This window comes from Sciurus vulgaris (genome assembly GCF_902686455.1).
Source record: "Sciurus vulgaris genome assembly, chromosome: 11".
Taxonomy (NCBI): Eukaryota; Metazoa; Chordata; class Mammalia; order Rodentia; family Sciuridae; genus Sciurus; species Sciurus vulgaris.
This window is the reverse complement of record NC_136472.1, coordinates 61,312,793-61,381,146: the sequence shown is the minus strand read 5'-3', so window position 1 is coordinate 61,381,146 and position 68,354 is coordinate 61,312,793. Positions and strand designations below refer to the sequence as shown.

The 68,354-nt window shown below is 39.1% G+C and overlaps 1 long non-coding RNA gene across 1 annotated transcript; it reads right to left on the bottom strand.

The window, feature by feature from the left end:
- Positions 1–19,236: 19,236 nt before the first annotated feature.
- LOC306639279 lies at positions 19,237–47,057 on the bottom strand. The gene is made up of 3 exons (XR_013757594.1): positions 45,597–47,057; positions 41,038–41,196; positions 19,237–22,810 (listed from the first exon to the last, which is right to left on the bottom strand). It is a non-coding gene; the product is annotated as an uncharacterized lncRNA (long non-coding RNA).
- Positions 47,058–68,354: the final 21,297 nt, after the last annotated feature.

Here is a 68,354-nt window from a genome sequence, read left to right as displayed (position 1 = left end):
ATGGTTTTAAAAACAATCACATAAATAGTTGCTGGGTTTAAATGAAATAATACATGTGAAGCTCTTAGTATAGGGCCTGGCATGTAAAAAACATACAATAACTGTTAGACTAATACTGTTATTGTCCATTTTCCTAAACTGTATTTCAAGGAGGGGTAAATTTATGTTTCTCAACCTGTGTAATAGATTGAGTATGGTGACCTTAACTTGTTCTATAATTACTAATTATCCCAGTGATATTTCAGTGTCTTTTTATGGGAAATGATTTGGGCACATACCCAACTGTCTACAGTTGAATGCAGCTCTGTCTGTGGTTTAAGAAAAGGAGGACCATATATAAGCAGCAAAAGCTGAAGGAAGGAGCATTTCATGCAGAAAAAGGCAATGGCAGACATTGAAGAGTAACATCTGATATAATCCTCTTTAATAAAAGCTTGTCACTTTATCACTGTCAGTCATGACACACTTCACAAATAAGTTTCACATACTCTTTTTCTAGATGCTGCAGCTAAGAATTATTGGTCTAGAAATTACTGGGCCCCAAAATGAGAGGCTTGAATATAGCAAATCAGATATTTTTTCACATCTTGTGGGAGGAATAGGAAATATCTTTGTATGAGGACTCCGATTTCATACATTGCTAACAATTATCTGGAACTTCGCAGAGCACTTCCATAATCTCTCTCTCTTATTTGAACCTCAAGACAACCTCTCTAGTTAAACAGGGAGGAATTCTTATTGTTATTTCCTTATTGAGGAATCTGAGATTTAGAGGAGTTGAAGGAGTTACTTGTGATCACACGCAGTTATTAGATGAGACAGGATTTGGACCAGTTTTCCTGATTCAGATTAGTGTCTTTCATGCCTCCTTTTCTTAGGAAAGTTTTCAGGATTGGGACAGTTTTAAGAGTGCTCCTGCCAAATGATATAATCACAGCTGTCACTTGGAAAAACATTATGTTCTTCTAGGGTCATCCTCTTATAGAAGGTGAAAACTAATCTTATTCTCCTGACTTTCTTAGGAAGGTTGATGTTCAACTTTTAAAAGCCATCCCTTTACAAAGAATGCCAGACACAGGCAATTTTTAAAGCCAAAGTGAAGGTTTCCAAGTCATTTAAACACTCAATTACTTGGGGGAGAGACTGAAATGCCAGGGGATGGGGTTATTTATAGTACTGTGCTGAGAGCCAGTGTATATATTTATTTTTACAAGAGTGGAATCCTGGCTCTGCATCATTTCCTGACTTGTTTGAGAATTTGGGCAAGTCATTTATTATGTCTGCATTTTTTGGAATTATAGCCTTGCCTCAAAGATGTGCTCTGTGAATAAATGAACTTCTGTTTGTAAATCTTGTTTAAATTTCTCTGAAGAAAGGTCTATCAGTGTTGGCAGTTGTAAAGAATAAGGATGCTGACAATAAGGAGTGTAATAACAGCAGCTCCTTGAATATATGCAGTACACTGCTCTGAGAAAATTTGAGTGCTTTCCATGTAGCATGTATTCTCTTAAAAAAAGCATAAAAATAAACATTTCATGAGAAACCATTCTTATTATAATTTTTAAAGGGCAGAATTAAGAAAAAAGTGTCTTTTTTATCCCTTCCAATTTAATTCCCCTCGCTAACCAAAGCTAATTACAACTAATAGTTTTTTTTTATATCCAGACATATATGTACAGATACAAATATATATCATTGATATAAGTAGTTTATAAATTACTTCAGCAACACATTTTGACATCATCAATTTGACTTGAAGAAATTTTCATGCCAGCATGAACAGATGCATTGTTTTCCATTGATTTATTTGATCATTCCCTTATGGGAAAAGTTGAGGTTGTTTCTAATCTTTTAGCACTAGAAACAATGCTACAATAAACATCCTGTGCATCTTTATACACTTATTTATGTACTTCCTTGGGTTAGATTTCTAATGTGGAATCAATGGCTTGATTAAGGCTTAAAGGTGTGTATTAAATTGTACCCTCCCAAAGCCTGTACCAATTTACAGTTCCATAAATGGCACACAAGAGTACCTATCTTCCATGCCTGTGCTAATATTGTTTTGTATATTATTTGTCTTTCTAAATTTTGCAAGTTGATAGGTGAAAAACTGATTTTAAAGTGTATTTTCTTGATTACTGAGGTTGAAATTTTTTTACGTTTTTAAAAAATTTATTTATTTATTTTATTTTATTTTATTTTTTTATTGTAAACAAATGGGATACATGTTGTTTCTCTGTTTGTACATGGCATAAAGGCATACCATTTGTGTAATCATAAATTTACATAGGGTAATGTTGTTTGATTCATTCTGTTATTTTTTTCCTTCCCCCCACCCCTCCCACCCCTCTTTTTCCTCTATACAGTCCTTCCTTCCTCCATTCTTGCCCCCCTCCCTAACCCTAACTCTAACCCTAACACTAACCCTTCCCTCCCCCCTTTATGTGTCCTCATCCACTTATTAGCGATATCATTCGACCTTTGGTTTTTTGAGATTGGCTTATCTCACTTAGCATGATATTGTCCAATTTCATCCATTTGCCTCCAAATGCCATAATTTTATCATTCTTTATGGCTGAGTAATATTCCATTGTATATATATATACCACAGTTTCTTTATCCACTCATCAATTGAAGGGCATCTAGGTTGGTTCCATAGTCTGGCTATTGTGAATCGAGCAGCTGTGAACATTGATGTGGCTGTATCTCTGTAGTATGCTGATTTTAAGTCCTTTGGGTATAGGCCAAGGAGTGGGATAGCTGGGTCAAATGGTGGTTCCATTCCAAGTTTTCTAATGAATCTCCACATTGCTTTCCAGAGTGGCTGCACTAATTTGCAGCCCCACCAGCAATGTATGAGTGTACCTTTTTCCACACATCCTCGCAAACACCTGTTGTTGCTTGTATTCTTGATAATCGCCATTCTAATTGGGGTGAGCTGGAATCTTAGGGTGGTTTTGATTTGCATTTCTCTTATTATTAGAGATGTTGAACATTTTTCCATATGTTTGTTGATTGCTTGTAGATCTTCTTCTGTGAAGTGTCTATTCATTTTCTTAGCCCATTTGTTGATTGGATTATTTGCATTCTGGATGTAGAGTTTTTTGAGTTCTTTATAGATTCTGGAGATTAGTGCTCTATCTGAAGTATGATTGGCAAAGATATTCTCCCACTCTGTAGGCTCTTTCTTCGCATTGCTGATAGTTTCCTTCGCTGAGAGAAAGCTTTTTAGTTTGAATCTATCCCAGTTATTGATTCTTGCTTTTATTTCTTGTGCTATGGGAGTCCTGTTAAGGAAGTCTGGTCTAAGCCGACATGTTGAAGATCTGGACCTACTTTTTCTTCTTTAATTTGCAGGGTCTCTGGTCTGATTCCGAGGTCCTTAATCCATTTTGAGTTTAGTTTCGTGCATGGTGAGAGATATGGGTTTAGTTTCATTCTGTTGCATATGGATTTCCAATTCTCCCAGCACCATTTGTTGAAGAGGCTATCTTTTCTCCATTGCATATTTTTGGCCCCTTTGTCTAGTATGAGAAAATTGTATTTATTTGGGTTTGTGTCCATGTCCTCTATTCTGTACCATTGATCTACCTTTCTATTTTGGTACCAAAACCATGCCGTTTTTGTTACTATTGCTTTGTAGTAGAGTTGAAGATCTGGTATTGCGATACCCCCTGTTTCACTCTTCCTGCTAAGGATTGCTTTAGCTATTCTGGGTTTCTTATTCTTCCAGATGAATTTCATAATTGCTTGCTCTATTTCTGTAAGGTACATGATTGGGATTTTAATTGGAATTGCATTGAATTTGTATAGCACTTTAGGTAGTATGGCCATTTTGACAATATTAATTCTTCCTGTCCAAGAACATGGGAGATCTTTCCATCTTCTAAGGTGTTCTTTAATTTCTTTCTTTAGTGTTGTATAGTTCTCATTGTAGAGGTCTTTCACCTCTTTTGTGAGATTGATTCCCAAGTATTTTATTTTTTTCGATGCTATTGTGAATGGGGTAGTTTTCCTACTTTCTCTTTCTGAAGATTCATCACTTATGTATAAAAATGCGTTGGATTTATGAGCATTGATCTTGTAACCTGCTACTTTACTGAATTCACTTATGAGTTCTAAGAGTTTTCTGGTGGAATTTCCAGGTTCCTCTAAATATATAATCATGTCATCAGCGAACAGGGATAGTTTGAGTTCCTCTTTTCCAGTTCATATCCCTTTAATTTCTTTGGTTTGTCTAATTGCTCTGGCCAGAGTCTCAAGAACGATGTTGAATAGAAGTGGTGAAAGAGGGCATCCCTGCCTTGTTCCAGTTTTTAGGGGGAATGCTTTCAGTTTTTCACCATTTAGAATGATATTAGCCATGGGCTTAGCATAAATGGCCTTTACAGTGTTAAGAAATGTTCCCACTATCCCTATTTTTTCTAGTGTTTTGAGCATGAAGGGGTGCTGTATTTTATCAAATGCTTTTTCTGCATCTATTGAAATAATCATGTGATTCTTGACTTTAAGTTTATTGATATGGTGAATTACGTTTATTGATTTCCTGATGTTGAACCAACCTTGCATCCCTGGGATGAAACCCACTTGATCATGGTGCACTATCTTTTTAATATGTTTTTGTATGCGATTTGCTAAAATTTTGTTGAGAATTTTTGCATCGTATTCATTAAGGATATTGGTCTGAAATTTTCTTTCCTTGATAAGTCTCTGTCTGGTTTAGGTATCAGTGTGATATTGGCTTCGTAGAATGAGTTTGGGAGGGTTCCCTCCTCTTCTATTTTATGGAATACTTTGAGAAGTATTGGAATGAGCTCTTCTTTAAAGGTTTTGTAGAACTCGGCTGAGAACCCATCTGGTCCCGGACTTTTCTTTGTTGGTAGGCTTTTGATGACCTCTTCTATTTCATTACTTGAAATTGGTCCATTTAAATTGTGTATGTCCTCCTCGTTCAGTTTAGGCAATTCATATGTCTCTAGAAACCTGTTGATGTCTTTGAAATTTTCTATTTTGTTGGAGTATAGATTTTCAAAATAGCTTCTAATTATGTTTTGTATTTCAATCCTGTCTGTAGTGATATTTCCTTGTTCATTCCGAATTTTAGTGATTTGGGTTTTCTCTCGTCTTCTCTTTGTTAGTGTGGCTGAAGGTTTATCTATTTTGTTTATTTTTTCAAAGAACCAACTGTTTATTTTGTCAATTTTTTGTATTGTTTCTTTTGTTTCAATTTCATTGATTTCAGCTCTGAGTTTAACTATTTCCTGTCTTCTATTACTTTTGGTGCTGGTCTGTTCTTCTTTTTCTAGGGCTTTGAGCTGTAGTGTTAGGTCGTTTATTTGTTGAGTTTTACTTCTTTTATTAAATGCGCTCCATGAAATAAATTTCCCTCTAAGTACTGCTTTCATAGTGTCCCAGAGATTTTGATATGATGTTTCTTTGTTCTCATTTACCTCTAAGAATTTTTTAATTTCCTTCCTAATATCTTCTGTTATCCATTCATCATATAAGAGCATATAGTTTAATCTCCAGATTTTGGAATAGTTTCTGTGTTTTACTCTTTCATTTATTTCTAACTTTAATCCATTATGATCTGATAGAATACATGGTAGTGTCTCTATCCTCTTGTATTTGCTAACATTAGCTTTGTGGCATAATATATGGTCTATTTTAGAGAAGGATCCATGTGCTGCTGAGAAGAAAGTGTATTCGCTCTTGGTTGGATGGTATATTCTATAAATGTCCGTTAAGTCTAAATTATTGATTGTGTTATTGAGATCTGTGGTTTCTTTGTTCAATTTTTGTTTGGAGGATCTGTCCAGAGATCCTCATCCTCTGGTGAGAGAGGTGTGTTAAAATCACCTAGTATTATTGTGTTGTGGTCTATTTTGTTTCTGAAATTGAGAAGGATTTGTTTGACATACATGGATGAGCCACTGTTTGGGGCATAGATGTTTATGATTGTTATATCTTGCTGATTTATGCTTCCCTTAAGCAGTATGAAATGTCCTTCTTTATCCCTTCTGACTAACTTTGGCTTGAAGTCCACATTATCTGAAATGAGGATGGATACTCCAGCTTTTTTGCTGAGTCCATGTGCATGGTATGTTTTTCCCCATCCTTTCACCTTTAGTCTATGGGTATCTTTTTCTATGAGGTGAGTCTCTTGCAGGCAACATATTGTTGGATCTTTCTTTTTAATCCAATCTGCCAGTCTATGTCTTTTGATTGATGAATTCAGGCCATTAACATTCAGGGTTATTATTGAGATATGATTTAGTTTCCCGGTTGTTTGGTTCATTTTTAAAATTTTATTTATTTATTTATTTGACACGACTTGGTTCCTCCTTTATTTGACAATTCCTTTAGGATAATTCCTCCCTTTGCTGATTTGCTTCTTTGTTTTTCATCTCTTCCTCATGGAATTATTTGCTGAGAATGTTCTGTAATGCTGGCTTTCTTTTTGTAAATTCTTTTAGCTTTTGTTTATCATGGAAGGATTTTATTTCATCGTCAAATTTGAAGGTAAGTTTTGCTGGGTATAAGATTCTTGGTTGGCATCCGTTTTCTTTCAGGGCTTGAAAAATGTTGTTCCAGGCCCTTCTAGCTTTTAGGGTCTGGATTGAAAAATCTGCTGATATCCGTATTGGTTTCCCCCTGAATGTAATTTGGTTCTTTTCTCTCACAGCCTTTAAAATTCTGTCTTTATTTTGTATGTTAAGTATTTTCATTATAATATGCCTTGGTGTGCGTCTGTTGTAATTTTGTGTATTTGGAGTCCTATAAGCCTCTTGAACTTGATTTTCCATTTCATTCTTCAGATTTGGGGAATTTTCTGATATTATTTCGTTGAATAGATTGTTCATTCCTTTGGTTTTTTTCTCTAAGCCTTCCTCAATCCCAATAATTCTTCAATTTGGCCTTTTCATGATATCCCATAATTCTTGTAGATTCTGTTCATGATTTCTTACCATCTTCTCTGTTTGTTCAACTTTGTTTTCAAGGTTAAACATTTTGTCTTCAATGTCTGAGGTTCTGTCTTCCAGGTGTTCTATCCTATTGGATATGCTTTCTATGGAGTTCTTAATTTGGTTTATTGTTTCCTTCATGTCAAGGATTTCTGTTTGTTTTTTTTTCAATATCTCTAATTCTTTATTGAAATGATCTTTTGCTTCCTGTATTTGCTCTTTTAACTGTCGATTGGTGTGATCATTCAATGCCTGCATTTGCTCTTTCATCTCATCGTTTGCTTCTCTGATCATTTTAATTATGTACATTCTGAACTCCTTTTCTGTCATTTCTTCTGCCATGCTGTCATTGGGTTTTATTGATGTAACATCTAGATTTGATTGGGGCATATTCTTCCCTTGTTTTCTCATGTTGTTCAGGTATCAGTGGACTGCTGAGATATTGCAGATTTCCTCTATTGACTTATAATGTCCCTGAAGATTTCTATATATATCCCCTCTTAGCCTTCAGTAGGCTGAAGTCTTGGAGGAAGTTGATAGTGCGGTGCTCCACAAGGAAGCTGTCTCTCTAGGGGTGGTGGCCTTCAGGTGGTGTATATTCCCTACTAGTGGGCAGAGGTGTCTCCACTTGTTGACCAATGGTCATCCAAAGGGTAACTAGGCTGCGGGCTGCGGGAAGGCCTGTTTGGGCCTGTGTCTCTGGTTTTACCGTCCTTGTGGGAAAACCTCACCCAGCAGGGAAGACTCACCTGGTGGGGAGGTCTCGCTGGTCGGTTCCCCTCCTAAAGGTTCCCCTCAATCTACAACTACTGCCTGGGCTGGGCTGCCTTCCTCTGCAACGTTCCCAGGGGCCCGGCCCTACCTCCTGGGCCTGGGAGCCTCACCCTTCGCAGATGAATCTCCTTAGGCTGCCTCTCCTCAGATAATCTGCCCACAGTCCTGGAACCTTTGCTCCGCCCTAAGCGTGTCTCTGCGCGGCTCTTCCACCAAGAAGACTCCTAGGTCCCGGGACCATGCTCTGCACCTAATTGCCTGACTACGCGGCCCCTTCTCTGAGTAGCCACCTGGAGCCCTGTACAATCGCTCCGAGTCCCAGAGACCCGCAGCACGCCTCTTCCTCCAGACAGCCGCCCGGTGTTCTGGTGCGGTCACTAGGAGTCCAAGCAACTCACTGCGAGCCTCCTCCTCCTGCCAACCGCCTGTAGCCCTGGGCAGTCACTCCAAGTCCAAGTGACCCGCCCTGTTCCTCCTCCTCCTCCAGGTAGCCCCCCGGGTGTTCAGGAGTGGTCACTGTGAGTCACTCTGAGTCGCTCTGAGTCCACGTGACCCGTTGCACGCCTCCTCCGGGCAGCCGCCCGGAGCTCTGGTGCGGCCACTGGAGACCAAGCGACCCACTGCGCTCCTCCTCCAGGCAGCCCCCCTGTGTTCAGGAGCGGTCGCTTTAAGTCCAAACAACTCACCACTCGCCTCCTCCTCTGTGCAGCCGCCTGGAGCTCCAACGCAGTCACTGCGAGTCCAAGCGACCCGCCACGCTCCTCCTCCTCCTCCTCCTCCGGGCAGGCCCTGGTATTCAGGAAAGGTCGCTTTGAGTCCAAATAGCTCGCCACGCAGCTCCTCCTCCGGCAACCGCCCGTAGCTCTGGTGTAGTCACTCCGAATCCAAGCAGCTACGCTTCTCCTCCTCCTCCTCAGGGCAGGGCCTGGTGTTCAGGAATGGTCACTCTGAGTCCACACAGCTCTCCTCGCAGCCCCTCCTCTGGGCCACCGCCCGGAGCCCCAGTGGTTGCTCCGAGTCCCAGCGCTGTGCTGAGCGGCCTCCTCTCTGACGCTCCCAGTTGTCCGAGTTCACTGCTCCAGCAAGGGGAGGGGCGTCTCGCCGGCAGCTCTACTTCACAAAGTTCCCTGCGTTCCGGGACGACCGCCCCATCCGGGACGCCTCCCCAATGGGAGAGACTCACCCGGCTGCTTTGAGTTGGTCCCAAGTCTCTCAATTCCTCCTCTTTTGAATCCTGAGTCCTGGAGCAACATGAAATGCAGCCACCCTCTAGGCCGCCATCTTGAAAACCTCAATTATTTATTTTTAAATATTTTACAGACTGCGTTTTGATTCATTTTACACAAATGGGGTACATCATTTCATTTCTATGGTTGTACACAATGTAGATTCACTCCATTTGTGTAATCATACATGTACTTAGGGTAATGCTGTCTGTCTCATTCCACCATTTTTCATACCCCCTCATTTCCTTCTACATAATCTAAAGTTCCTCCATTCTTCTCTCACTCCCCACCCCCCCATCCCCATTATATATCATTCTCCACTTATCAGGGAAAACATTTGGCCTTTGGTTTTTTGGGATTGGCTTATTTCACTTAGCATGATATTCTCCAATTCCATCCATTTATTTGCAATTGCCATAATATTATTATTCTTTATGGCTGAATAATATTCCAATATATATATATACCACAGCTTCTTTATCCATTCATCTGTTGAAGGGCATCTAGGTTGGTTCCACAATCTAGCTATTATGAGCTGAGCTGCTATAAACATTGATGTGGCTGTGTTACTGTAGTATACTGATTTTATATCCTTTGGGTATAAACCGAGAAGTGGGATAACTGGGTCAAAAGGTGGTTCCATTTCAAGTTTTCTGAGGATTCTCCACATTGCTTTCCAGAGTGGCTGTACCAATTTGCAACTCCGTCAGCAATGTAAAAGTGTGCCTTTTTCCCCACATCCACACCAACATCTATAATTGTTTGTGTTCTTGATAGTAGCCATTCTAATTGGAGTAAGAGAAAATCTTAGAGTTGTTTTAATTTGCATTTCTCTAATTATTGGAGTTGTTGAATACTTTTTCATATATTTATTAGTTGCTGTATGTCATCTTCTGTAAAGTGTCTTGGCCCATTTATTGATTGGGTTCTTTGTATTTTTGGTCTAAAGTTTTGTAAGTCCTCCATAAATTTGGGAGATAAGTGCTCTATCTGAAGTGTGTGTGGAAAAGATTTTCTCCCACTCTGTAGGCTCTCTTTTCATGTTCTTGATTGTATCCTTTGCTGAGAAAAAACTTTTTAGTTTGAGTCCATCCCCTTTATTGATTTCTTGTGCTTTGGGAGTCTTTTTGAGGAAGTCTGATCCTAAGCCAACATGATGAAGATTCAGGCCTACTCTGTCTTCTGTTAAGGTACAGGGTCTCTGGTCTAATTCCTATGTCCTTGGTCCATTTCGAGTTGAGTTTTGTGCAGGGTGAGAGATACAGATTTAATTTCATTTTACTGCATGTGAATTTCCAGTTTTCCAGCACCATTTGTTGAACAGGCTATCTTTTCTCCATTGTATGTTTCTGGCTCCTTTGTCTAGTATGAGGTGACTATATTTATGTGGTTTTATCTCTGTGTCTTCTATTCTGTACCATTGGTTTGCCTGTCTATTTTGGTGCCAATACCATGCCATTTTTGTTACTATTGCTCTGTAGTATAGTTTAATGTCTGGTATTGTGATACCTCCTGTTTCACTTTTTCTACTAAGGATTCTTTTGGCTATTCGAGGTCTCTTGTTCTTCCAGATGAAGTTCATGATGCTTTCTCTATTTCTATGAGGAATGTCATTGGGATTTTAATTGGAATTGCATTGAATCTGTATAGTGCCTTTGGTAGAAAGGCCATTTTGAAAATGTTAATTCTGCCTGTCCAAGAACATGGGAGATCTTTCCATCTTCGAAGGTTTTCTTCAATTTCTTTCTTTAATGTTCTGTAGTTTTCATTGTAGAGATATTTCATCTCTTTTGTTAGATTAATTCCCAAGTATTTTATTTTATTTTATTTTATTTTTTGAGGCTATTGTGAATGGAGTGGTTTTCTTAATTTCTCTTTCAGAGGATTCATCACTTATGAATAGAAATGCATTAGATTTACCATATTGATTTTATATCCTGCTACTTTGCTAAATTCATTTACTAGTTCTAGAAGTTTTCTAGTGGAGTTTTTTGGAGCTTCTAAATATAGGGTCATGTCATCAGCAAATGGTGACAGTTTAAGTTTTTCTTTTCCTATTTGTATTCCTTTAGAAATTTTTTTGGTTTATCAACCATTTACATCTATTCTTCTGTGAATTGCCTATTCAGGGGCTTTTCCAATTTTCCTTCTGGGTGATTTTCTTTTTCTTACTGATTTGTAAAATACTATGATTGTGAATGTGGTATTAGATATGTTTCTCCTAGATTGCTGCTTTTAATTTAAGAAATGGTTGATTTTTTTTTCTTTTTTTGACTGAGGAAATTCTTTTTTAAAATTTTTTTTAGTTGTAGATGGAACTTTATTATATTTATTTATTTATATGGGGTGCTGAGAATCAAACCCTGTGCCTCACATATGCCAGGCAAGTGCTCTACCACTGAGCTACAACCCCAGCCCTCAGGAAATTCTTTAATATATATGAAACCTATATTTTCTTTTATAATTTCTGAGATTTACATCTTGCTTAAGGAGAAAATTTTTCCATCACTCATATGCTAAGGTTATAAAAAGACTTTCTCATATTTTTTCTAACAGCAGTTTTAAGGCTCTTCAATCCTTGTGGGGTGTATTATTTAGAATAGCTATTAGAAAGGGACCCACTTCAATATTTTTCCAAATATTTAACTAGTTATTTCATATCATAGGCTAATTACTTTGTTTCAGTCCCAGTGGTTTGAAATGTCATCTTTCAAAAATAGCATTCATAATCCTTTGTTCTATTTTCCAGATAGTTATTTGCCTATTTTGACATGAATATAACATCACTTCATTTTTATTATTTTCTACAGCTCTATATCTTGATATCTAGTGCAGAAAGTTCTCCCTTACTCTTCCTCCTCCAAAATAAAATGTTGCAGGGCTAAATCTTTTTTAATATTATAATTATTAGTGCATATTAATTGTATAAAATGTTTCATTGTGACAATTTCATACATGCATATAAGAGAATTTGATTGTATCCCCTCTCCCTATTTCCCTTTTTTTCCTCCTTCCCATTCCCTGTGGACCCCTTTCTCTTCGGTTATCGTTCCTCTTCTAATTTGTTACTTTTTTTTACTTTCTAAATTCTGTACATAAGAGAAAACAGGTTCTACTTGTATTGCAGAGTATGACTTGTTTCACTTACCATGATAATCTACAATTCCATCATTTTTTTCTGCAAATGACATACTTTTATTCTTTTTTATGGTTGAATACACTCTATTGTGTATATATACCTCCTTTTCTTTATCCATTCACCTGCTGGTTGGTATCTAGCCTGAAGGGTTATGAAAAAATGATATTCCTACAAGACAGCTTCCCAAGAAAAAACGAAGGGACAGTGTGGCCTGGGAGCAAGGAAGGAAATTAATCAAATATTAATGCTCTCCCAGTACACCCTTTCCCAATAACAATGGGCCCTGAGGGGAAATTTTGTTCATTCCCAGCATCTCCACCAAAAGCAAACATTTACCCCTTCCCAACCTCTGTGCATCTTGAAGGAGGGAGGCAAATACTGAAATGCTAGGCCCTGGACTTTTACCCTTCCCCACTGCAGATGAGTCCTGGAAGGAGAAAATCAAATAGGGAAGCTCGAGGTAACAATGGGTCCCAGAGGAAGAAAGATAAGCAGTGAACACCAAGTTGTGAGCTTTTCCCAGCGACAATGAATTTTGGGGGGCTGGGGATATAGCTCAGTTGGTAGAGTGCTTGCCTTGCAAGCACAAGGCCCTAGGTTCAATCCCCAGCACTGCCAAAAAAAAGGGTTTTCCATGAATTTTGAGTTGATTTTTGTATAGGATAAGATATAGGGCTATGATTTCAGTTTTCTACAGGGGGAAGTTCAGTTTTCCCAGAACCAAATGCTGAAGAGGCATTGTCTCTTTTATGTATGTTTTGTTTCCCTTGTTAAGACCCAGATGGTGGGCTGGGGATATAGCTCAGTGGGTAGAGTGCATTCCTTGCAAGCATAAGGCCCTAAATTCAATCCCCAGCACTGCAAAGAAAAATAAAAAGAATCAGATGGCTATAGATGTGTGTGTTTATTCCTGGGTCCTCTATCGTATTCCATTGATCTGCATGAGTATTTTAATGCAAATCCCTTATTGTTTTTGTTGCAATGGCTTTATAGAATATTTTGAAATTGAGTATTGTGATGCCTCCAGCATTGTATTTTTTGCTCAGGATTACTTTGTCAACTTGGGGTCTTTTATGCTTCCATATGAATTTTAGGATTATTATTCTAGTTCTGTAAAGAAAGTCATTTCTTTGGAGAATATCATGCTAAGTGAGGTAAGCCAATCTCAAAAAACCAAAGGTCGAATGATATTGCTAATAAGTGGATGAGGACACATAAAGTGGGGAGGGAAGGGTTAGTGTTAGGGTTAGAGTTAGGGTTAGGGAGCGGGGCAAGAATGGAGGAAGGAAGGACTGTATAGAGGGAAAAGAGGGGTGGGAGGGGTGGGGGGAAGGGAAAAAATAACAGAATGAATCAAACAACATTACCCTATGTAAATTTATGATTACACAAATGGTATGCCTTTATGCCATGTACAAACAGAGAAACAACATGTATCCCATTTGTTTACAATAAAAAAAAATGTCATTTCTGTTTTGATGGAAATTACATTGACTCTCTAGATTGCTTTTGGTAGTATGGTCATTTTAACAACATCAGTTCTCCCAATCCCTGAACGTGAGATGTCTTTCCATCTTCTTGCGTCTTCAATGTTTTATAATTTTCATTGTAGAGGTCTTTGACCTCATTGGTTAGGTTTATTCCCAGGTGTTTTTTTTTTTTTTTTTTTTTCTTTTTGAGACTATTGTGATAGGATTGTTTTCCTGATTTCTTTCTCAATGAGATTATTGGTGGTATATAGGAAAGCTACCACTTTTTACACATCAACTTTGTATTCTGCCACTTTGCTGAATCTGCTTATTAGTTCTAATAAATCTTTGGTGGACTCTTAGGTTTTTACAAGTATAGAATTATATAATCTGAAAACAGGTATAATTCTTTCCTATTTGTATCCCTTTTATTTCTTTTTCTTGCCTGATTGCTCCAACTTAAGTTTATAGTACTATATTGAATAAGTGTGACAAGAATTAGAATTGAAACCCTTATTTCAGTGCAGATTTTAGAGGAAATGGTTTCAGTTTTTCACCATTTTGTATGATGTTAGCAATGGGTTTGTTGTAAATCATCAGTGATATGTCTCTCCATGTATTTTGCTTATTTTTAGTTTTTTACTTTTAATTTTGAGAATTCTTTATATATTCTATATACTAGTCCTTTGTCAGATAAATGGTTTGCAAATATTTTCTCCCAAGTATGTAGCTTATATTTTCAATTTTTTCACATGAACTTACACAAAGTTTTTATTTTGATAAAATCTAATTAATTAATTCAGGGCATATTTTATATTGTCTAAGAACTTTTTGCCTTACCCTGATCCCTGAGATTTTCTCTTACATTTTTTCCTAAAAGTTGTATAGTTTTGCATTTAAGTCTGTGATTTGTTTTGAGTAAATTTTTTGGTTCTCTTTATTTATTTAGCCTGTGTTATCTAGTTGCTCTAGCACCATTTGTTGAAAAGGATATCTTTTCTTTTTTATTGAATTGCTTTTGTAACTTTGTCAAAAATCTTTTGGGCATATTTGCATGGGTCTATTTTTGGGTTCTTTATTCTATTTCATTGCTGTCTGTGTCTATCCCTCTTGATTGCTGAGTTTGGGTAGATGAACTTCTACCATGTCCTTTTTTTTTTTTTTTTTTTTTTTAAATGGTTTTATCTGTTGTACTTCCTTTGCTTTTCCTATAAAATTTTCAATGATCTTGTCTATATTTACAAAATGCAGGAAATTTTATGAACAGGTTTATGCCAAATAAATTTGAAAATTCCTTGAATAATGTAATTTTTGCAAATTGATATGAGCTTATAATACCTCTTCAAGAAACTGAATGTCATTTTTTTTTAAGAAAGAGAAAACAAGGAAGAAAAAAAAAGAAAAGGAAGGAAAGAACAGCAACTGGAATTTCAGTAGGAATAGCTTTAAAGCTATCAATTCATGGAGAATTGATATCTTTCATAGGGTGAATCTTCTAAATGATGAACACAGCATGAATTTCCATTTGTTTAAATTCTTTTTGATTTCCTTCATCAGTCTTTTGTAGTTTTTCAAATAGAAGTTCTGTGAATATTTTGCTACATTTGCATCTAAATATTTCATTTATTCTTTTCTGTTAGTGATTTTAGATGGTACTATATTTTTTTTTGGTATTCATATTTCATTGCCTGTATAAAAAGAGATACAATTTATATATCCTCATGTGCACGTTGTTTTGTTTTTAAACAAGAAAGGCTTTTTATTTAAAGGCAAAACAAATAATATTCACACACATATAAACCACAATAAGAGAATTCACTGGGATTTATAAATAGAAATATCTATTCTAGTATCCAGGGTAACTGAAACAAGGCAATGTGACTTATGACAAAGCAGTAATAAAGTGGCTGTGGTTACATTAGGAATAACTGAACTATTAAGTAATCTCTCCCATAAGAGAGTTCATAGGTTAAAATGTAGTATTTTTGTTTTCAAAACTGCAAACTATTAATTCCTTGACCTTGAAATTAAGAAAATGGATAGCTTAAAAATTTATAAGAAAGTATGTTTTATTTGATTTTCAAATATTAAAGTAATCTTGTATTCCTGGGTCTTAGTCATAAGGATCATCACTTTCATGTTACTGGATTTGGTTTGCTAATATTTTGTTAAAGAGTTTGCGTCAATTGTCATGAGGGATATTGGGCTGTAATTTTCTTTTCTTGGAATTTCTCTGTCAGACTTTGGCATCAGGATAGTACCATTCACCCAGAAGTTTGAGAAATGTCCTTTTTCCTTCTGTTTTCTAAAAGAATTTGTGTAAGGAAGGTGGGTAATATACCTTGCTTACACATTTGATAGAATTCACCAATAAAATTATCTAGGCCTGAAGTTTACTCTTCTTTACTTCCCTTTATTCCCTTTCTTCAAGAAAAAAAAATTCAATTTCTCAAAAGCGGTAGTAGCCTATTCAAGTGGTCTATTTAAGCTTGTATAGGTTTGTAAAAATTGTATTTTCCAAAGAATTTGTCAAATTTATTTGGCATAAACATGTTTATAATATTTTCTTATTATCCTTTTAAGCCTGGAGGATCTTCATTTCTGATGTTGTCGATCTGCATTTCTTTTACTTGGCTTTCTTAATTTTCTCTATTTGTATATTTGCTTTTTTCGTTGTTATCTGCTTTTAGTTTTATTTCTTCCTGTCTTCCACATTGGATTTTTTACTAGTATTTTTTTAGGTGGAAACTTAGGGTTTTTTAAAATTAATTTTTAAAATTTGTTCTAATTGGTTATACATGACAGTAGAATGCATTTTGACACATTGTACACAAATGGAGCATAAATTCTCATTCCTCTGGCTGTATATGGTGCTGAGTCACAACAGTAGTGTAAACATACATGTATATATGGTAATAATGTCTGTCTCATTCTACTGTCATACCCATTCCCACTGCCCCACTCTCCTCTCACTGCCCTCTGCACAATCCAAAGTTGCTTCATTGTTTCCTGCTGGGCCGCTCCTCCCCAACCCACTATGGATCAGAGAAAACATTCTGCCTTTGGTTTTTTGGAATTGGCTTATTTCACTTAGCATGATGTTCTTCAACTCCATCCATTTACCTGCAAATGCCATAATTTTATTCTTCTTTAAGGTTGAATAATATTCCATGGTACATATACCACAGTTTCTTTATCCATTCATCTGTTGAAGGGCATCTAGGTTTGTTCCATATTTTAACTGTTATGAATTGGGCTGCTATAAACATTGATGTGGCTGTGTCACTGTAGTATGCTGATTTTAAGTCCTTTGGGTATAAACCAAGGAGTGGGATAGCTGGGTCAAATGTGGTTCCATTCCAAGTTTTCTGAGGAATCTCTGTACTGTTTGCCAGAGTGGTTGCACCAATTTGCAGTCCCACCAGCAATGTATGAGTGTACCTTTTTCCCCACATCCTCACCCAACACTTGTTATTGCTTGTATTCTTGATAATTGCCATTCTTACTGGAGTGAGATGAAATCTTAGAGTAGTTTTGATTTGCATTTCTCTAATTGCTGGAGATGATGAACATTTTTTCATATGTTTGTTGATTGATTGTATTTCTTTTTCTGTGAAGTGTCTGTTCAGTGCTTTAGTCCATTTATTGATTGGATTATTTGGTTTTTTTTTTTTGGTGTTAAGTTTTTTGAGTTCTTTATATATCCTGGAGATTAGTGCTCTGAGGTGCATGTGGTAAAGGTTTTCTCCCATTCTGTAGGCTCTCTCTTCATGTTATTGATTGTTTCCTTTGCTGAGAAGAAACTTTTTAAATACATCCCATTTATTGATTCTTAATTTTACTTCTTGTGCTTTAGGAGTCTTGTTCAGGAAGTCAGGTCCTAAGCCGACATGATGAAGATTTGGGCCTACTTTTTCCTCTATTAGTCTCAGGGTCTCTATTCTGGTGCCTGAATCTTTGATCCACCTTGAGTTGATTTTTGTGCCACGTGATAGAGAGAGGTTTAATTTGATTTTGTTACATATGGATTTCCAGTTTAACCAGCACCATTTGCTCAATAGGCTATCTTTTCTCCAGTGTATGTTTTTGTTACATTTGTCTAGTATGAGATAACTATATTTATGTGGATTTGTCTCTGTGTCTTCTATTTTGTATTTAGTCTACCTGTCTATTTTGGTGCCAATACCATGCCATTTTTGTTACTATTGCTCTGTAGTATAGTTTAAGGTCTGGTACTATGATGCCTCCTGCTTTACTTTTCTTGCTAAGGATTGCTTTGGCTATTCTGGGTCTCTTATTTTTCCAAATGAATTTCATGATTGATTTTTCTATTTGTATGAAGAATGTCATTGGGATTTTAATAGGAATTACATTAAATCTGTATAACACTTTTGCTAGTATGGCCATTTTGACAATATTAATTCTGCCTATCCAACAGCATGGGAGATCTTTCCATCTCCTAAGGTCTTCTTCAATTTGCTTCTTTAGTGTTTTGTAGTTTTCATTGTAGAGGTCTTTCACCATTTTTGTTAGATTGATTCCCAAGTTGTTTTTTTGTTTGTTTGTTTGTTTTTTTGAGGCTATCATGAATAGGGTAGTTATCCTGATTTTTTGCAGTGAATTCATTGCTTATTTATAGAAATACGTTTGATTTATGGGTATTGATTTTATATCCTTCTACTTTGCTGAATTCATTTATGAGTTCTAGAAGTTTTCTGGTGGAATTTTTTGGATCTTCTAAATCTAGGATCATGTCATTGGCAAATAGTGATAGTTTGAGTTCTTCTTTTGCTATTTGTATCTCTTTAATTTCTTTCATCTGCCTAATTGCTCTGGCTAGAGGGAAACTTAGGTTTTAAGATTTATTTCCTCTCCAAACAGCTATAAATTTCCTGCTTTGCATCCCAAAATTTAACTATGTTTTAAATTTTGATTCAGTTCAAAATGATTTAAAAATATCCTTGATTTCTTCATTGACACATGAGTTATTTAGAAGTATATTGATTATATTAATTTATTTCCAGGTGTAGGGCTTTTCAAGATACCTTATTGTTAATGACTTCTAATTTAAATTACATTTTGCATAGATATGAAGTACCATAAAATTTTGATTGCTTGAAATTGAATTCAACACATGTTGAATTATATTGCCATGTTTTATGGATCAACTTTTAGTCTATGTATAAGTGTATATATATATATATTTAAATTTATTTTTATTTTTTATTTTTTGGACCAGGGTTTAAACCTAGGGGCACTTAGCCACTGAGCCACATTCCCAATTCTTAAGTTTTAAATTTTGAGACAGGGTCTTGATAAGTTTGTTAGGGCCTTACTAAGTTGCCGAGGCTGGCTTTGAACTTGCCATCTTCCTGCCTCAGCCTCCTGAACCAGTGAGATTACAGGTGTGTGCCAGGTGTGTGTCGTCATGATAGATTAAGATACAGTCTATCTTAATGAATATTCCATGTATGTTTGACAATTGGGTACATTCTATTGTCATTGGGTATAGTGTTATGTAAATGCCAATTAAATCAAGGTACTTGATATGTCATGTAGATATAATATCCTTATTGATTTTTTAATCTAGTTCTATCAATTGTAGAACAAGGGGTCTTGCAGTGGCCAACTATGTTTACAGACGTCTATTTATCTCTGTTAATTTTTCATCATGTAATTTAAAGTTCTTATATACAATCCATACATACTTTTGTTATATCTTTCTGATGTGTTAGCCCTTTTGTCATCCTGAAATGTCTCTTTTTTCTCTGGTAATGTTGCATGTTGTGTTAGTTTTCCAGTGCTGTGACAAAATATCTGAGAAAATCAACTTATAAGAAGAAAGATTTATTTTGGCTTATAATTTCACCTCTGAATATTGCTGGATTGGGAATCAAGTCTTTAACATGTGAACATTTGGAGAACATTTCAGACCTAAACTATAACACATATCTAAAGTCTGTTTTGCCTGATATAAATATAGTGACTCCAGCTTTTTTATTATTACTGTTTGCATTGCATATCTTTTTTTTTTTTTTATCCTTACTTTGTGGCATTTTATTAAGATGATTTTCTTTTACAAAAATGAAGGTGACCACACAAAAACTTAGATCTTAGTGTTCACAGAAGTATTATTCACAATAGCCAAAAAATGGAAGCAAACCAGGTATCTGTTAACCAATGAGTAGATAAACAAAATGAAGCATAATTATACTACTGAGTATTTTTAATTATTTTATTTATTTATTTATTGTTCTTTTTAGGTATACATGACAGTAGAATGTAATTTGACACATTAGAATTGAATATTTTTCAGCTATAAACATCAGTGAGGTCCTAATATATCTTATAACATGGATGCACTTTGGAAATACTATGCTAAATGAAAGAAGAGATGGAAGGTCACATGTTATTTGATTCCACTGGTATGAAATGTTGAACATAGGCAAATCCATAGAGACAGAATGTAGGTGTTTGTCAGGGACCAGGGAAAAAGGAGGGATGGAGGGTGACTGGTAATGGGACAGGAGTTCTTTGTGGGGTAATGTAAATGTTCTGCATTTAGATACAGTGGTGGTTGCACAACTCTGTGAATATACTAAAGACCACTGACCTATGCACGTTAATACAGTAAAGATACAGGCCTTAGATAGAAGGTACTTGAACATGAAATCTGAAACTTGTTCAGAAAAAACACTAGACCTAAACAGTGCCAGTCATTCACTCACTGTCCCTCAGCTCCAAATTTACCTTCTGTGATTGCTGGAGCTAGTTATCCTCAAATGTTTCCCATATGCCTTTGTAAGTCCACTTCCTGTTAGGTTCTGTCATTAGGGGGCTTTAGAGGAGAACTGGAGGCTGGAAAAGGGATCAGACCTCCTGTTCTTGTTAGTGTTTTGCAGGCTGGCAATGCTTCATTTGCTGCACAGTTCCCCCCAGCAATGGCAGGTGGTTCCAGCTGCATTCAGCACTACTAGAACCAGCTTCATTGTGCCCCCTCAGTGAGTACTGGCAGCAGCCAGATGATTCCACCCCCTGCAGAGGCTTGAGCCCTAGCTCCATGGGGGTCCCTATTCTGGGCTTTTAGGTTCTAGTTATCTCTTTCTCTTCTTTTGTTCCTCCAGCTGCAGAGTGGTAGTTGCTTCCTGAAGTATTATTTCTAGGTGATCTCAGTCTTTGCCTTTTTCTTTTTCAGCCCTCTAATATCTGTATAACCAATTTCCCTATAATAAATTCTCTCTATTGAAATGCCTAGTGTGGGTTTTGCTTTTCCGACTGGACTCAGACATGAGGATCAACGCATACATTGGCGCAATGCTACTTAATTTTCAAGACAGTATAATCATTTCTTCAATTCCTTTAGGAATTTGGGATTGATTTGTAGATGTCCTTGGTCATGAATAGAATGCTTGGTTTCTTGACAGTGGAAGACAGAATTCCAGTACTTTATAACAGTGAAATTGTAGGTACTAAAAGTATCACCTGTGTTTTTTTGGGATGCTATACCTGTTAAAGTAGTTACCTTTGGGGACCAAGTGGCAGTTGCACTTTACCTGTGGTAGTAATGATGGCAACAAGGGCTGTGGGGTGGGATGACATCTCATGACTGCTCTAGAAAGTTTCCAGAAAGAAAATGACAAATTCCAGGTTTTAGAGTCTGAGCTCGAGTCACATTCAGACAATCAGAGAACTTTATGGCAACCCTAGAAGAATTTCTTACTACTTATAGTCATAAAACTAGCCTTATTAAAAATAAAACAGGGAGGGTTGCAGATTTATAATGGAAACTAAATTCAGAGACTCACCAATTCACTTATGTGACAGTCAGGTCAATGGGAACAAGTGGAATCTAAGACTCTGATTGGATTTTGAGAAACTGAACACACAGGTGCTCTGAGCAAGCAGAAGCAGTCCCTCTTCTTAGGACAAAGAAGACTTGCCTTTTCTTTTTGAAAACTCTATAATCACCTTTTCTGAGGCAGTTTCTTTGCAGGGAGATGCTTATTTTTCTAAAGGTTCTTCCCCCATTTTTTATTATTTCCTATCCTAGACCTACACTAGAGTCATCTCAGTATGCCGAAACAAACAAAGGCAGATTTGGGACCGATGGAGAAATTGTTTACCTTCAAAAAAACAAAAAGGTACTTTGATGATTCACCAAACCAGAAATACAAGTGAGAATAGGTGCTGGATGTTAGGCCAAAAATAATAGAATATAATTTTGTATCAGGATTAGTATGTTGATGTGGGAACATTTACCAACTCTGGATTTAATATTTTAGCTAAAGCTAAAAATGGTTCTAATTGCTGGCTTGGATGACTAAATTTTGGACTCAGCAGTGGCCTACTTTCAGCAAAGTTTGATGCCGGAACTCCCCCAGGATAATATATAGAAGGACTCCAAAAGTTAAGGAGGTAGGAATGTTGGAGTAGACTTTGACGTGTGACCTGCACATCCCCCTGCCTGCTATATTTGCTAAAAAGTCTCAGAGGTTACCTTCCCCCCAAATTAGGAAATACATTATTGAAGAAGATCCGAGGATCCTTGACAAGCTCTGTGGCTTCTGTCCTCTGAAACCCAAAATGATAGTGGAAGATACTAGTACTGAAATGAACATAATACCACCTTTCAACCATATCTGTATGCCCCCCTTTCTCTCATAAGCACATGTGTTCTCTTACTTTTCTGGAGCAAGAGGTATTGCTGAAGTGAGAATGTTTACATTTGAGATCTCTAGTCCTTTTGCCTTTGACGGCTGGCTAGCTACTTGAGGGAAGAGACAGAATTTCAAAGATGATTGAAGGTAATAGTAGACCAGGGTCCAGGTGTTCTCAAACTTTTCCTCCTAGTTACCAAAAAAGAATAAAAAAAAAAAAAAAAAAAATGGAGCTAGAGAGAGAGAGCTAACTGGGGGCCCTTATATAAGAAACTAAGATAGTGTGTTATCAGTTAAAACTGTTTGCCATTTTTCCACTTCTCCTAGGACCCATAACTCCACCCATGATATGCTTTTAAAATTTCAAATTAAGTTACCAGAATTGAGATAGAGAAAGCAGTTAATTTTATCAGTTGTCACAGGAACTATATTGACTGTTTTTGGAGAGCCAAGGCATTTTGCCGATGATTTTAGAATGATTTGTATGTTCTCGGAATTAATGAAACATTGATCGATTTACTGAAGTGCCTTACCTTATCACTTATTTGTTTTCCAGGCTGAAAATCGGAAGTCACTCCTAAAAGAAAAAGAAAATTTGTGATATTCTGAAAGAAAATGTATCTTATAGCAGACATGTTTATTTAAAAATTAAAAAATCCACATACTATCCTTTTCTTGTTCATAAAAGCACCCAGTATTGGTTAACACATTTAGCTTTTGTTGACTAAATAGATGACTAACTGTTTAACCATCATCATCTGTGAGATCTGATTACTTGTCCTGAGGTTTGTCTGGGCCTTGAAATCCTTCATATCACGACTATTTCATTTTTATAGCCAGGCCAGTGCCTGATCTTGTAGATCCTAGGGCATTAGGGGAAGAAAGTACCTGCTATCATGTATGAATTCATACCATTTTGCCTAAGGGTAGGGAGTTGTAAACTGACATCAGATGATTTTTTTTTCTCTTTTCATTATAGGGTATTCATTTGGTCCCTCTACTTTCCTCAGATTTTTATGGGGCCAGGCTAGCAGCTCCATGTATGAATGGGAGGCGTGGGAAAGCTTTCATGTGCTCCCCACAACCTGCTCTCCAACTATCACCTCCAGCATCTGTTAACGTACCTTCGGAGTATCTATACTCCCTCGGGACCTTGGCCCTATAAAGAGATAGGAAGAAATTTACCCAAATAGCAGATAAAATTAAGTGGCTTCACTGCTCTGAAGTATCACTCTCCCTCCCATTGGGTTGTTACTGAAACATTATTTTCCCACCTCTCTGTCTGCTTTTTATTCTCAACCATGGCAAACATGGAAGTGAATATAGCACGGGTTCTCCAAATTCAACTCAAGACCATTTTACATGGTGAAAAACTGAAAGCATTCCCCCTAAAAACTGGAACAAGGCAGGGATGCCCTCTTTCACCACTTCTATTCAATATCGTCCTTGAAACTCTAGCCAGAGCAATTAGACAGACCAAAGAAATTAAGGGATACGAATAGGAAAAGAAGAACTCAAACTATCCCTATTTGCTGATGATATGATTATATACTTAGAGGAACCAGGAAATTCCACCAGAAAACTTTTAGAACTCATAAGTGAATTCAGTAAAGTAGCAGGATATAAGATCAATGCTCATAAATCTAATGCATTTTTATACATAAGTGATGAATCTTTGGAAAGAAAAATTAGGAAAACAACCCGTCACAATAGCTTCGAAAAAAATAAAATAATTGGGAATCAATCTAACAAAAGAGGTGAAAGACCTCTACAATGAGAAAGAAATTAAAGAAAACCTTAGAAGATGGAAAGATCTCCCATGCTCTTTGATAGGCAGAATTAATTAAAGATAACTAAAGAAAGAAATTAAAGGAAACCTTAGAAGATGGAAAGATCTCCCATGCTCTTTCATAGGCAGAATTAATATGGCCAAAATGGCCATACTACCAAAAGTGCTATACAGATTCAATGCAATTCCAATTAAAATCCCAATGACATACCTTACAGAAATAGAGCAAGCAATCATGAAATTCATCTGAAAGAATAAGAAACCCAGAATAGCTAAAGCAATCCTTAGCAGGAAGAGTGAAACAGGGGGTATCGCAATACCAGAACTTCAACTCTACTACAAAGCAATAGTAACAAAAATGGCATGGTATTGGTACCAAAATAGAGAGGTAGATCAGTGGTACAGAATAGAGGACACGGAAACAAACCCAAATAAGTACAATTTTCTCATACTAGACAAAGGGGCCAAAAATATGCAATGGAGAAAAAGATAGCCTCTTCAACAAATGGTGCTGGGAAAACTGGAAATCCATATGCAACAGAATGAAACTAAACCCATATCTCTCACCATGCACGAAACTAAACTCAAAATGGATTAAGGACCTTGGAATCAGACCAGAGACCCTGCAAATTATAGAAGAAAAAGTAGGTCCAGATTTTCAACATGTCAGCTTAGGACCAAACGTCCTCAACAGGACTCCCATAGCACAAGAAATAAAAGCAAGAATCAACAACTGGGATAGAATCAAACTAAATAGCTTTCTCTCAGCAAAGGAAACTATCAGCAATGTGAAGAAAGAGCCTACAGAGTGGGAGAAAATCTTTGCCAATCATACTTCAGAGCACTAATCTCCAAAATCTATAAAAAACTCAAAAAACTCTACACCAAGATACAAATAACCCAATAGACAAATGGGCTAAGGAAATGAACAGACACTTCACAGAAGAAGATCTACAAGCAATCAACAGATATATGAAAAAATGTTCACCATCTTTAGTAATAAGAGAAATGCAAATCAAAACCACCCTAAGATTCCATCTCACCCCAGTTAGAATGGCGATTATCAAGAATACAAGCAACAACAGGTGTTGGCAAGGATGTGGGGAGAAAGGTACACTCATACATTGCTGGTCGGGCTGCAAATTAGTGCAGTCACTCTGGAAAGCAGTGTGGAGATTACTCAGAAAACTTGGAATGGAACCACCATTTGACCCAGCTATCCCACTCCTTGGCCTATACCCAAAGGACTTAAAATCAGCATACTACAGAGATACAGCCACATCAATGTTCATAGCTGCTCAATTCACAATAGCCAAATTGTGGAACCAACCTAGATGCCCTTCAATTGATGAATGGATAAAGAAACTGTGACATATATATATATATATACATACACACACACACACACACAATGGAATATTACTCGGCCATAAAGAATGATAAAATTATGGCATTTGCAGGCAAATGGATAAAATTGGAGAATATCATGCTAAGTGAGATAAGCCAATCTCAAAAAGCCAAAGGATGAATGATATCGCTAATAAGAGGATGATGACACATAATGGGGGGTGGGAGGGGTTAGTGTTAGGGTTAGAGTTAGGGTTAGGGAGGGGGCAAGAATGGAGGAAGGAAGGACTGTATAGAGGGAATAGAGGGGTGGGAGGGGTGGGGGGAAGGGAAAAAATAACAGAATGAATCAAATAACATTACCCTATGTAAATTTATGATTACACAAATGGTACGCCTTTATTCCATGTACAAACAGAGAAACAACATGTATCCCATTTGTTTACAATAAAAAAAGACCATTTTACATTCTTAAAAATTATTGAAGATCCTAAACAGCTTTTATTTGTGAGAGTTTATCTATTGATAGTTACTGATTAGAAATTAAACAAATATTTATTATTTTAAAACACAATAAACTTACTGAACATTAAAGTAAATAACATATTTTATGAAAACTACTATGCTTTTCAAAACAAAAAAATTAGAAGAGAAACATTGTTTAACATTTTTATGAATTTCTTTAATGACTGATTAAGAGAAGACACTTGGATTCTCCATTTGTGTGAGAAATCAATCTATTCCAGTATATTGCTTTGGTAGAAGTATGTGAAGAGAATCCAGCATTAAAATACTCCAGGGAGGAGAGTATTTTAATAACTTTTTAAGATAAATATGAATACTCTTCTTTGATACAACACCTACACTTGACAAGTGAAAGTTCTTAAAGGATATTTCCCATGTGGAATCTGACATCACAGCAGTGAACACTCGTATCTTATTAAAAGTCTTGAGGTCTGTTTTGTGACATCATGCATTGGTCATTTGGAAAATATTAGTTGACTGGATTATTCAAATCTTTCCAATTTTGATACAATTCATTGCACAACATCAAAAAACATACAATCATTAATATTATCCCTGATCACATGAAAAATGTCTCAGTACTAGGATGTTGTCAAGCTTATGGTGACGTTTAGAAGCTTCCCCAAATTCGAACTTTCACTTGAAAAGTAGAATGTTATCATTAGCAACAAATCCTGTCAGTTGTTTTCCTTGCAGTGGTCAGCTCACTTCATTCATTTGGGAAGATGTTTGACAGATACCCAAGTCTGCAGTACTATTGCTTGACTATTGAAGAAAAGATAGTTCTTCACAAAAAGTAGCAGCAAATTTAGCTTGCAATTTGAATAATTGTACATGAGTACTTTTTTCTTGAGACAATGACCTGATTTTAGCATTCAAAAGAATTGCTAATATAGAATTATTTTCCTTTGGTCACACAGAATGTTAAAAAGACCCAAAAGATGAGATTTTAATAACATTAAAAATTATTTTACTGCTTCATCAGGGCATTAGGCAAAATTGGCTCCCCTACCCCTTTCCTGTGAGTGCCTGGTGGTGAAGAATATAATGTCTATTAGCACTGGTTTCCTGCTTCCTATTGTTTGAATGTTTTTGACCCTTCCGAAATTCATGTGTTGGAAACTTAATTGCCAGTCAACAGTATTGGATGGCGAGGCTGAATGGGAGGTGTTTAGGATTAATGGATTAATATCACGATGAAAAGGGCTTGTGGGAACAGTCTCTCTCTGGCTTCTGCTTTTCTGCCAAGTCTGGACACAGCACTCTTCCTCTCTGAAGGACAAAGTGTTCAAGGCACCATCTTGAAGGAAAAGAAGCAAGACTCTAATATGGTAGTGTCCTGACCTTGGACTTCCTAGCCTCCAGAACTGCCAGAAAATAAATTTCTGTTCTTTACAAATTACACAGCCTTGGGTATTCTGTTATAGCAGCACAGATCAGACCAAGAGGGCACCAGCAGTTTTACCCACAATTATTTTTGCACTATTAATATAAATACCAGGACAGAGAAAAATAAGGAACAACTCTGTATTACTTTGAAAATAGTTTTTATCACACAAGTCTTGCATATTTTTTTATTTTTTATTTTTATTTTTTTATTGTAAACAAATGGGATACATGTTGTTTCTCTGTTTGTACATGGCATAAAGGCATACCATTTGTGTAATCATAAATTTACATAGGGTAATGTTGTTTGATTCATTCTGTTATTTTTTCCCTTCCCCCCACCCCTCCCACCCCTCTTTTCCCTCTATACAGTCCTTCCTTCCTCCATTCTTAACCCCCTCCCTAACCCTAACTCTAACCCTAACACTAACCCTTCCCTCCCCCCATTATGTGTCCTCATCCACTTATTAGCGATATCATTCGTCCTTTGGCTTTTTAAGATTGGCTTATCTCACTTAGCATGATATTCTCCAATTTCATCCATTTGCCTACAAATGCCATAATTTTATCATTCTTTATGGCTGAGTAATATTCCATTGTATATATATACCACAGTTTCTTTATCCATTCATCAATTGAAGCACATCTAGGTTGGTTCCACAGTCTGGCTATTGTGAATTGAGCAGTTATGAATATTGTTGTGGCTGTATCTCTGTAGTATGCTGATTTTAAGTCCTTTGGGTATAGGCCAAGGAGTGGGATAGCTGGGTCAAATGGTGGTTCCATTCCAAGTTTTCTAAGGAATCTCCACACTGCTTTCCAGAGTGACTGCACTAATTTGCAGCCCCACCAACAATGTATGAGTGTACCTATCTCCCCACATCCTCGCCAACACCTGTTGTTGCTTGAAGTCTTGCATATTGAGAACTGCTGGTTTATAGATCCAACACATGAGAAAGTGACACAGTTCTAAAATTTGTCCTTTAATATAATCAGTCTACCTTTTTTTTAATGTTCCTGCTATGCTGATTTTTTATGACTCCTTTGGGAAAAACTTTCTACTTATTTTCTTAAGTGTGTTGGGTGCTCAACTTTGGTACACATTGTATTTTTATCAGTTTTTTCAGGAAGTAAAATATTTCATATTGAGGCATAATCTTTTTTTTAAATTTTATTTTATTGTAAACAAATGGGATACATGTTGTTTCTCTGTTTGTACATGGCATAAAGGCATACCATTTGTGTAATCATAAATTTATATAGGGTAATGTTGTTTGATTCATTCTGTTATTTTTTCCCTTCCCCCCACCACTCTCACCCCTCTTTTCCCTCTATACAGTGCTTCCTTCCTCCATATTTGCCCCCCCTCCCTAACCCTAACTCTAACCCTAACACTAACCCTTCCCTCCCCCCATTATGTGTCATCATCCTCTTATTAGCGATATCATTCGTCCTTTGGCTTTTTGAGATTGGCTTATCTCACTTAGCATGATATTCTCCAATTTCATCTATTTGCCTGCAAATGCCATAATTTTATCATTCTTTATGGCTGAGTAATATTCCATTGTATATATATACCACAGCTTCTTTATCCACTCATCAATTGAAGGGCATCTAGGTTGGTTCCACAGTCTGGCTATTGTGAATTGAGCAGCTGTGAACATTGATGTGGCTGTATCTCTGTAGTATGCTGATTTTAAGTCCTTTGGGTATAGGCCAAGGAGTGGGATAGCTGGGTCAAATGGTGGTTCCATTCCAAGTTTTCTAATGAATCTCCACACTGCTTTCCAGAGTGGCTGCACTAATTTGCAGCCCCACCAGCAATGTATGAGTGTACCTTTTTCCACACATCCTCGCAAACACCTGTTGTTGCTTGTATTCTTGATAATCGCCATTCTAATTGGGGTGAGCTGGAATCTTAGGGTGGTTTTGATTTGCATTTCTCTTATTACTAGAGATGTTGAACATTTTCCCATATGTTTGTTGATTGCTTGTAGATCTTCTTCTGTGAAGTGTCTATTCATTTTCTTAGCCCATTTGTCGACTGGATTATTTGAATTCTTGGAGTAGAGTTTTTTGAGTTCTTTATAGATTCTGGAGATTAGTGCTCTATCTGAAGTATGATTGGCAAAGATATTCTCCCACTCTGTAGGCTCTTTCTTCGCATTGCTGATAGTTTCCTTCGCTGAGAGAAAGCTTTTTAGTTTGAATCTATCCCAGTTATTGATTCTTGCTTTTATTTCTTGTGCTATGGGAGTCCTGTTAAGGAAGTCTGGTCCTAAGCCGACATGTTGAAGATCTGGACCTACTTTTTCTTCTATAATCTGCAGGGTCTCTGGTCCTTAATCCATTTTGAGTTTAGTTTCGTGCATGGTGAGAGATATGGGTTTAGTTTCATTCTGTTACATATGGATTTCCAATTCTCCCAGCACCATTTGTTGAAGAGGCTATCTTTTCTCCATTGCATATTTTTGGCCCCTTTGTCTAGTATGAGAAAATTGTATTTATTTGGGTTTGTGTCCGTGTCCTCTATTCTGTACCATTGATCTACCTTTCTATTTTGGTACCAAAACCATGCCGTTTTTGTTACTATTGCTTTGTAGTAGAGTTGAAGATCTGGTATTGCGATACCCCGTTTCACTCTTCCTGCTAAGGATTGCTTTAGCTATTCTGGGTTTCTTATTCTTCCAGATGAATTTCATAATTGCTTGCTCTATTTCTGTAAGGTACATGATTGGGATTTTAATTGGAATTGCATTGAATTTGTATAGCACTTTAGGTAGTATGGCCATTTTGACAATATTAATTCTTCCTATCCAAGAACATGGGAGATCTTTCCATCTTCTAAGGTGTTCTTTAATTTCTTTCTTTAGTGTTGTATAGTTCTCATTGTAGAGGTCTTTCACCTCTTTTGTGAGATTGATTCCCAGGTATTTTATTTTTTTCGATGCTATTGTGAATGGGGTAGTTTTCCTACTTTCTCTTTCTGAAGATTCATCACTTATGTATAAAAATGCGTTGGATTTATGAGCATTGATCTTGTAACCTGCTACTTTACTGAATTCACTTATGAGTTCTAAGAGTTTTCTGGTGGAATTTCCAGGTTCCTCTAAATATATAATCATGTCATCAGCGAACAGGGATAGTTTGAGTTCCTCTTTTCCAGTTCGTATCCCTTTAATTTCTTTGGTTTGTCTAATTGCTCTGGCTAGAGTCTCAAGAACGATGTTGAATAGAAGTGGTGAAAGAGGGCATCCCTGCCTTGTTCCAGTTTTTAGGGGGAATGCTTTCAGTTTTTCACCATTTAGAATGATATTAGCCATGGGCTTAGCATAAATGGCCTTTACAATGTTAAGGAATGTTCCCACTATCCCTATTTTTTCTAGTGTTTTGAGCATGAAGGGGTGCTGTATTTTATCAAATGCTTTTTCTGCATCTATTGAAATAATCATGTGATTCTTGACTCTAAGTCTATTGATTTGGTGAATTACGTTTATTGATTTCTTGATGTTGAACCAACTTTGCATCCCTGGGATGAAACCCACTTGATCATGGTGCACTATCTTTTTAATATGTTTTTGTATGCGATTTGCTAAAATTTTGTTGAGAATTTTTGCATCGTATTCATTAAGGATATTGGTCTGAAATTTTCTTTCCTTGATAAGTCTCTGTCTGGTTTAGGTATCAGTGTGATATTGGCTTCGTAGAATGAGTTTGGGAGGGTTCCCTCCTCTTCTATTTTATGGAATACTTTGAGAAGTATTGGAATGAGCTCTTCTTTAAAGGTTTTGTAGAACTCGGCTGAGAACCCATCTGGTCCCGGACTTTTCTTTGTTGGTAGGCTTTTGATGACCTCTTCTATTTCATTACTTGAAATTGGTCCATTTAAATTGTGTATGTCCTCCTCGTTCAGTTTAGGCAATTCATATGTCTCTAGAAACCTGTTGATGTCTTTGAAATTTTCTATTTTGTTGGAGTATAGATTTTCAAAATAGCTTCTAATTATGTTTTGTATTTCAATCCTGTCTGTAGTGATATTTCCTTGTTCATTCCGAATTTTAGTGATTTGGGTTTTCTCTCGTCTTCTCTTTGTTAGTGTGGCTGAAGGTTTATCTATTTTGTTTATTTTTTCAAAGAACCAACTGTTTATTTTGTCAATTTTTTGTATTGTTTCTTTTGTTTCAATTTCATTGATTTCAGCTCTGAGTTTAACTATTTCCTGTCTTCTATTACTTTTGGTGCTGGTCTGTTCTTCTTTTTCTAGGGCTTTGAGCTGTAGTGTTAGGTCGTTTATTTGTTGAGTTTTACTTCTTTTATTAAATGCGCTCCATGAAATAAATTTCCCTCTAAGTACTGCTTTCATAGTGTCCCAGAGATTTTGATATGATGTTTCTTTGTTCTCATTTACCTCTAAGAATTTTTTAATTTCCTTCCTAATATCTTCTGTTATCCATTCATCATATAAGAGCATATAGTTTAATCTCCAGATTTTGGAATAGTTTCTGTGTTTTACTCTTTCATTTATTTCTAACTTTAATCCATTATGATCTGATAGAATACATGGTAGTGTCTCTATCCTCTTGTATTTGCTAACATTAGCTTTGTGGCATAATATATGGTCTATTTTAGAGAAGGATCCATGTGCTGCTGAGAAGAAAGTGTATTCGCTCTTGGTTGGATGGTATATTCTATAAATGTCCGTTAAGTCTAAATTATTGATTGTGTTATTGAGATCTATGGTTTCTTTGTTCAATTTTTGTCTGGAAGATCTGTCCAGTGGTGAGAGAGGCGTGTTAAAATCACCTAGTATTATTGTGTTATGGTCTATTGGTTTCTGAAATTGAGAAGGATTTGTTTGACATACATGGATGAGCCACTGTTTGGGGCATAGATGTTTATGATTGTTATATCTTGCTGATTTATGCTTCCCTTAAGCAGTATGAAATGACCTTCTTTATCCCTTCTGACTAACTTTGGCTTGAAGTCCACATTATCTGAAATGAGGATGGATACTCCAGCTTTTTTGCTGAGTCCATGTGCATGGTATGTTTTTCCCCATCCTTTCACCTTTAGTCTATGGGTATCTTTTTCTATGAGGTGAGTCTCTTGCAGGCAACATATTGTTGGATCTTTCTTTTTAATCCAATCTGCCAGTCTATGTCTTTTGATTGATGAATTCAGGCCATTAACATTCAGGGTTATTATTGAGATATGATTTGGTTTCCTGGTCATTTGGTTCATTTTTTAAATTTTATTTATTTATTTGTTTGACACAACTTGTTTCCTCCTTTATTTGACAATTCCTTTAGGATAATTCCTCCCTTTGATGATTTGTTTCTTTGTTTTTCATCTCTTCCTCATGGAATATTTTGCTGAGAATATTTTGTAATGCTGGCTTTCTTTTTGTAAATTCTTTTAGCTTTTGTTTATCATGGAAGGATTTTATTTCATTGTCAAATTTGAAGGTAAGTTTTGCTGGGTATAAGATTCTTGGTGGCATCCGTTTTCTTTCAGGGCTTGAAAAATGTTGTTCCAGGCCCTTCTAGCTTTTAGGGTCTGGATTGAAAAATCTGCTGATATCCGTATTGGTTTCCCCCTGAATGTAATTTGGTTCTTTTCTCTCACAGCCTTTAAAATTCTGTCTTTATTTTGTATGTTAGGTATTTTCATTATAATGTGCCTTGGTGTGGGTCTGTTGTAATTTTGTGTATTTGGAGTCCTATAAGCCTCTTGAACTTGATTTTCCATTTCATTCTTCAGATTTGGGAAATTTTCTGATATTATTTCGTTGAATAGATTGTTCATTCCTTTGGTTTGTTTCTCTAGGCCTTCCTCAATACCAATAATTCTTCAATTTGGCCTTTTCATGATATCCCATAGTTCTTGTAGATTCTGTTCATGATTTCTTACCATCTTCTCTGTTTGTTCAACTTTGTTTTTAAGGTTAAATATTTTTGTCTTCAATGTCTGAGGTTCTGTCTTCCAGGTGTTCTATCCTACTGGATATGCTTTCTATGGAGTTCTTAATTTCGTTTATTGTTTCCTGCATGTCAAGGATTTCTGTTTGGTGTTTTTTCAATATCTCTAACTCTTTATTGAAATGATCTTTTGTTTCCTGTATTTGCTCTTTTAACTGTCGATTGGTGCGATCATTTAATGCCTGCATTTGCTCTTTCATCTCATCGTTTGCTTCTCTGATCATTTTAATTATGTACATTCTGAACTCCATTTCTGTCATTTCTTCTGCCATGCTGTCATTGGGTTTTATTGATGTAACATCTAGATTTGTTTACAGCATTTTCTTTCCTTGTTTTCTCATATTGTTCAGGTATCAGAGGACCGCTGAGATATTGCAGATTTCCTCTATTGACTTACAATATCCCTGAAGATTTCTATATATATCCCCTCTTAGCCTTCAGTAGGCTGAAGTCTTGGAGGAAGTTGATAATGCGGTGCTCCACAAGGAAGATGTCTCTCTAGGAGTGGTGGCCTTCAGGTGGGGTATATTCCCTGCTAGTGGGCAGAGGTGCCTCCACTTGTTGACCAGTGGTCATCCAAAGGGTAACTAGACTGCGGGCTGAGGCAAGGCCTGTTTGGGCCTGTGTCTCTGGTTTTACCGTCCTTGTGGGAAAACCTCACCCAGCAGGGAAGACTCACCCGGTGGGGAGGTCTCGCTGGTCAGTTCTCTCCTAGAGGTTCCCCTCAATTTACAGCTACCGCCTGGTCTGGGCTGCCTTCCTCTGCAAAGTTCCCAGGGGCCTGGCCCTACCTCCTGGGCCTGGGAGCCTCACCCTTCACAGATGAATCTCCTTAGGCTGCCCCTCCTCAGAGAATCTGCCCGCAGTCCTGGAACCTTTGCTCCGCCCTTAGCGTGTCTCTGTGCGGCTCTTCCACCATAAGCCTCCTAGATCCTGGGACCCTGCTCTGCACCTAATTGCCTGGCTGTGGCCCCTCCTCTGAGCAGCCACCTGGGGCCCCGTACAATTGCTCTGATTCCCAGAGACCCGCCACAAGCCTCTTCCTCCAGACAGCCGCCCAGTATTCCAGTGCGGTCACTAGGAGTCCAAGCAACTCACTCCGTGCCTCCTCCTCCCACCTACCGTTCGTAGCCCTGGGCAATCAATCACTCCAAGTCGAAGTGACCCTCCCCGTTCCTCCTCCTCCTCCAGGTAACCCCTGGGTGTTCAGGAGCGGTCACTCTGAGTGGCTCTGAATCCACGTGACCCGCTGCACGCGTCCTCTGGGCAACTGCCCGGAGCTCTGGTGCAGCCACTCGAGACCAAGCGACCCACTGCGCTTCTCCTCCAGGCAGCCCCCCTGTGTTCAGGAGCCGTCGCTTTAAGTGCAAACAACTCACCAATCGCCTCCTCCTCTGAGCAGCCGCCTGGAGCTCTAATGCAGTCACTGCGAGTCCAAACGACCCGCCGTGCTCCTCCTCCTCCTCCTCCTCCGGGCAGGTCCCGGTGTTCAGAAGTGGCCTGAGTCCAAATAGCTCACCGCGCCGCTCCTCCTCTGGCAACCGCCTGTAGCTCTGGTATAGCCACTCCGAATCCAAGCGGCCACGCTCCTCCTCCTCCTCCTCAGGGCAGGCCCCGGTGTTCAGAAGCGGTCGCTCTAAGTCCAAACAGCTCGCTGCGCAGCTCCTCCTCTGGCAACCGCCTGTAGCTCTGGTATAGTCACTCCGAATCCAAGCGGCCACACTCCTCCTCCTCCTCCTCCTCAGGACAGGCCCCGGTGTTCTGAGTCCAACCCGCTCTCCTCGCCGCTCCTCCCCTGGGCAGCCACCGGAGCCCCAGTGGTTGCTCCGAGTCCCAGCGCTGTGCTGAGTGGCCTCCTCTCCGATGCTCCCAGTTGTCCACGTTCACTGCTCCAGTGGGGGGAGGGGTGTCTCGCTGGCAGCTCTTCTTCACAAAGTTCCTTGTGTTCCGAGACTACCGCCCCATCCGGGACACCTCCCCAACGGGAGAGACTCACCCAGCTGCTTTGAGTTGGTCCCAAGTCTCTCAATATCTCCTCTTTTGAATCCTGAGTCCTGGAGCAACATGAAATGCAGCCACCCTCTAGGCCGCCATCTTCAGAATCAGGAAAAGCTTTTTAAAGAATATTTTTATATTTTATTCATTTATGGTGAAGTTGAGAATTTTCTTCTTCCCCTTCCTTCCTTCCTTCCTTTATCTCCTCTCCTCTCTTTTCCTCTCAGCATAATCTTAAAATATATATCAAGAGTTATATTTAGCCTATCCATTTACTATCCTCTGGAAATCCATCATCTTTCCTTGTAGTGCTGATAATATTCTTCCTGACTTTTCTAGTATTAATATTTTTTTCTTTCTATGTTTTTATTATTTCAATGGCATTTTTGGAAGTGGAACTGGAAAAAACTTGGATTCCGTTTGTCACTTCCTTAAATCCAAAGGCATTCTTTGCATTTGGAAATAATAAAAATTTGGACTTTCCACTAATTTAGCAAATCTTTCCCCCAACAAGTCGACTTGGAAAAGCACTCCTTGCTCTTTGTCAATGTTGGCTGAGCTGCCTCTTTCCTGAGTTCATTTCAAGGGCAGGGGGGTTATACAAGCCAGAGATGTCATGGTGTATCAGCCTTTCTAGCTGGCTCATTCCCAGAGCAATGTTCTGTTCTTACTCCAAACACTTCTTCACTGAGTTTGGCAACAGGAATTGGGTTTGGCTCTTAAGGTCTTGTTTAAAAATGTCTATCCTTTTCAGTATGTTTTTATGACTTCATATTTTCTGGCATGAGATTAAGATAAGAATATCTTTCTTTTCACCAATTTGTAAATCATACAAATAGATGGAAATCTTTGTGAAACAGATATTGGGAAGGGGGCTGTAGCATGAGAAGAGGCTACGTACCGTCAATTGACTGAGTAATGCAGAATTCAAGATGATGTCATCATTCACAATCAGTGTGTGTGTGTGCGTGTGTGTGCGCGCTGCATGCATACTTCTGCACAAGTGCAAATATTAGCAACATATCAAGGTCTTCAAGCCAGGAAAGATTAGACTCCATATTGGATTTGTAGTAGGCATTTTCTACTTCAGTAGAGATGAAGCTCACAAAGATTCCTTCAAAAGGTTGAAGTTTGTTTTAAAAAAAAGGGGAGGGGCAAAAATTTAAAACTAAAAAAAAAGTTGAAGTTTTCTACAATAAGTCAAAATTCAGAAGGCAGAGACGCTTTTAAGAAGATTTAAGAAAAGGTGTATTTATTCAGTTCCTATGGATGGTGTCAGACTCATTCTTGTTGCTTTGCTATATAGTACATTTTTAAAAGTCCCTATTTAGGACTAGAACAACATCATCACTGAAGCAAAAGTTCTCTTTGAGCTCATAATGCTGTTTAGCTACGAATAAATTAGTAAGTGAACACTTGATGATTGAATCTGGGTAAAATGGCGTTGAAGAATTTAAAACTTCTAAGTGGCTTTTGATAGTTACAAATTCAGCAAAAGATGAGTCTTAATCATTCATTTCTAATACAATCAACATGTTTAATAAGAAGATATTATTGTTGCACATCTATAGCAGCAATAATAGCACCGTTTTTCAAAGCTCTTCTCCAAGGGGCCTGTGGAAGACAGATTAATTACTCAGCAAATGCTCATTCCCTCTCTTCCAACCTCTAATGTAGAAGGGTAAGTATTCTTCCCTTTCCATTGATATTGGATTTGGCTGTGATTCTCTTTGGCCAAAAGAATGTGGGCAGAAGCAATTGGTTCATAGAATTGGGAAGAAGTGATATCTTCTAAGACCTGAACCTAGGCTTTGGGAAGAGTTGTATACTTCTCTACCTAAGCTGTATGAGCATTTGTCCTCTGCCAGGAGAAGAAAATGCTTCCAGGGGGCCATTACCTCTTCAGCCTGACTATCCAGCTTCTCCACAAGACCTGTAGCCTGAAGAATGACTGTCAGCTAATCCTGAGACCTGTGAGCATGGCAATAAATGTTTATTGTTTCATGTCAGTTGTAGTGTGGTTTATTTTATTTTATTTTTTGCAGTGCTGGGGAACCGAACCCAGGGTGTTGCGCTTGCAAGGCAAGCACTCTATCGACTGAGCTATCTCCCCAGCCCCTATGTAGTGTGGTTTATAATGCAGCAAAAGCTAACTACAAAGGAACTCACATCATTTCCTAGACACCATACAAGTTTTCTTCTAGGATATTAATGTAGTAGGTGTGAATTACTGAGAGAGGCAAGATTAGCAAAATTTTGCTGAGTTCTACTTCAACCCATAGATTGTTAAGGAGTGTGTTGTTTAATTTCCACATATTTGTAAATTTCCATGTTTCCTATTATTTGTTTCTACTTTCATTCCATTATGGTTGGAGAATATGTTTTATATGATATCAGTCTTCTATAATTGATGCTTGTTTTGTGGCTTAGATATGACCTGCCCTGGAGGATGTTCCACATATGTGTACTTGAGAAAACGTGTATTCTGCTGTTATTGGGTGAAGAGTTCTATATACGTCTCTTAGATCTAGTTGTCTTTGTGTTGTTCAAATTCTCTATTTCCTTATAGATATTCTGCTAATTGTTCTATCCATTATTAAAAGTTGACCATCATGTACATCCATAAGACTGGGGTCCTAATTAGAATAAGATATATTCCATGCTTGCAATAAATATATCAAAATAGATTTTGCTGTCATGTATAACCAAAAAGAACCAATAAAAAGGTGAGATTGTCCAGGTCTCCAACTGTTATTGTAGATGTATTATTTTTTCCTTTAATTCTGTCTGTTTTGCTTCACGTATTTTGGGGCTCTATTGTTAGGTACATATGAGTTTATAAGTGGTGTATCTTCTTGATGGATCGATCCCCTTATTAATATATAATATACTTCTTTGTCTTCCTGTCAGAGGCTCTTGACCATCTAGAGTGATCAATTATGAAAATTCAGCCTATTTTCCCACCAATATCTACTTTAAGCATATCTTATGTTATGGTTTGGATGTGAGGTGTTCCCCAAAAGCTCATATGTGAGACAATGCAAGAAGGTTGGAGGAGAAATGATTGAGTTATAGCCTTAACCTAATCAGTGAATTAATCCCTGATGGACTGAGTGGTAACTGAAGGGGTAGAGTGTGACCAGAGGAGGTGGGAATTGGGGCATGGCTTTGGGGTATATATTTTGTATCTGGAGAGTAGAAACTCTCTCTCTGCTTTCTGATTGCAATGTGAGCTGCTTCCCTCTGCCACACTCTTCTGCTATGATGTCCTGCCTCACCTCGAGCCCTGAGGAATGGAGCTGGCCTTTTATGGACTAAGACCTCTGAAACTGTAAGCCCTTAAATAAACTTTTCCTCTTCTACAATTTTTCTGGTTGGGTCTGATTAGTCACAGGAGTGAAAAAGCTAACTAAAACATCTTGAATACAATAAATTTTTTAACATTTGATGCACAAAAGGCATGGATGATATTGGTGTTTCAAGGAAGGAAACAAGGCCAGTTTGGTTAACATAGTGGTATCAAGAGGAGTCAAAGAAGTAGGCAAAGTTCAGTTCAGGTAAGGGTTTGCAAGATAGAGTGAGGATGAAGATTTTAAGCACAAGAGTTGCATTGAAAAAAGATCATTCCAGGAGCTGTATGAAGAATGAGTCATAGGTAGGCAGGGTGAATAATGAGGCTTGTTTGGTAGTTCAGGTAAGTAATACTAATGGTTTGGATCAGAGGAACAACAGTGGAGCTGAAGAGAAGTGTAGACTTTTGAGACAATTCTTGTGTATAGACTGGATAGGACTTGAAGATGGATTCATATAGGGAATGGGAGAGAGGACTCCAGGGTAACTCTTAGTTGTTTTGTTGTTGTTTGTCTGTTTTGTTTTTAGTTCTTGGCTCAAATACCTAGACAGCCTTTCCTGAGACAAGGGAAAGAAGAGTTGCAGATTTTTGTTTTTGCTGTTTGATTGGTCAGTTGCTTGGGTGAGAAGATTAAATCAAGGGTTCTGCTTTGGTTTTGTTAGTTCAAAATACTTATTTTAGAACTACTTCAAGAAGGAAAGAGTAGTCATTCAGTTCAAATCCTGTGAGACATCAAATAAAATAAAGATCATGAAGTGACCACTGAATTGGCAATATGGTTGTCATTGGTAATGTTCAAGACAGAGTCTCTGGCAAGAGATGGGGACAGAAACTTGATTGGAGAGAATTGAGGAGAGATTATGAGATGAGGGGTGTATATAGATCACTCTATCAAGAAGCTTTGCTATAGACAGTTTGATAAGTAGTTGGTAATAATTGGAGGAAGTTATGAGAATTAAGGAAAAATTTTTTTTTTTGGTGGTGCTGGGGATTGAACCCCGGGCCTTATACATTCTAGGCAAGCAATCTACCAACTGAGCTATATCCCCAGCACCTAAGGAAATTCTTTTTAAATACTGTGGAGCACAATTAGCATCCCTGGCCTCCACTAAATGCCACTAGGGCTCCCTGGTCCCTGTGACACTAAAATGCACCCTTATCTATTTCCAAAGTCTCCTTGGAAGGGAAAATCCTGTCCCTCTTCCCGTTCCCCACTATAACATCTTTGTGCAGTGGTACAAACGATCCAATAGAGAGGGAGAGTGCTGGAGAGAAACAGAAGAATTGCAGGAGTGAAGACTGAGAGCTCAGGAATAGATGAGGTCTAAATGGGGCAGGGATGTTTTGTTCATTGTGATGGAAAGAAGGAAAGAGAATGTATGCTGATTGGATAGGTTGGTATTTTGTTGGTGGGAAGCTGAGGGGAGAGCTATTAATTGTCTTTAAAAAAATGAGGCTTCCTGGTAGGTTGTTGGGTGTTGGGGTAATGAATTTGTAAAAAGAGAATAAGATGGGAAATAGTCATTTTGAATGGAATAAAGTGAACGCAAGCAAAGTGTTTTTGGATTGAAAGAAGATTGAGAAGCCATTCAAGATTTCATTGTTTGTTTCCCCTGTTCAATGCAGCTATGTAAGGGCAGAAGCCATGTCTCATTTATTGTACACCAGCATACCTACAACACTTGGCATGATGCCCACTGCCCTGAAGGTATTGATTATTTATTCAATGATGTACTAATGCTTGACTCCCTTTTAAAATTGTCATCCTAGAAGACTCCTGTCCATCAACGTTATCATTGACACAGACATTACTTCTTAGACATTCCTAACCTAAATTCATTCCTCGTTCTGAGACCTCTGAGCCATCTGCAGGTCTTGAGCTGAACTGCTTCTCCCAGTAGCATATCCTGGATGCCACCCATGCCACCCCACCTGCTCATCACCTTGTTGTTGATGCTTTTTTTTTTTTTTTTTTTTTTTTTAACTTTTGTGGATCTACTTATTCCCTTATCATCTCTTCCTTTAAACCCATATGTTCTCTGCATAGCCCCTGTTCTTTGCCTTTTCCTCTTTCCCAATTTCTAACAGCATAGGTGACCTCCTCTTCCCTTCTCCATTAACTTGGGGCTTGGCTATATGGCTGCTTTGGGTCAATGAAATTTGGCAATATGATATATACTATGTCTGAGCAGAAGCTTTAAAGGCAATTGCCTGATTTGGTTTGGCATTTCTGTTTCAGCTTTTCACCATAGCACAGTAGTTACAGACCCTTCTTCCTGGTCTTGGAATGAGAAGAAAGTAGAATAAGACCCAAATCTAATCCAAAACTGGACCCTCTGGATGGTGAGAAAAATATTTGAGGTTAAAAGCTGTTGAAATTGTGGGGTTTTTTGTTGTTGGTTACTGTAGCAGAGTGGATCCATGTTCCTTACCTTAAGAATTGACCTTCAAGTTAAAAACTTTCAATGTACAACAAGGATGTTATGCTTGGTCCTAGACCTTCCTCTTGTTCCTGTGGATCAAGGCATTCTTTTCTACCGAGTCCAGATATGACTTTAGAATCCTCTTGAGTACAGTGCTCCAAGAAGCTTCTATCAGTCAAACAGAGATGAATGGTGAGATGAGACCTGTTTGACATTTCCACTATACTATTCTGTCTTCTAAATTTATTGATAACTTTTACCTAGATAGGTCCTTCAAAGCAGGAATGTCCTGAAATATGCCAATCGGATTCATGGGCTCAGAGAACTCATTTATTTTGAATGTTTATCATATCATCAGTGTCTTACAGATAATAATATTATAATATGAATAATACTCACGTCCATAGGTATGACCTGTTCAAGGTCGCACACTAGGTCTTAAACCTGATCTGTGTACTTCTAAAGCCCACAATCTTTCCATTTTACTCTTAGGCCCCAGATGGCTAAGGGATTCTATCAGCAAGAGCCCTTGGATTTCTTTTCTTTCTGTGCCCCCAAATCTTCCTTTCCTAGGCTCCAGCGAATACCTCTTTCCCCCAAAGTGTTATTATGGTTGAAGAGAACTGCAGTGGAACTGTATTGGAAAGGAGTAATAAATTAGTGGGACCAAGAGAGGCGAACAACTGGGTCAGGTAGCCTCTCCTTCAAGTAAAAGCATATTTCTGAACTTCAACCAAAGGAGCTCAACTGAGAAAATGGATGAGGAAAGCCAAGTATCCTGCCCATTAAAAAGACACAGTGAAGCCTCCATCAAAACACCTTTGGAGGATGAAGCAGCTAAGAGCCGTACTGCTTATTTTCTGGTAATTATTAAAAACATGGCTGAGATCCAATGGGGCAGTGGTCCATGATTTTACCTGCAGAGCAACTCATTCATGGTGTAGCCAGTCTTTATAATGGGGGTAACTAAAGTAAAAAGAAATCCTCGCTAAGATTTAGGGTTTTCTTGGGGTATCAGGCTAAATGTTCTTCTACAGCTCTGGGGATGAGGTTGCTATTGTCCTGTTTTGCATTTGTCCTTCAAAGATGTCATTTTATTCATAGTGGTTATGATTTTGGCCTTGTCATTCCTGCCACTAGGAAGCTTCCAAATTGTCCATTCTTGGCAATGTTTAATGCCTTGCCCCCTGTCCTTCTGTCAGGGGCAGCTCATTTGAGCTGCCAAGAGGGCCTGCTTTATTGCTCAGCCAGCCAAGGCCTAAGCTGCTTTATGACATTTCAAAGTGAATCGATGATAGAGATTTCAATTTGCTTTCAAAGAGAGTTGTCAACAGGCTAGAACTCAGAAAATGAGTGGTCAGATCTTCAGAGGGCATTGATTTGAGTGGACATGGATGAAAGGCGTCCTGAATGCTGTTTCAGCATGCAGTTACTCTCTGAAATTCGACTTTATTGATATGTAGGTGCTGCTTCTGAAGAATGTGTGGGTAGCCCAATACCTATTCCAAATTCCTTCTTAACTACTTTGTTTGTAGTGATCATAGGCTGTTTGTTCCTTCCTTTTGGAGGACCACCCCTGCTCTATTCTCAGTACCTGCAGCTTGAATGGAGCTGATTTCTGACCTTTATTCCAGAGATAGGCATGTGAATTCGGGCCTGTCCAGTGAGAAACATGGGTTTGACTTAGGGATGGACTTGTTAGCTACATTGGGTCAGGATCCTGGAAACAGGTGACACTTGCAAATTGGGCTATCAAATATCCAACCCTTCCACAGAGGTGTGGGCAGAGTATAGGTAGGAAAATTATAATGCAATTATAATTATAATAGTGCAGATTTTAGGGGCTGCTCATAGTAGGGCAGTGGTGCCACCCTTAGGTTGAGGAGGTAAGATTAGGAAGCCATTATTGGAACTCAAAGAAAGGAGCGGGGCACAGAGAGACCTGCAGGCAGCACCTATCAGCTGAGAGACAGAGTCAAACCCCCTAGCTAGAGTAGGGAATGGATTTGGGGGTCAGAACAATTGAGAGGTGGTTCTAGGACTTTCGATGGGACAATTGGGACATATTTTCCCTGGAGTTTCTGTAGAAAATAAGCCTGGGGCTACTGATGGCTATATTCTCTCTGGAGAAAGAAAGCAGAGCAAAGAGATGGTGATAAATTCCTGGTATAGCATTTAAGCACTTGGATCCAGTTACACTTGAAAACTACCCTGAGAATTTTCAGCAGGGGGCCAATAATTCCTCCTCTGCTCTAGCCAGTCAGGTTCTGTCGTTTGCATCTGAAAGATGCCTGACAAACGACCTATTTGCTTAGTTCTACACATTGCAGAGCTCAGCTCCTGGGTTCATTGAGTGGCTCTTAATTTATTCATGGCACCAAATCTAGTCTCCTTGGTCTGCACAGGTGGCAGCCCTGTCTTTCTAAAACCCTCTGCAGCTGCAGCCTCAGTTCCATCTAGTTCCTTGGTAGTCCTAAGAAAGCCAGGATATTAGTGGCCCAGAGGCATCATTGAGCAACATCTGGAATGTTATGAATTCAGTGTGTTTCAGAGACAAACATTTCAAAACATGCAGGGAAAACATGCAAGAAAAGGTCCTTTTTGGTAGGGGAAAAAAAGGCTATGATCAATATAGACTGAGTTAGACAATTGAGATACTGAAAATGTGCACAAAATTGGCAAATGTTAGGCCAGATCAAATAATTCCATGGGAGAACTACGTTAGCATAAGGATAGCACCACTCCATGTCCTCAGGCTGAATACTGACTGTTCTGAAAGATATTTGGCTTTGAAGGGCATTTGATGTGCCCTTGGTCAGTGTCTTTGATAGGTGGCAGGACCTCTATTTATAGTAGTCTTCTTCTTGGAGTGTGGGTGTGTATACACAATAAAATCTTCTTTAATATTAAAATTTCCCCAGCAAGAAAAAAAAAAAAAAAAGAGAAATAATTTGTAGGTTGAAGTTCAGGAGTGATCAGTCCTTATTAGAGAAAACCTGCAGATTGACCTTCCCTTTAGGTCCACATCTCCAGCATTTTCTCCACCCATCCAGAGCAGGGGTGAAATTCCCAATCTGTACAGGGTGAAATTCCCAATCTTTACATATGGGAATGGGGAATGGGGAAAAGGATGGAGTATAATGTGGCAGAGCAGAGAGAGCATACACTTGTATCCAGACAGAGTATCCAGTCTAGGCCCTTCTTTTTATTAGCTATGGGACCTTGGTTTACACTTATTGAGCATCTGCATGCTTCTTCTTCTTCTTCTTCTTCTTCTTTTTTTTTTTAACTTTATTTAGTTTTGTATGTGGTGCTGAGGATCGAACCCAGTGCCTCACACATACTAGGCAAGTGCTTCACTACTGAGCCACAATCCCAGCCCCGCATCCTTCTTTATAAAATAGGAGTGGTAATACCTATCTTAGTGCATGGTTGTAAAGATTAAATGAGATAGAATGAACATAATGGTCAAAACAATAGTGATGATGACAAATCTGGGCAAGTTGGATCAGCAGCATATCAGAGGTTCAGTTTGAAGCCTTGTATGATGTCTGATACAATAGCAAATGTTATCTCCTTTCTCCTTCTTTGTGCTTTTCCCAGGAGAGTTTAGTCTTCAAATAGAGCCCTCTACTAGCTATCTCAGGGATGCATGAGATCATGGAAGCAATGATAGCTTTAAAAAGTCTTTGATCTAGTAACCCTACCTGTGAGAATTAGCCTAATCTCATAGGAAGAAAAAGTCACTTGTGCTAACATGCTTAGTATAGAATTGCTGTTAGTAAAAAACTACCAACATCTGTCTAATGAGGAGGTCAGTTCATTTGCAGAAATTCAACCAAATGTGTTGTTCTTTAATCACTGAAGTGCTAATTTCAAAGATTATACTATACATTGATATGGGAATCGTTCTTGATTTAATGTTAAGTTAAAAGATGCATACAAAATGTGTCCATATTATGATATACTATGATATAGGCATGCGTCCACAAGAGAGGCACCATTAGGAATTACTCTTTCCCAGGTACTTCATTTTTATCATTTTTACACATTGAGTTTGTATATTCTGATATTCTCTAATCTATTATGACTTAGTTTATTTTTTGACTAGGCATGAATATTTATTATACATAAAACTTACCAAGGCCAGGATTCTTTGGAGTAGCAGAAATTGTGATGAATTTTGATAATGTAACATTTGTTGATGGGACTTATACAATGAATATTAACCATAGTTTAAATTATAATTGTGGAAGTATCCTTCCATCCCTGTTTATGATAAACATTAGCAATAATTAAAATTAGAATTATGGAATGATGCTCTGTTTCTGTTTTACTTGGTTTAGGAAGAATGAATTACTGGATGTACGGTCTTTAGAGTAAAGTCTGATATTGGGAGCATAATCAATAAACAAAAGCCTGTAGAATTGCCACACTTATTTCATAAGGGGTACCATTCTTACATAAATTAATGCAAATAATATTCACAACAATGTGGTGAGGTGGGGACTATTAGCATCTTGACTTTAGAGGTGCAGTAACACGCATAGAGAAGTTGAATCACTTACCCAGGGTTGCACCACTAGCAAGAGGCAGGGCTGGAATCCCTCTGGAGCCAGGCAGCAGAGCCTTGCTTCTCACTAGTCCACCACAGGATATGGTCACTAAGCAAAGTTGCTGCCTTCTAGGGAAACAAAAAGCAAAAACCAAACAAACAAAAACAAGCGACCCCTTGGGATTTTAGGGGAAAATAGTCTTTGAATCCCTGATGAGAAGAGCTGGAGAAGGGCAGGCCTTTGTTTCTGAGCCTTCTGGAATGGAGGGTGTGGAGGCCCTGGGAGTGGGGGAACCTTGGGTGAACTCATTTGCTTGGAGGGGTTAGCACATCTATGACAGATATGTTGCTAAAACCACAGATAGAGTGTAGCAGACGAGGAAAAAGATTTGAACCACAGGGGTCTGAGGGTTGTCTCTGTTCCTTGGCCACTCTTAGCATCTAGGACTTTGGAACAAGAAAGCTGTCTAAGATATTTTCTGGAACATCTCCTCCTCCACACAGTTTAGAGTAGTCAGATGACTTGACTTCTGCTGCCCCTCTAGACTTCTCCTTATAAAGACTCACTACATCCCCATACAGAAAAGTTCCCAGAGATGTGTCACTGTCCCCAGCCTCTCTGCTCTGTCAGGGCTCTGCCTCAGGCAGTGTTGCTCCCTCCTCTCCTGCCCCCACTCACCTCAGAAGCTTGTGAGCCCCTTCCCTTGCTCTGATCTCAATGAGATAGTGGGGCAATGGACTTAGGGTAACCCAGCAATGCCAGTATGACACCAGAAGCCAAGCCCGGGATAGAGCTGTCCTGGGCAGGGGAGGGTTTTCCAGGGATCAAGGCCCATTAAGAGCCAGCAGCCAGAAGCATGACCAGGGAAGCCCAGGTGCTGGAATTGAAGGGCAAGGCAGGACTGAGGATCAGAAGCCAGGCAGAGAGCACAGGAACAAATCCACCCTCTCTTCCTCTCCTCGGCAGGATCCCAGCTGAGGGGGTACCCAGGGTCTGGGCTGGATCAGGAGTCCTCACTGAGTTCCCTCAGTCCAGGAGGAAAGCCAGCCCTGCAGAAACTAGTTGAGTCAGAAACATGTGAGAGGTTATGATCTAAAAAGAGAAGTCCAAGGGTCACCAAAATAAAGGGGCCAGAAGTAGCTGTGGCAGCTGGGATGTGGAGCCAGGACTCTGAGAACCAGGGAGTTGAGAGCAAAAATAGTAGGTCCAGGGTAAACAGGATTGGCTAGAACATGCTCCACTTGTTGATGTCTCTGGTGGGCCAGCTGGGCATGGCAGCAGTGTGGGACTGCTAAATTTAAAGGGCCAGAATAGACACCAGTGTCCAGGAGACATTGAATCCATTCCAGCCGGATTCTCTTTTACGATTGCTCAGGACGGGTCTGAGATGCCTAGGCAGGGTTTTCACCTGGACCTGAAGCTGGTGAATCAGGCTGAGTCTACAGGGGAGGGGAAGGCTGTGTTGGAGATAAGGACAAATCCTAATGAGTGCTTGGGTGGAGGGACAAGTCTGGGCACTGGGGCCTCAGCTCTGTGGGGCCTGCATGCTCAGGCTTGCATGAAAAAGTAGAGCTAGGGGAGAGAGTGGCTGGTGACTCACAAGTTCCAGATGTGGAGCAGATGCCCCAGGCAGATTTGGGCTGCTCGTCAGAAGATTTGACCACAGTCTGGATCAGCTGTCAGGCTCAGGCCTCTGGCCCTGTTCCTGGCATAGAAAAAGAATACCTAAGAACCCGCTTCTCTGTGAAAGGCCTCAGAGTCCTGGGTGAGCAAATGTATTCTCTGGGCCAGGCTGTACAAGTTGATTTTATGATGCATCTAGGCAGAAGGTGAAACGCCCCAGTCATTAGCTCCCTTCCCTTGTGGGCGAATTCCGCAACGAGCCCTTCATCTGAGCTGTGGGACGGGTTTCTCCAGCACACACAGGCCTGTCTGTCAGTGAACGAATGTTTGGCTGCTCAGATAAATCCCTGGCACCTCGGTGGATGTCCCTGGTTCACCTCTGAGGCCACGTGCTTTCTCTTGCAGGCAGTTTTGCTGGCTCTTCCTGGAACAGGTCAGGACACAGGGACGATGTGAAGGCTGCCCCTGTGTCACAGAAGCCTTGAGCTCTCATCTGGATGCTTCCCCGCCATGGCAGTCAGATGGCTTTGTGTGTCCTTTGTGTATGTGCGTGTGTGTCCTTTTAAATTCTAGCTTAATGGCCACATGATTTAGGCTACTAGTGTCCTCCTAAGATTGGACTCTGGCCATGTCTCCAAAGGAGGGCCCCCGAAGCACACACAGTGGGCTGGCTGCCAAGGCTGGCAGAATGAGACCAGTACTTGAAATGAATTCAGGGTGTTTGCTTGCAGATTCTTCTCCACCACCTCATGGCTGAGTCAGATGACTTCTCACCCCAGATTCTGTTTTTACCAACTGTCCTACTCAGAGGCAGGGGTGGGAGGATTCTGTACGCTTTCAAATATATCCTCAAATTATATACTTTTGTCTTTTGAGTTTTAACATACAATAGGAATCCTTCTATTCTTTGACGCAGTAGGGAATAATTTGGACTTTTTCAGTCTTCTTCTGTTTTAAGTCATCCCTGGTTGTGGCATGAGCACCAGGAGTTGAGAGAAGCGAGGCCGAGCCTCTGCCCTGCTAGTTAGTAACTGTGGGATTTAGGGTGAGCCAGTTCACCTCTGGAAGCTTCTCACTGGCAGATGCAGAGGCCAGTGCTCTGCAGGACAGCCTTCCCTCCCTGGAGCCCTAGAGTCTCACCGCTGACCTTCACCTCCCGAGCTCGTCATGGCAGCCGGGTAGGCCACTCGGGGACATGTAAAACTGATATGCTGCATTCCTGTGAGGGACGATTATCATGCGCACCAGCCCCCACCTCAATCTGTTTCTCTTTTCTTCACATTCCACTTAGTCTTGCCTGTGGATGGTGCTTTCTGGGGACCTGGGCAGATCACTTCTCTCTGGCTTTCAGAGGCAGATGCTCCATTCTGCATCTGCTGCTGCTGCTGCTGCTTCTCCACACCCCTACCATGGTGGTGTACAAATTTGTTTATTTATTTATTTGTTTATTATTGTGGTAAAATATAACTAAACTTTTATCATTTTAACCACTTTAAGGTGTACAGCTCAGTGGCCTTTAGTGCATCCACACTGTTGGGCAACCATCGCCACTATCCATCTCCAGAGCATTTACTTTTTGTAAAAACGGAAACTCCACACCCAGGAAGCAATGGCACCCTTTTTCCCCTCCCCAGCCCCTAGCAACCACTGTCCTGTTTTCTCTCTCTTGGACTACTCCAGGAACCTCTCCTAGGTGGGGTCATATAGCACAGTGACTGGCTTATTTCACTTAGTGCAGCATCTCCAAGGATCATTTGCGTCTACTTCTTAGAGAACTGAGAGGTAAAGTTCTCAGAGCTCCTAAGTAGTAGATAGAAAGGTAAAGTTCTCAGAGCTCCTAAGCAGTAGAAAATTGATTTTCTTCCAGAAATTATTGTAAGTTGAGAAGGAAAAGGTGAAGGGACTGTACACCTCTTTGTTAGGTTAGGTGTTAATAGATGTAAAGTTACCTTCTTAAATAAGGTGTAAAATACATTGTGTACCATTCATCTTGGGTCTCCGCTGAGTAGGAGCTGCCTGAGATGCCAACATGTGATATGTGGAACGGGGTGATTCCTTTCCTCTCACGTGTTCATTTCTACCTGATGATTTACCTGGGAACTGAAGACTCTTAAGTCACGCCCATTCAGGGACTCAGGCATGCACTCTTTCCACTAATAGTTTGAGGGGATCTGATTGCAGCCACGTTTCAGGAAGGCAATTTGGCTCTTGAAGGAGAAATCACTGCAGGGCAAATGGAGCCAGTAAGCCCAGGCATGAGGGAGCCGCGCCAGGGTCCCCAGAGCACTCCAGGAGGACCAGGTGTGAACGCTACAAGACCTGCTTAACTAGATTCTATAACGCTTTGGGGTCCACAGCAAACCTGCTGAGGAAAGGTACCACAGGACTAAGAGCCCCATTTTCTTCTTTTCCCTGGCAGTGACTGGCAAGCTGAGCAGCAGTTTTGTGAGCATCGGGGCTCACCAATTGGTGTTGGAGGGAAGTTTCCATGCAGCTCAACTGGGGCAGTGTGGTGGCTTCAGTGGCTTCTAAGGCACTGTGATGGTGTAAAGCAGGCAGGAACTTCCGTTCTAAGCCTGGCAGAGGGTGAGTTAGCAGCTCGGGTTTGTGCGGAAACAGGTCAGCAGCCTGGGGAGGTCTGAACTGACCTCCGTAGGGATGGGACTCCTGGAGAGTCTTAGGAGAACTTTGCAAGAGACTAATTCTTGACTGACCAGCTGGCGTGCCAAGCAAATGCCATTCAGATATTAAAGTGAATGTGGCCCTACTGTACCTGTTGGTTGGTGAGGGCCAACAACCTTTGGGTAACGTATGTTTTGATTTGATACTAACACAATTATGTGGTGTATTCTATTGCCAATTCATTCATCTCATTTAATTTAAAATGTTTTTCCAAGTGGAGCCACAAAAGTGCCATTGTGTAGGGACTGTACACCTCTATTGACTACATTTTGATACTCATGAGGGACCTTGAGAAATAGATGAAACCATTAGTAACTATGTTCTGGGTTTAGTCACATTTTCAGAGAACAAAAGGAAATGGAGGTGGGAGAGCCTTGAAACCTATGGACTCAAACTTTTCGGCTTGGAGGTTTGTGTGGTCAATCTCCACCTCAGAGTGGCTTACGGACTGGTTTCTGCTTCTTCTAGTGCTTCATTTACCATCCTCCTAGAACTGTGGGAACTGAGGGGTGTTTGCACAGAAGTGACACGTTTTTATGGAGCCATTCCTTTACACCGTCCTTCAGAAACATGTTTATTGTTGCATATCTTGTGTGTGGGTTTTAATGACTCGATGACAGGAGATACCTCAAAACTGTTTCATTCATTCCTGCCCAAATGCAGGCACAGGAGGGCAGGAGTGCTAGGTAGGTCCTTGTCCTTCCTTTGGTGGGGTTGATGAGGGACCTGAGCCATTAAAACCTGGGTTTTCCTTAGAGGGTAGATCTTTTAGGATAAGAAAATTTTGAACTCTGGACGGGCATTGGGTGGTTACATGGAGGTGGCTGGTGGTGGGATGCCCTTGCTTGAGGACAATGAGTGCAGCTAACACAGTTATCAGCCCAGGCAACAAATGGCTGACCATGGGCATTGGCTGAGCTCCCATGTGGTCCCCTGGTGTTGCCCGCTGACTGTGTTTACCTGGCCTTGGGGAAGAAGTCTCTGGATGCTGACTCTTTTTGTCACATGGCCACTCTAGTCCTGGAGGCTCTACTCCTCCCTTCTCATGCCCCTGTTCTCTCACCCATAGCAACACCACTCTTAACCCTTTGGGTTGGTCTAGATCTTCATTTGCTGTCTTTTAAACTGTTTTCTTAATTACTTATTACAGAAATATTCAAGGACACAGAAAAATGAAAAGAACAGAATTATGACCCTTGTATTTGCTTGTGATTAAATAATTTTTAATGTTTTTTCTTATTTTCTTTAATAGGACATCTATAGGAACCACTTCAAAGTACATTGTAGAGTCCTACACGCCTCAGTATATTGTATGTCTCTCCTGGGAATAAGGACATTTATCTACGTAATGACAATGCCATTATCAGACCAAAGAAAATTAATAGTAACTTGCTAATATCATATAATTTAAATTATATGTTCACATTTCTCCAACTCTCCCCAATATGAATTTTTAAACTGGTTATTTAGAACCAGGATATTATCAGAGTCCATGTATCACATTTAGTTATGGTTTTAAATTTCTTTTATTTTAAAACAATCCCACTTTTCTTTTTTATTACATTGGCATCTGACGAGCCAGACCAATTGTAATGCAGAATGTCCCACCTTCTAATTTGTCTGATCATTTCTGTGGTATCACTTAACTTAAAAAATATAGCTCTTGTATTTTCTGTAAATTGGGAATTAATTTTAAAGGCTTTATTAGATTTGGTTGAGAATTTTGGTATGAGGCTCGTTTTTAAACAGATAAACATGATGCCCTATGCCCTTGACAGTCTGCCTTTCAACATGTTCTCTTTTCCTCAAAAAGCGTATCTGGTAAATTGCCTTTTTTCCTAGAGCTGTTTCTACTGACCTATTTCATATACCCATTTTGAAAGTCAAAATCTAAGCACTGAGTCTTGCTCTTTGTATTCCTGCCACAACACTCCTAATCTTCCCTGAGGTGATGCACAACTCTCACTGGGGAAAAACAGAGTATAAGGAAAGTCGAAAATTAAAAGCACCTTAATTAACATTTTAAGCATTACTTCTAAAGACAAGGGTCACCTGTTGGTCACTTGTTGGGGAGGATGAGGCTTCTGAAGCAGGTGAGAAGCAAGAAGCAGCATAGGAGGTGTGCAAAGATCTTGTTCAAAAGAGTTGGAGGATACTCTCAGAGCCCCAGATTGCACTCCTGGGTGTGCATCATGTGGAACTATGGGACTTTGGTCCTTTCCCAACATCAGGCCCTGAGGATAAAGCTCATCATGCAGTTATTCACATCTATCAACAGTGCCATTATCCTTCCTTAACATTTTTTGCTATTGACTGATCCCAGGGATTTATAGAAAAACAAGTTATCTAATGAAATTCCTCTTGATTTTGAATAGTCTTATAGTTTCTATCCTGTTGTGACTTTAGTAATAGTCTCATGAATTCAGTAAGGAGTGGACTAGTGGGTTCCATTTCATAAGGGAAAAAATATCTCAGATTTTTTTCTTTTTTCAGTTCATTAATGTTTATTGCATCTTATCATACAGCAGGAAAACTCTCTTAGGCCCTAGGAGTAGAAGAGACATAAACAGATATTTTTATTATAAAATGGTTGAGGCAGATTCTATATATCAAGGGGTGAGAAATGAAGGGCATAATTCTACCCTCACTTCTGGGGAAGATGAGGTCTGTACTAACTTGCAGGATGAGCAAAAAGGACAAAAAGAGCTGTTATGGTTTGGAAATGAAGTGTCTGTGAAAGGCTCATGTTAGGCAAAGCATAAATGTTCAGAGGTAAATAAATGATTAGATTATGAGAGCTAGATTAATCCTAGTCAGTGGATTAATTGATTTGATGGATTAATAATTTAAATAGATTATTGGGTGATAACTATAGGCAGGTGGGGCATGCCTGGGGGAAGTATACCATTGGTTATGTGTCCTCAGGGGATTATCTATTGTCCCTGGCTCTTTGCATTTCCTCTCTGCTTTCTGGCTGACATGTTCTGAGCAGCTTTCCTATGCTACACCTTCCTCTATGATGTTCTGTCCTTGCCTCAGACTCAGAGCAATGAAGTTAGCCAACCATGGACTGAGCTTCTTAAACCATGAGCTCAAAATAAACTTGTCCTCCTCTGAGTTGTTCTTGGCAGGTATCTTTGTCACAGCCACAAAAAGCTGACTAACGTAGAAATTGGTACCAGAAGTGGGGTCCTTGCAGTTACTAATCTGACCACATGGGGAAGACATCTTTGGAACTGATTTGAGGGAGCATTTTGGAAAAGTTTGGAGATGAAGGATGGAGAAGACTTAGAATGTTGTAAACAGAGCTTACTGAGTGATTCTGGCAGGAACTCAGAAGAGCAGAATGTTGAGAAGAATGTGGACAGTAATGACTTTGCTCATGAGGTTCCAGGCAGAAATGAGGACTCGTTGGGAATTGGACTAGAGGCCATTCATGTTACATCCTGGCAAAGAACTTATCTACATTTTGCCCATGTCTTGAGACTTTCTGTGAGGCTGAATTTAAAGATGATGAACTAATTAATGTGGCAGAGGAAATTTCAAGGTGGCACAGCATGCAAGTGGCAGCATGGGTATTGGTGACTTTTGGGCAGTTTTACTATGAGAATTGAGAGCAAAATGTAGAAAAGAAACATTTGAAAACCTTTCAGTTCAACCAGAGAAGAAAAACATGTAAAATTGGGACCAGGCAAAGTGTGACCGCTGAAAAGATTACCCTACAGAAGAGAAGCCAAATACTTTGCAGAGTCAATAAGAAAGATGGCTTGAGGGTATCTCAGGAATCAGCAAGACCACAACTACCACAGTCTCAAGGGTACAAAGGTGAAAACCCATTTAAGAGACCTTTGGGTACCCTGCTCACACAAGTGTTCTTGGGAAGTTGTTTTCCTAGGATTCAATTCACCATGCTCAATTACCCAGGCACCCAGAGATCTCTGCTGTTATGATCTCAGGGGACCTGACTACCACTCAATCTAGCAGCAGAACACTGCAATGTCCCTGTGGTGCTGGTTCTGTAGGAATGCAGGATGCTGGAGTTAGGGAGTCATGGAGGCTTCCACAGAGATTTCAAAGGAAGGTCTGGGAGGCCAGGCAAATTGTAGTGTAGTTGGAATCTCTGTGAATAGCCCATGAGATGGTGATGCATAAAGCTGTGGGAATGAAACCAAAGCTGGAATGAAGACCCCCCAGAAATAAGCAATGTCAGGAATATGGAACATCCATAGAGGAAAATTGCAGAAAATAAGCAGAGCTGGGCCAAGAGAGAGGTCATGTGGGATCTAGCCAGTAAGGCCAAAATTGTGGGACCCTTTGGAGATCATATCTTACTGCCCTATGCTCCAGATGCTGACCATGGAGCTACAGGACCTAATATCTGCCCAACTGGGTTTCGTTCTTGCTTTGACCCCATCTCTTCTTTCTATGCCATCATTCTTCCCCTTTGAAATGGAGCATTTTACTCTGTGCTATTGTGTATTGGATGTATGTAACTTGCTTTTGAGTTTTACAGGGGCTCATAACCAAGTTTGCCTTGAGTCTCAGAGTATATTTTTTTGAACTTGCACTTTTAAGTAATACTGGAACTATTAAGACTGTTGGGACTCTTCAAAGTGGACTAAATGCATTTTGCATTGTAATACAGATATGAACTTTTGGGAGCCAGGGGCAGAATGTCATGGTTTGGATAAGAGGTGTCCCCAAAAGCTCATGCTAGGCAGTGTAGGAATGTTCAGAGGTAAAATGATAGATTATGAGAAATATAAACTAGTTGGTGGATTGATCCTTTTGATGGATTGATAATTAGAACAGATAACTGGGTGGTAACTGTAGGCAGATTGGGGCATGACTAGAAAAAGTAGGTCATTGGGTGTGTACCACTGGAGGATTATATCTTGTTCCTGGCTCTTTGAGCTATTTCTCTTTCTCTGCTTTCTGGCTGCCATGAGTTGAGCAACTTTCCTATACCAGACTTTCCACCATAATGTTCTGCCTTATCTAAGGCCTAGAGCAATGGAGTGAGTCAATCATGGACTGAACCTCTTAGACTGTGAGCCCAAAATAAAGTTTTCCTTCTCTAAATTGTTCTTGTCAGGTAACTTTGTCACAGAAACAAGAAGATGATTAATGCAAGAGCCTATTTGGCTTGTTGACTGTGAAATTTCTAACATTTAGCATGTGATAGCATCTAGTATATGATTTAGTTTATGGTAAACATTCAATACAATGAATTTATAAAAAGAAATATTAGTGGAGGAAAAGTTATAAGCACAAAAAGGCATGGAAAACCATAAATAGTTGAGAATTACCAGAAGAATAATTCTTATAGAGTCACAGACCCCATTGAAAAACTAATGGAAGCTATGAAACTTTTTCCTAGAAAAATAAACATACATTCGAAATTTAACAGGTAACTTTAGAGGATATACATATTCTGGAGCCCCATCCACACTACGAATATGGTTTGGAATTGAGAATATTGAAGTTTTTAAAACATTTAAATTTTATTTTATTCTACGGTAGGGGACTTCAAATGTGTTGTGAAGGACAGGTTAAAGGGACATAATCCTGGAGGCAAGTAATCTCCCTTAAGTGGTTACTGAAAAAATTCTGTAACTGATAATTTAGTCTGATTTAGGTGGGAATGAGGTTGCACTTCTACACCGATGTAGAAGAACAATGGTGTCAAGAAATGCTTTAAGAGGTAAAACTGCAAGTGTTGGTGATGGATTTGAGAGTAAGGAAGAAGGAGTTAAGTTGACTTTCAGTTTTTTAGATGACAGGGTGGGTGGTGGTGGTGCTGTTAATTGGGACAGGAAATGCAGGGAAATAGGTTTAGATTAGGAAGAGGATGATGGAAAGCCTGGGAGTGGAAGAAGGATTCAGTTTTGACCATATAGAGGTGACTTGAGGTTGCTAGATGATGGATAAGAATGAAGTGGAGGCTAATGAGGAGATGTCATAAACCTTAAAGGAGCAAAGGATTATGGGAGGCGGAGTGGAGGTATGGGTTTTAGAAGCTTCATTGGATAGTGAGGAGTACTGATAACAACTTCCAAGTCTGAGGAATGTAGGAGTGGGATAATTTGATAATTCCTCAGATGAGAAATTCTGGAGAGGTCATGCCTTCAGGAGGTGTATTAGTTTTCCAGGGTTGCTGAAACAAAATTCCATAAACTAAGTGACTTAAAACAACTGGAATTTACTATCTCACAGTTTTGGAGGGTAAAAACCATACCACCAGGCTGGGGTTTTGGCTTAGTGGCAGAGTGCTTGCCTAGCATATGTGAGGTACTGGGTTTGATCCTCAGCACCACATAAAAATAAAATAAAATGAAGGTTCATCAACAACTAAAAAATTGAAAAAACAAAAAACCATACCACCTGCTCCATGTGGCAGGGGGACGCTGGTTAGAGAGCATCCAGTGGGGTACTTCTGGCTGCTGTTGCTTGCTCAACCACTTATTGATGTTAGTTTGCTGAAGAGTCACTTGCTTTTAGCAGATTCTCAGGGTACTGTGTTTGAGTTGTCCTAAAAAGCTGCCAATGTCACCATTTTGTTATTTTAATTATTTTCTTCTTGCTGCTTCTGGCAGGTGGGAAGAAGTTATAGTCTGAGGGACACTTCTGTGCTCATACTTTCTTTATTTTATTTGGTATTTTGAAAGTTTCTTCTGTTTTCAAAGAACTTTAAAGTAAATTCAATGAATATATTCTTTGAGAAAACCTCCTCTATCTCCTTACTCCTTTTTTTTAATTGCCCTTATGAATTCCAAAACTATAGGGTGCAAGGTATAAGATGTTTAGTAAAAAAGCTATTACCCTATTGCAAAAATATCCTGGGTATGTATTGCTTACCTTTCTAGAAAATTCTACTCCCCAGTAAGCAGCAAGGAAAATTAATGCTCTGACTACTGCTCTGCATTTTACTTGTTTGGGCTCTTCATCAAATATTTCTTAATTATAGCTCCAGCTGCTTTATATCCTATTTGATCCATTTTCATGAAAGATTATACAAGTATTTTCTGATAGATATAGTTTCATAAAAAGAAGCCCCTACCCAGGTGTAAAAGCTTAAATACTAGAACAGATGAAGTGTTCATTAAGGGTGCATGGTGGTGGTGACAGAGACTGTTTACTATTTAGCTGAGCAGGCTGATGAATGGTAGGCCACCCACTTGGTGTTAAGGTTGTTTCTTTGTTATTGTAAAAATTACAATTGGAGCTATTTTCAAAAACCTATAAGAAGGGATGATTGTGCAAATATGTCCTGCACTTCATGTACATGAATGCAAAAATTGATGACTTAAGGAGGTTGACTGTCACTCAGAACTGCATTTTTCAAACTTTAATGTGGGTTTGAAGTACCAGGGCATATTTTAAAAATGCAGATTGTGATTCAGTATATCTGAAATAAGGCCTGAGATTCCTACTTCTGATGAATGCTCAGGTAACACTGAAGCTGCCTGTCCAGAGACCACACTTGGAGAAGTAATGTCCTAGAGAGTTTCTTGGAGAAAGTAGACTGAGAGCATCAGTCTGGTCCTTAGCTTTGTAACTCTGGAATAGTACAGTTCGAATCCTTTATCTGCAACTTTGAAATCCAGAAGTGATAAAAACCAAGAGCATTTTCATGACTCCTTTGGAGGCAATATCTGATCTGAACCTATGTAAGACTATTTATAAATCCTTATTTCCTAGTTTGCGTAAATATTCGTGTTTTCATTGCAAAAATATTGGTATATTTGATTATGGGAAACTGCCTTAGACTGCTGGGGTATGATGTTTGTGAGGTACATGACCATATTCTAGAATCTAAAAAATTCTGAAGCATCTGTGACTTTCAGAGTTTGTGGATCTGTGGCAATTTCTGGGTGGTTGTCCCATCCAAAATTTTTCTCTCTTGAGAATTTTTCTCAGTTTCACAGAGCTAGAAAACACTTTTCTCCTATTCCCAGCTGCCCCAACCAGTCATAGACAATTTGACCAGGGGTAAACACCTGAACCATCAGATTCTCTTTATGGGAATTTAGAATTGGGATTCATAGATGCTTATCTCTCTTCATGGCTGGGACTAAAGCAGGTGAAAGCAGCTTTCTTTAGGTGTATACCTGTGACAAAATGTTAGTTGATCTCCAAAGAGAGAGGAAAAGTAGGTGTAAAGAGGGAGATAGAAGTGAATGTCCCTGCACCTGGGAGTGAAGAGGGCAGACCATGGCAGGAATGCGAGGTTCTGACTGTGATGTTGTGATGTATTTGGTCTTTGTCCCTGGTTCTTGACCAGAGCTTTTAGAAATGCTGGGATTTCAGGAGTGTGGGGGTGAGAGGAATCACATCTGTTAGTCATAAGTCCCTTTTGATCTTTCCTATGATTGTGCAAGTGAGGTGACTTTTGGAAAAAAGGAGCTGGCCACCAGAGGAAGCAACCTTGTGATTAGAGGGTTGGAACTTTCAGGGTCACCTCCCAACCCGCGGGAAGCGGAGCAGGGCTGGAGATTAAGTTCAATCACCAATGGCCAGTGATCTAGCCAATCATTCCTATGAAATGTAACTTACATTGTATTAGTCAGCTTTCCACTGCGTGACAAAATATCTGAGGAAATCAACTTAAAGGAGAAAAGGTTTATTTTGGATCGAGGTTTTAGAGGTTTCAGTTTGTGGTCACTTGGCCCCCTTGCTTTTGGGCATCGTGGTAGGAAGCGTATGGTGGAGCCAAGCTACTCACCTCATGGTGACCAGGAGCAAAGAGAGGAAGGGCCAAAGTTCCAATATCTTTATCAAGGGCAAGGCCCCAATGACCTACCTTCCTTCCACTAGGCTCCATCTCTTAAAAGTTCTACCACTTTTCCAATAGTGCCACAGACTTGTGACCATGCCTTTAGCCTATGGGCCTTTGGGGGACATTCCACATCAAAACTGTAGTATCCCTAAAAACTATAAATAAAGGGATTGGAGAGCTTCCACCCTCCATGTATTAGCAGAATGGAGAACACCAAATTCATGGGGACAGAAGCTCACAAACTCCAGATCTTTCCATACCTTGCCCTATGTATCTCTTCATCTGGCAGTTCATTTGTCTTTTATGATATCCTTGATATCATAAAATAAGTAAAATGTTTCCTACATTCCATGAACTGTTACAGCAAATTATTGAAACTGATGAGGGGGTTGTAGCCAAATCAGACTGAAGTGTGGATTACCTGGGGACCTACTATGTGTAGACCCTGGTTTGTAACCAAGACAGATGGAGGCATTGGTAATGTGGGGACCACTTCTTGAAATTGGCATTTCGAGTGAGGGGCACCTTTGTGGGATTGAGCCCTTAATTTGTAGGGTATGAGGTGACTCTGGTTAGTATCAGAGTTGAATTAAGTTATAGGACATCCAGCTGGTGTCCATAGAGAATTAGAAAGTGGCCTGGTGTGGACGCCCAAGCGGCTGTTGCTGGAGGTGCTGTGAGTAGAGGAAAACACCTTCTCCTAGTACAGAAAAAGAGCAGGACAAGAATTTTCAGTGCTGGTGGCTTTCCAGGTTGTGGTTTCAGTGTCAACTGCCCTTGAATTCTGTGACACACAACCACTGTCTTATAATAAATTCCGCCTTTTATTAATGTCTAATAAAGTGGGTTTCATTGATTTGCAGCACAAAAGGGCTTAACTAAAACACTAACATAACGTTTGTGGGTGTGCAGTAAAATTCTTTTAGACTCTGAAGAATGAACATGTAAATACAATTCCCAAGAGGATGCTGATTTATTAATTTCCATGCTGAGTAACCACCAATGGGACTAGACTACTCACAGGTCAGCCTGTTGTCTCCCAGTAGGAAAATCTACATGGGAAGCTGAATTATAATGAGAAGTCTGCTTGATGAGTGCACACAGAGCCGAATAATTAGGGGATCTGAGCAGTCTTTCTCCAAGCTAGGATGGCTAGAGACATTTTTCTTCACTTTCAGGGTATACAGAACCTGCCAAGTGGTACACATGTGTGCTTGAGCTAGGGTATCCTTGGAAAACAGGCCAACTCACTAAAACCAGTTCAACCCTAAGCCAAGTCTGCTAACGAGCCATTTACCCAGAATACGTATTTGTCAAAACATTTCGCGAAGGTGATGGAATGGTTTCCACAGCTTTCAGTGTATTTACTCCCTAAGGTTACTGATGTGGTGCACTTCTTTCCCCTCTTTTTCTTTCTTCTTTTCTTTCCACCTCTGTCTTCACTTCCTCTCCCTTCTTTAGCCCTCTCTCTGACTTTCCTTCCTGACCTCTCTTCTGCCCTTGCTTCAGAGATACTTTTGCCCACTCATCCACCTTCATCTTCCTCTTCCCTCATCATCTCCTGGAGCCCAAGACTAGAGGTTGGGTCTTGAGAGGTGAGCTTAGGCAGCCCTAAAACTAGAAATAGTCAGGGTGGGGAAAGCAGGTGGAGCAAATCTAAACTAGAGTTGGGTGGTGGAGGGCTACTGAGGGTGAGGGAGCTGAAGACCAGGAGTCAGACACTCCGGGCCAAAGACCCAGGGAGGAGGAGCAAGATCATCAATCAACTGGAAATCAACCTGAGGGTCCAGAGTGGGACAAGAGACTGAATTGAGGGAGAACGGTAAGTAAGGAGATGATTACAGTTGTTCGTATCTCCATTGTGTATTAAATGTCTTAGAATTTTCTATTTTTCTAAAATTGCAGTATGTGCCTTTTGGAAAAATCTGTGCAGTGTTGAATTTGCATAAATCTAAAGTTGCTCAACTCAGGGGGTGTGTTTTGTTTATGATTCATCAACTTTCTCCTTTTTTTAGCTTCTCCTTCCTGCTGCTTGTCTTCTCAGAATTTTATGTACTAAATGTCAGTATTAAGCAAATTGCCCCAATCCAGTGTTTGTTGCTGCATAATAAGGTATTTCCATGTAGATAACAAGAATGAAAAGGTAAGATATATTCATCTGAAACATATTAAGCTCTATTGCTTATATTTTCTGACATTTAATGGTGAAGTAACCCTGGACTACAAATATTAAAGCTCCTTTTAAACAAATAAAGCCTGTTTTAGCCAAATAACATTTTCCATCATAAAAGTTTTATATATTTGTATTGGTTTCTTATTGCTGCTGTAAATAATTTTCACAATTTAATGGTGTAAAACAGCATGAGTTTATCACCTCACAGTTTTGGAAATCAGAAATCCTAAAATCAAAGTGTTGAAAGGACTATGTTCCTTCTTGAGGTTCTAGGGGAAAATCTGTTTCCTTATCTTTTCCAGATTCTGGAGGCCACCTACATTCCTTGACTATTGTCCTTCTTCCATCTTAAAAGTTAGTCGTTGTAGCGTCTTTGAATCTTTCTTTTTGTACTAGTTTTCAGTTGCTAAAATAAAATTTCTGAGGTTGGGTAGTTTTATAACAAAGAGAGGTTTATATAGGTGGTTCTGGAGGTTCAAGGGCATGGCACTGGCATGTTCTCAGCTCCTCTGAGGACCTCATGATAGATGGCTTCACTGGCAGGAGTGCATGCAACAGGAGAGATCACAAAGTAAAATAGGGAGCCAGAGAGTGGGGAGGGGTCAGCCTTATTCTTTTATAACAACTTACTCTTACAGGAATTAACCAGGGTCCCTTAAGAGCTATCTAAATCTCTTCTGAGGGCACTGATCCCATAACTTAACCACTTCTCACTAGGCTCCACCTTCTGAAAGTTCCACTACCTCAGCACTATCATGCTGGGGAACAAGATTCCAACATGTGAATCTCTGGTTGACAAGCCACATCCAAATCATTGCACTCTCTGTCTCTAACCTCTGCTTCCGTCACCACATTGTCTTCTCTCTCTGACCTTTCTACCTTCCTCTTACCAGTACCCTTGTGGTTACATCAGGCCCATTCAAATAATCCAGGATCAGTTTCTCCTTTTTAAAAAAGTTTTTTTTTTTTTTTGTCATTGATGGACCTGTATTTAATTCATTTATGTATATGTGGTGTTGAGAACTGAACTCAGTACCTCATACATGCTAGGCAAGCACTCTACCACTAAGTCACAACCCCAGTTTCTTCTTTTGAGATTCTTAATTTAATCACATGTATAAGATCTCATTTATCATGTAAGGAAACACATTCCTTGGTTCTGGGGATTAGAACATGAACTTCTGAGGGGTGGTCTAACATAATACTCTTTTATACTATTTGACAATTCTAATACTAATTTATAAAACATTAATAAAATAGAATTCAGAAAAACAGAAAAAAAAACTTGTGATTTCACTACTGAAAGATAAACGTAATGAACATTTCCTTCTAATTTTTTTAAAAAAGAACAGTTTCTACATAGTTATAAACATATTAGCAATAAAATTGATCCTGTGTTTTCACTAAATAGCATGTAATTGTTTATTTTCCATGCTATACATAGCTCGGGCAAGCAATTTTATTGCCTATATCATAGTCATAGTCTATCTCTATCGAGTGGAGAGATCATATTATACCTAAGGCTTCACTTATTTTTGGAAATTTAAGTTGTTTTCATTTTTTATATTATAAATAATCCTATGACAAATATTTTTCTTGATTTTCTGTGATTATGTTTATGAGTTATTCCTTGGGACAGATTCTCAGATATGGAATGCCTGTATCAGAGGCTTCTTACATCAAATGTTTTTCAAAGGGTTTATATCAAGGGGAGAGAGACACACAGAGAGAGAGAGACAGAGAGAAAGAAAGAGGAAGGGGCTGTGGGCAGATCTACCTTTCCAGGGCACACCCTCCCTTCCGTGACCTATTTCCTGCCACTGTGCCCCACCTCCTACAGTTTCTACCACCTCCCAAGAGTGCAATCCAATTATGAATCTGTTCATGGGTTGATCCACTGACAAGGTTAGAATCCTCACCTTCCTGAAGTCTGCACCTCTGAACACCTTCAACACACGAGCCTTTCATTCCAGATCGAAACCATAACCCATTTCAACACATAACCTGTGTTAAAATTATTAGTGAGCTTGTTTACATTCCTTTCCTCACACAAAGTCTTTGATGCCTGGTGACCATGTCACACTTGCAGCACATCTCAATCTGCTTCAGTTCAAGGCTCAGTGGTGCCTGGGGCTTGGGGCTGCACTGTACACTGGGGCAGACACAGACAGTGACAACTCTGGGTTGATAGACTCTCTTTTCTCTACACTCTGTGCTAAACAACCTTTTAAAAGTGTTCTTTCTCAGGGTCCAACATAGTTGATTAGCTTTTGATATAGTGTGGTGACAATCGTTTTGAACATAACTCTTCTTGACAGAACTTGGAGGTATCCCAATCTCTGTAGCCACAGTCGACAATGTCTTGGTCACCAAAAAGGACACTTAATCACTCTGTCACTTTTTGTCTCTCTGACTCTTTCTGCCTGTACTTTTCCCCCTCCCACTCACCTCCTCCCTTTTAAGAATAAAAATAGATTTATTCTTTTTTTCTGGTTAAAAATAATAAATACATATTTATTTATTTATTTTTAAAAGTATCAGGCACTCAAATGGAAAAAACAAAATATAAATCAACTGTAGCTTATTCCATGAAGATAACTATCAGTAATGTTCAGGCAGCTCTTTCTTTGGTATCACAAACATACATTTATGAAAAGAATTGATATGAAATATACTATTTTACTTCACTTGCTATAAGTTATATATCATAGATATATATTTATTAAAAATATGGATTGAGGGAAGAGGGGAGGAAAAGGGGAGAAGGGGAGGTGCTGGTGAATGAAATTGATCAAAGTATGCGCATGTATAAATGCATTGCAACCAATCCCACTATTGGGTATACTCATAATAAATCAATAATAAATAAATAAAAATATATGTTGAACTCCATGTTCTCCCCAGTGCTCTGTGTATGCATCTACCATTTTTCCATAACCCATTTCTTATTGTTAAATATTTAGGTTGTTCCCAATTTTTCACTCCTATAATCAGTAAGTACATCAAGTACATCTTTCTCTATATTTCTTTGCATAAGTATCTCATCATTTCCTAAGAATAGTTTTCTAAAGTAGGTCCAATTTCGATAGGGCTAGACTGTCCTTTCAAACTTCCTTGATTTACATTCCTTTCAAAAGTATGAGAATGTTTGTCATTGTACCTCTTGTTTGGTCCTAGCTACTATCACTCTTTTCTAATCATAGACATTTTCTTTCGAATCTTCCTAATTTTGCTTTTAAAGTTTTAAAAGTATCTTAATATCAATTGTCATATATGCCGAGATTCAAAGTAAAACTGACCCTCTCTATATGACTTCATGAATTGAATGGGTCTAAGGTGATGTATCAAACAGGATGGGCTGGGTTGTTCAAGTAAGGAACAACTCAGAATTGATTACTTGCTCATGGTCCATATCCAGTGCAGTTCAGTGGGTAGCTCTGTGTATCATAGACAGCAGGGGACTCAGGTTGACAGAGATCCAGCCACTTGCTTCTAGAATCACCTTACTGGGTGGAAGAGGATCTAGCGAATCATGCTCTGATTCTTAAAGCTTCCACCTCAACAGACACAATTCACTTCAGCTTGCATTCCATTTTCCAAAGCAAACCATGAGAACACAACTGCCTTCACAGGGGATAGAGAAGTGCAGACCACAACATCCCAGGCAGGGGAATAGGTTAGTATCCCTAAAGACCGTCACATCTTGGAGGAAAGATGCTACTATTGTGGACATGTTATTATTTAACTGTCAGTGATAAAAAAGCAGACTTAGTTTAAGTTATAGATCAAGGTCAGTTAGTAAGTAGAAGATTAGAATGTAGACCTATCTTTTAAAAATGCTCTTTGGGGGTGGCATTGTGACTCAGTGGTAGAGCACTTGCCTCGCACACATGAGGCACTGGGTTTGATCCTCAGCACCATATAAAAATAAGTAAATAAAATAAAGATACTGTGTCCATCTACGACTAAAACATATTTTTAAAAAAATGCTCTTTGTACTACATTATCTTCTTAAGAGCATCAGCAATGTTTCCAACAAAACAAAACAAAACAACTCAGGCTCAGGCTTTGGTGTGGGACACATATTCCCTGTAGTCATGTGTCGAGGTGGGTTCCTCAGTGTCTTTCATGCCTTTGTTGTTACTAGTTAGCACATCAAACATATCACCTTGTCCTTGATAGGCTTTCCTGCTTCCCATCTGACAAACGCTGCCTGTAGTCAATTCTGCTGTTTTGACAACTATTTCACAGAAGTGCCCACTGTTGATATTCTCCTCATGAGGTATACATGTTGATCCATCATTTCTAAGTATAACAGCATCATTGCTTTGAGGATGCTTTCTTGCAAATATCCCATGTTCTGACCATGCTTCAGTGCAAATGAAGTCCTAACAACATTATCTTGAGCAACTGTGGAGTTCTTGATAACGTGCAAACTACTTGTCTCTGCATTTTGTGTTTTGACAATAATATTCTATGAGAAAATAAAAATCTGTTGAGAATCCACTGGGTGTCAAGCACTGTTCTAAGCATTTTAATATATTTTTGTCTTATCCAGTTTTCAGAATGGCACTCTGATGAGATATTCTTACTAAGGAGGATAACTGTACAATCAGAGGGGATAAATGAAAGCTATATAAAAAAGAAGATATCTGGTCTCAGATTTCAGATCGGGGTAATAACTATTATGGCTTCCCTTCATTACTCTTGTGGGGGGGGGGTTTCAGCCTTTGCAGGATACTTTTGATTTCTAAAAGGTGTGCTTGGCATCCCTGTAGGATTTGCAAATGGATTTTTAACTCAAGAGCAGATCATTTAGGACCCAGTTTGGATTAAAGTAACAGAAAACTTAGCTCATTTTGGCTTAAGAAAAAAAAAAAAAAAAAAAACAAGACAGAAAGAGGGAGGATTTATTTGCTTATGCAACCAGATAATACAGGGGAGAATAGCTTCAGGTATGGCTTGGTCTGGGAGATCAAATAGTATCACTAGATCCAAATTTCATTCCACTTCTTGACCCTAGTTCACCCTATGCTGGCTTCACCTTTCTCTTTCCTAAGTTGTGGCAAGAAGGCTTCAGGTGGCATCAGTCTTTTGTCTTCCCAAATGTAAGTCCAGTGGAAAAGAGTATATATTTCTTTCTCAGTAGTTCCACAAAATTTTTACTGCTTTCATTGGCTGCAATTAGGCCAATGTCTATTCCTTAGGCAATTTCTATGGGGTAGGGACTATGATGCTAGGATTGGTGGGGCTGAGTTCATGTGCATTTCTGGAATCCCCTTTCCCTTTGAATATGGATGTCCCCCCTCCAGCTTCATTACAGTATTGTTGACTACTACAGATTACACATTTTTGTTATACAACTTGATGTTTTGATATTTTCTCATTTCCTTTCTCTTTTAGCTCCTGGTAACTAGCATTCTACTCTCTGTTTCTATGCATTTAACTATTTTGCATCTCACATGTACTTGAGATCATGTAGTGTTTATCTTTCTGTGTTTGGTTTATGTCATTTAACATAATGTCCTATGGGTTCATCCACGTTGTTGTAAATGACAAGATTTCTTTGTTTTTGATGGGTGAATAATATTCTGCTCATTGGCCAGTTGCTGGAAAAAAGTTGTGTGAACTGCATAAGTGAAAATAGCAGGTGCCCAGAATGAACATTACTTTAAAATTAGTCCCTTACAAATAGTTTATAGTATCAAAATCTTTTCACGTTATAAAAGCTGAACTTAAGATTTTCTTCAGGATACAGAAAAGTGTTCATTAGAAAACATTTATCCAGCTGGGCACGGTGGTGCATGTCAATGATTTCAGTGACTTGGAAGGCTGAGACAGGAGGATTTCAATTCTGAGGCCATCCTAGGCAACTTAGAGAGACCCTATCTCAAAACAAAAAATAAAAAAGGCTTGGATGTAGCTCAGTGGTAAAGTGCCTGGAGCGTTCAATCCCTAGTACCCAAAACCAAACCAAAACAAAACAAAATTTACCCAATAATTACTATGAAATATGAAATCTTTTTATCTTACTTGAGCTGTTAGAAAACCCAAAGCAATATGTGTTCAATTATAGAAACTCCCTCTTCCCAAATTCTTGCTAACATTATTTTACCTTTTAGAATCTTAGAACAACAAGAAAAAATATATATTCTTACAGAAAAACTGGAGAATAAAGACAAACCAGGGATAACCCTTATGTTTTCTTTTTCCTCTTCTAATTATGCCAAAGGAATGAAACTAGAAAAACTGAAAATCTGTTGCCACACAGCCTTCACAATTGAGGGATCTCAACGAGCATAATGCTGTTTTGACCAACAGGAGTTTACTCTACCAAGAGGTCTCTGCTTAGGGTTTTCAGATGTCAGAGAAATGCCTTCTTTGAGCAGGGGTGACTTAAGGAATGTGATGGATATTTTAGGACATGAAGAGCTGGAGCCCAGGTGAAGGGATACTCTTTGTTTACCTTTACTTTCCATGGAAAACACTTAGACATGACCTGCATCGATTTTTCAGGGATGGGGTTTTTCTGGAAGTTTGACTAGTCTAGGATCCCCAGCTGGAGTGGCCTAGTTGGTCTTAGTGAGTCAACACAGAAGTCATTTGCTGAAGCTTTTCTGGCTGACTTCTGTAACCAGCTCCTCTGGTTACCTCCCAGGGGAAGAAACTGAAGTATTCCCCTCTTGGGACATGCAGTCCCAGTGGGCAGGCCTTCTCTCTCCTTAAGAAGAATATTTAAAGTGCAAGTAAATAAAATTGCTGGACACGGAGGAATTACTATAGAAATCTTGCATCCCTTCATGTTCCATTGGTTGCAAAAAGTATGAGCAGGACTAAGAGGTGGGACCTTTAGGAAGGGATGAAGTCAGGAGGGCAGACTTCATGCTGGATTAGGGACTTTGTAAAAGAAGTGGGCAGGAATGCTTGAGTCCCTTTTGCTCTTCTGCCATGTAAGGTTGCAGGGGCAAAGCTCCATCTTCTGATCCACAGATTCCCAGCCCATGGATGTGGTGGGCTGACTCAACGCTCTTCAGGAAGGGTGCACACAGATGTGGTGGGACTTCAGCACGAGGGTCAGTCACAATTATCTAATCCCATTGGTTTGCCATGAGAAAAAAAATATATATCACTACCTGTATGGGAAGTGTTGGTGGGTATTTGGTCCATGTAGCAGAATTGTCCAGGGCCTTCCAACCTCCTTCTATCGGGTTAAGCCAGTAAACCAAAGGAACACAAAATACTTGCCCTTGAGTTGGGATGGCTCCAGAAATACTGCTCTGAGTGGATTTTTCGAAGGTGTAGACAAAAACAATTTCAGACAGGTAGAGAAGGTGGGTTTGACGTTCCCTGGAGATAAATACCTAGTATGGGGTCAGTGCTACTTGGCCCTTTGCTCTGAACCTTGAGTCATCCAGGTTCCAAGGGCCAGCTCAGTCTAAACCAGAGCTCCCTGCAAAGATGATCTATGTCGGTAAAAGCGAACATACATCAATCACAGACTAAGCAGCCTCCA